This window comes from Salarias fasciatus, chromosome 9 (genome assembly GCF_902148845.1).
Source record: "Salarias fasciatus chromosome 9, fSalaFa1.1, whole genome shotgun sequence".
NCBI lineage: Eukaryota > Metazoa > Chordata > Actinopteri > Blenniiformes > Blenniidae > Salarias > Salarias fasciatus.
In genome coordinates, this window is record NC_043753.1 from 17,204,219 (window position 1) to 17,275,950 (window position 71,732).

At 43.5% G+C, this 71,732-nt stretch overlaps 2 protein-coding genes and 1 long non-coding RNA gene across 5 annotated transcripts; 1 reads left to right on the forward strand and 2 right to left on the reverse strand.

The window, feature by feature from the left end:
- Positions 1 to 822: 822 nt before the first annotated feature.
- On the reverse strand, positions 823 to 4,676 carry LOC115394080 (uncharacterized). Its single transcript, XR_003932006.1, has 3 exons — positions 4,134 to 4,676; positions 3,403 to 3,479; positions 823 to 862 (listed from the first exon to the last, which is right to left on the reverse strand). It is a non-coding gene; the product is annotated as an uncharacterized LOC115394080 (long non-coding RNA).
- A 6,314-nt stretch (positions 4,677 to 10,990) lies between these two features.
- On the forward strand, positions 10,991 to 37,182 carry rbm33a (RNA binding motif protein 33a). Of its 3 annotated transcripts, none has more exons than XM_030099232.1 (19): positions 10,991 to 11,183; positions 15,414 to 15,489; positions 16,278 to 16,326; positions 16,721 to 16,794; positions 16,916 to 17,213; positions 19,048 to 19,188; positions 19,333 to 19,498; positions 19,608 to 19,849; positions 21,045 to 21,369; positions 22,482 to 22,543; positions 25,850 to 25,979; positions 26,460 to 26,830; positions 27,203 to 27,469; positions 27,665 to 27,964; positions 28,299 to 29,018; positions 30,731 to 30,907; positions 31,650 to 31,862; positions 32,190 to 32,278; positions 32,435 to 37,182. In XM_030099232.1, exons 1-19 carry the CDS (start codon positions 11,165 to 11,167, stop codon positions 32,481 to 32,483), a joined length of 3,768 nt encoding a protein of 1,255 aa, XP_029955092.1. In that variant the 5' UTR covers positions 10,991 to 11,164; the 3' UTR covers positions 32,484 to 37,182. The 3 variants fall into 3 exon arrangements, with proteins under 3 accessions (XP_029955092.1, XP_029955094.1, XP_029955095.1); XM_030099234.1 differs by having other exon boundaries at positions 26,460 to 26,818; XM_030099235.1 differs by having other exon boundaries at positions 10,993 to 11,183; positions 31,677 to 31,862.
- Positions 37,183 to 39,125: 1,943 nt separating this feature from the next.
- On the reverse strand, positions 39,126 to 47,612 carry shha (sonic hedgehog signaling molecule a). The gene is made up of 3 exons (XM_030099236.1): positions 46,986 to 47,612; positions 42,976 to 43,237; positions 39,126 to 40,963 (listed from the first exon to the last, which is right to left on the reverse strand). Exons 1-3 carry the CDS (start codon positions 47,283 to 47,285, stop codon positions 40,275 to 40,277), a joined length of 1,251 nt encoding a protein of 416 aa, XP_029955096.1. The 5' UTR covers positions 47,286 to 47,612; the 3' UTR covers positions 39,126 to 40,274.
- Between the last annotated feature and the right edge of the window lie 24,120 nt (positions 47,613 to 71,732).

Here is a 71,732-nt window from a genome sequence, read left to right on the forward strand (position 1 = left end):
ATAGCTGGGACCGGCTAAGGGCCACAGCTGTGCAGTTGTGTGCTCTTAGCCGAGAACAGGCAAATGGAATCCATGTTTTTTTGGCAGCCAGCCAGGAGACTTCTTAAAATACAGCGAAGGCCTTGATTTAAAATATGCCACACCAATGTCAAAGGAAGCTGCGTCATTACGCAGCAACGGCTGGAGAGATAAACGGCCTGCCACTTTCGGCAGACAGAGGCAGGTGCTGCTGTTGTGCAGAGCAATGCTTTTGAAATACGCTCAGGTTTTGCTCTGTTCGTGCAAAAAAAAAAAAATACTCTGAGAAATCTTTTCATTATCGCTCAGGAAGCATTAGAGCCCAGATGAAAGCCTGTTTTCTCCAGACATCATCATGATGTTAGACCTCGTGACTCCGCTGTGGGTGGAGACAATGAGCCAATAGAAAGGCAGGATGAAGATTCACAGCTCTACTTGCATCAGCATTTTTCCGGCTAAGCCTCAAGTGAAAGTTACTAGATCCATACCCATGATTATCTTATGAAGAGATCAAAAATCGGTGTTAATAAAAAATGATTGCTGCCTCAAAAGTGAATGACAGCAGAGATTTTGATTAGCCAACTCAAAGCAACAGAGCTGGCATTGCAGACCAGAGCTCAGCCTCAGTAAACACTGCTGTGTGCAGTGGACTGATGTCTCCCTCGGGCAATCGCGTTCACTCACTGGAGCACCTTAAAGCATTCCTCGAATTGCTTTTCTCAACTTTAAACGTGCCCAAATGTGCTTTAATGAACAGGTCAACACAGATCTTACCATTGGGGCGGGTTAAACTTGGAGCTGGTAGTCGTGAGGGGACGACAGGCTGCGAGAACATACGGATCTCCTGTGAAAATCAACGAGAGGAGCATCAGCAAACAACTGAGTGTCCCAACTGTTCATGTTCTCTCACTGAAGACACAAAATAACCAAACAACCCGAATTCAGTTCAGAATTTTAATTATCTTTTGTTTTCCAGCACACTGGGACTGGTTTTTTTAATTGCCCAAACTAATTTGGTGACCAGTGAGTAAAAAATTAGACATTAATTCAGTGCTGTGCAGTCTGAAAGGAATGGTTCGACGATGTGAAAGTGAATTAAAAAAGTATAGATTTCTGAAGAACTACCTTTAGTAATAATTTAAAGAAGCTGATTTTTAATTTGAGAAGCGTAACTGTTTTATTTATTGTATTTGTACGACTGCAGCAGCCGGTACGTTAATTCACATTTTGATCACATGAAGCATTTTTAATTAATTATGCTCAACAGAACAATTAAAAGCAAAACGATCGATTTTATTAAAATGACTACCTGCATAACTTAAAATATCCTTGTAATAAAAAATCACCGTTTTATATTTTCTCGAGCAGAACAAAAAGAAGTAACAGTCTTTCTGTACCAGTTTATCAATACTATTCCCAAGTTAAATGAAAACTGCAATTCTACAAGCTTGTTTTTCACAAATTTCTCACCTTTCTAATTGCAATTCCCTTCATAGCTGTCAAGAAGGGGCTGAGGCATCGGATGGGCCTGCAAAAAACACTGCATGTTTTCAGTGTGGTTGTGCACTTTCAGTGAAAACATATCAGCACGCACTCAAACACCATTAGGCCAGAGGACGAGATGAGAGCAAAGGAGCTGTCTGACAGCAGGCAAGTATGCACTAAGTAGGTGATAATGAAGAGATCTGTCCAAACTGGTCACTGATATGGCAAACAGATAAACATCACAGACTCAGTGAGTGGAAGTAACTCCTCATGTCAGAGGAAAGCTCGGAGCACTTTGAGGAGGCAGAGCTAATATTACCTGTAGCTTCACTCACTGAGAAAAGGGGAAAACATCGATAGCCGATGTGATTTCTTTTTAATAAATTATCACTGCTTGGTGAAATGTGTTACTTTTTGAAGATGCTAAATGCTTATTTACGTGTTGAGTGAACTCGGGCTTCAATAAATATTCTGAAAAGATCAATTTTATGTTGCATCGCGGCAGCAAATACTCAGAAAAGTTACACTGACTCAAGCTACAGCACAGTTTTCAGTCGAAAGCAACACAACAAGAAAACACCATACGTATGGAATCCTGTTACTTTACTTTCCAGGAACTAGATTGGTGAGATTGAGTAAAGTCTTCAGTTTATTTTAAAAGAAACTCACTTGGAACATACGTAGATAAAAAATATAAACCGAATTTACACTATTTCGTATTTCTTCTTGCTATCCTCTCAGAGGTGCTTTACCACAAGCTGAAACAAGTCCGATCAGTTATCAAGTCGTTTAATTTCTCTTCAATAACCTCTATAAGTATGTTTAATACAATCAACGCAAACGGCTGCAAATGCCAGTTAACTTTTTATCAGAGATACCACGTGAAATTACATTTATCAAGATTTTTTAAGAGTTCAGCAACAATCGGTGTCAGTTTAAAGACGTCGCACTTTTTCCACAACAGATTCTGGGATGCACTGCGAGCATTCGGCACTGATGAATCAGACAAAATGGCTACCTAGCATCTCAGTACCAGATCAGATGAATATGCAGCGAGAGAAAGAAACGGAGGGGAAAAAACATGCCCCAAAAACTAAGAATGTAACTGAGAATGTAAAATGTTGTAACTTTCCAGTTAATACGTTATATTAACCCACAAATAGTGAGTCGGAATTAAGCATTTAACTTGAAAAAAGTGATCGAAACGCTTCCTCCGATGTGTGTGCTCCACAATCAGGCTTTTGATGATGGTGTTGTTTCATTTCGGTAACCCACTATTCTGCTAACATGTCTCTCTTTCCTCCACATATATATTTTCATATACGTCATGTACAACAACAATGCTTTAGCAGCCATCTTGCCCCAAAATAGCAGACAGTGGTAGGAGGGAGGAAGGCTCCCCAAGTCATATGACTGCACAGTCTGCAGACAACTGCAGTGAAGAGCAGAGGCGTCTAGACGAGTCTGTGGCAGCTGCATATCAGACAGCGTCACACATAACTCACTTTCATCCACACCCTGGCATGCAAATTTATACGTTTGATGATTAACCTCTTTAACCAGGAATAGGCCTTGTCCAAAATGAATTATTTTACACATGTGCTGAATATTCCAAGTAGAAATGTAAAGAGAATATGTGCAAAAAAAATAACTGTAAACATGCAATACATTTTGCAGTAAAACAAATTTTTATGTAATTTAAATGTAGTTTGTGAAAAAATATGGATGCAATGTATATATTTGATACTATGGAGTTCAGAATACATAAATGGACACACAGAATGTGACGAAATTAAAATTAACAGAATAATATTCAATTCATTGCTTCATCATCTGGTGAAAGTTGCAACAGCGAAATCACAACCCCTGTCTCAACCTGCAACGTGCTCAGCAACCAACCTTTGAGTGAGCTCCTGCAGGCTGCCTCCCCTAGGATGGTGCACTCCTCTTGAACTCCATGGCTTAGAGCTGATCCCCTGCAGAGCACAAACAGTGAGAGAAAGAGGGGAATAAAAACTTTCATATGGGGATCATATCACACCCACCACCGGGGCCACGTGTGGTAGATCTGGATTTGTTTACCAACGTGCACACAGTGGACATTGTTTGCTATTTTTGTGATTACAGGCTGGATTGGTAGTATTGCTGACGCTGTCAAAATGGAAACAATTAATCCATTGAACACAATTGTGTGTGTGCGTGTGTGTGTGCGCGCGTGTGTGTGTGTGTAACAGGTAGCCCGGCTCCTGAGCGCGTGGAGTTAAATCAACAACCTCACGTCAGCAAAGGTGCGTCACCTGCGCATCATCCGGTGTGAATGAGGTCAAGTTCCCACAACAAAACACATTCAAAACCCTTCATACTGTTACATACAAGCCATTCATCCGCATTTTTTCCCCATTTTTTTTAACAGCAAACATTGCATTTTATAGGCAGAACGACACAATTTAAAATAAGGGTGTTAGAGATATTTTTTTAAAAATTTCTTTACACGGCTAACATTCTTTAAATGAAGCCTCCCCCTTTTTTTTTTTTTTTTTTCATTTTTTTAAAGCCCCTGGTTTAGCTTGATGCTGCAGTCTGCCTTCCATACGTTGGATAACTTGCACTCTGGCGCTTTCCTCACCTACCTGAGCATAAAGAGCTGTCTGCTGACAGACTGCAGGAGGAAAAAAAAACTTTCACAGCGTTTATCTCCAAAATATTTTTTGGCTGAGCGTGGCGACCCGTGGGCGAAGGCGTCTGAGGAGGAGAGTCAAATATTCCATTTTCCAGCAGGCGGCCTCCTTGCAAAACGACCAAAGAGATGTAAAACTCCATTTCCAATTTTATCAATTTCAGACAGACTCCAGACAGTCTCCCAATGGTTACGTGCCCTGCTTCGCCTGCGCGTGCACGCCGAATGGCGCGGAAAGCGGCGATAACAGATCTGGAGTGACGGAGCCGGCAGCCAATCAGAAAGCGAGGATGAGCCCAGCGGCCAATCAGAATGGGCTGTGAGCGCGAGCGGCCGACGTCTTCCCCTCCTCCCCCTCACCGTCTGTTGACAGAGCACTGAATAAAACAACAGTCTGAGTTAAGCAGTTCATTGCACAGTGAGATGTGGGTCACTGACTGCAGCCTATTCACTCTGGGAAAATGGCAGAGATGCGGGGTGTCGTGTTTTACAGAATAGTCCTACCATACATAATTAACACAGATATTTAATTATAGGCATTTAATTAACTGTATATTAAAAATACTTGCATTTTTAGTAGAGTTATTTCTGTTTAAAACACATTTTCAAAACATGCATTGGGCTTTTATTGATAGATAGATAGATAGATAGATAGATAGATAGTTTGATTCAATGTTGATATTGATGGTCAATTTTGATTGTTTCGAGGGCCACAAATAAAAAAAAAAAATCTCCACTACCAAAAGGTCCAAATTGTGACAGAGTGCATCTAATCAGAGCAATTTTTGCAAAAAATAGCCATTCTTATAATGAAAAGAAATATTAGCATGTCTTTAATTACAATCATGCATGCATTTTATATTAATACATTGACATAAACTCAGTAGCACGAGAATTTAGAATCATTTGGATTTATACATTATTCTAATCTTAAAATCAGCCTGTCATTAATTGTGAAATCAATCTCTTTTTAATTTTTTTTATTATTAGGCTCACAACTATGGAGACAGAGACCACTTCTGAACAAAGACTGCTAGTTGCCCTTGTTTGAACTATAATATCGATTGAAAACAAATTAAGTTTTAGTTGCTTTCCTTTATAATGCTTGTTTCAGCTAAAAATATGTTTAGGTCAACTTGAAGTGTTATGTTCATCTGCATCCAACAAAAATCATATGAGATAAAGAGGTGACTGAGCTGTTTTAAGAGATAATACACTTCAACAAAATGTTTCATCAAAAAAAACTTTATTTTTGAGTTTTAAGAGCTTCTGGAGTCATTGCTGTTGTTGGTTGGAGTATTTTTTACGTGGAATAAGTCACCCAAAGTTATCACTTGACATTTTGTAATATCGGTTCTAAATTATATTAGTTTCTTTTTTAGGAAGCCATATTAGTATTTTCACTTTGGCCTGTTGGTTGGCTGGTACACTTTACAGCATTCTGAACCATGCCCATTCAGAATGGGTATTGTTTGATATTCCAGTAGTTTAATAGATGTCTGAATAGCAAATGCCTCAAACTGTGGACTGCAGAGCTGTGGAGAGTCTAAAGTCACAAACCTTCACGATGCACCAATCAATTTTAAAATGTGCAATGATTGTCCACTATACACTTCATATATGCATTTTACTGTTCACATGTCAGTGTACATATTCATATTGACTTGTTTTGTTTTTATTTAGATATTTCATATTCTGCTGTGACTTCCAATGTCTACTGAGACTGCAGTCACACTGCTACTTGAATAAGCACTGAAGGAGGAAATGTCTTTCAGTGAACCAGACAAACACAAATGTGTGAAATTCAAACAATGCTGATGGAGTACATCAAGCAATGCTTCTCATGCACGGGGACATTGGTAACAGATTCTTTTTGACTCCCCATAGTGAAGAAAAACTGTCAAAACTTCAGACTCAAAATCAGTGTCAGCAGGACTCAGACAGAGTCGGCTGTTAACAATACATAGTTATTTTTTTTTTTAACAAAAAGCCTTTTACAAAAGAATCTCTTAAAGACTATTAGACTCCATTCCACAGCTCCAGTATCACTTTCCCAACACAGCTGCTGATCCTCATGAACTGACATCAAAAACTTATTGTCCCGCACAAAACAACTTCCAAGTTGGCATTTAAATTCTGTCAAAGTCTACACAAGGCATACAGACAAGTTTGTTGTAAAGAACCGCTGTCCTTTGGATGGAAACTAACAAGTCTTGTCTCCTTCAGCTTTGCACCCTTTAATTTGCATTGTTATGGAAAACCGCTGGATCTGGACAGAGCACAGAATCATTGAGGTCACCATAATAGAGAGTGACAGCTCCCCTTTTGAAATCTATTTGGAAGTAAAATCAAAATTCCTGGGAAAGTGAATCCAGGCTGCAAAGAAATATCTGACACAGCTTTGGAAACAGATGTTTTGAGTGAACTGTTAACAAGGGGCGGAATATACTGTATCTGGATATGAGCTGCACCTGCAGAATTAGGAAGGCAGAAAAATTAGGCTTTTATAGAGATTAGAAAGTGTAATTTGCCGAAAAAAGTAGCCATACTGCATCCTATATTTCTATGCAACCTGATAGAAATGTCTTAGATTTTTACATTTATACTGATAATAGTGAAATTTTGACCTATAATTTTTCACCACTGTTGATAAATAAACTTAAATAAACATCACTTCAAAAAATAGAAAAGAAACAGTGAATACAATTGCAAACTCAACATTTTGTCTCTTTGGTCCCAACAGTCCATTAGAATTCACAGTCTGTCTTTCAAAGTCCCTTTACACTTTCTCAAATTAAAAATCTCACGGCTGATCCCCTCCATCGCCCTGGCTTTCAGATATTGACCTTGTGGTGCTACAAAATAGCTTCTTCCTCACTGCGGGACCCCATAATGAGCCAATACAATGAGGCTTCAGTTCACTGCTCACCTCTCTTTGGTGTCTCTCCGGGTCTTTGTTGACGTTTGTCAGCCCAGGAGGAATTTCGGGGGTTAGAATTTGGCTGTAGTCTAACGGTACTCGCAGACAACAACTTCTACTCCCAGACTCAAACACAAAAGAATATCCAAAAAAAAAAAAAGTGTTCAGAGATAAACAGGCTTAAACCTTACAAGGAGGAAAAATCAAAGAAGGGACTTGAATAAAGATTAGGCCACATTTTGAATTCCAGCCAAAGTAGCCAAAATGGTTATGCCCTCTGTCTTGTAGCATTGAAATTAATAATGTTTCCGAAACTATGAAGTTTTACTGTTTTTTTTCCTTTTGGTTTTCATACATGACCAAGTCCCGCTCCCTCCAGGCAGAACACCTCAACCTTTGCCTTGTGGAGCAGATCAGAAATTCTAACTCAAAGAATAACCTTTGAACTCCACATGAAGACAATCACAGGTTAAGACAAACCCGTGACTAATTTCTTTACAATGATTGTGTAAATATTTGCAATTTGACTCCAAATGTGTGGTCACTGCAAATAATATTTCATTTTAGAAAAGTATTTTCACAATATCTTGTATGATCTTGACAATTTGAGATAAATGCAAATAGGTGAAAACACAAATACAAGTATTTGTTGTCGACAATATTACAGCAAAAGGAGATTGTGGACTCAAGCCTGCATGAGCTGCGCATATTTGTGCGAGCTTGATATCCTGTGTTATCTGACAGCGTTTCAAAGAACTTCTTGTGATGTCGGGAATGTTTGTCTTTCTCAGGCTTCAAATAATCCCATAAATGTTCTGTGGAGTCCAGGTTATGAAACTGTGAGGAAGAATCTCCAGCCGTCTGCCCCCTCCTGTCGCCTGTGGTCTTGAAGAAGTTTCAAGTTTCCAGGTGTAATTGGTCTCAGTATCATGCAACAGTGTGAGTCCTGCTTTACAAAGGTGTAAACCAGACAGGACATGGCCAGTGTCTGAAAGGCAGAGAGCTGCTCTTCCTCGGTCATGCTCATGTAGCTTTGGTCCGGGTTTCCATCGCCAGAAAACACCCACAGACCCGACATTTTTTTATACAGTACACGCCATGCAGTCCTTTCACACTGTCATAATTCTTACCCTCAACAGTAAGACATTTTCCACAGTAATCAACTGTGAAATGTTGGTATTAGCTTAGCTTCCCCCGAGCACTTGTCCTTGTTTTCCCTCTTGAGAAACTGTAATCTGGTCTTTGATGCGACTATTAGACACCCCTCTTTTGACAGGTCTTCAGCTTAATGGAGACTGCAGTTATATATTTAGCAACTTCCGTTCTTTGCTTGTCAGTCAACAAAGCTTGACAAATTGAAATTCTGATGCTGCGATCGTTTCGGGCTGCGTGGCCTGGTTTGGTTTGGACTCAACCTCCGCAGACTCCTGAGAAGGCTTTGGTCAAATGATCATTTGTCTCTGAGAAACCGTGGTTTGGGATAAACATTTGACTTCTGACACTTTATTTCATAGCATTGATATTAATGAACCATTTATAAGAGAACAATGATTGCAGGTGGATTAATTTAAACAAACATTTGATGGGTAGATGTACCCATGAGCGTTATTTGACTCCAAGCATAGATAAAACAGACATCTGGCCATTTCTTCAATTGACTGTGTGTGAATGTGTGCACTCAGCTGTACATTCATCTGTCCATCCAACCCCTCATCTATCTTATCTTGCTTTATCCAACTCATAGCCAGGGGGCACTGAAGCTGATCCCAGCTGAAGGCACAGCACACCCTGTACAGGTCACCAGTCCATCACAGGGCAAACAAACAAACACGTGGTTATGTGGAACATGCATTGGGAGAAAATGACAATATTCCTATAGAAAAACCTTAAGAAAGCCAAACTATGGGGTTTAATCTATTTAAAAAGCAGAAATGACCGGTGGAATTGAGTTTTAGTCTTTGTTTCGGTGAAAATGTTGCTCTGAAAAACAATTTAATCACTCAATTAGCTTAATGTTTTGTTTGATAATCAAAATGCTGAGGTGCTAGAGGCAGTTTTCACAGTATTCATCAGCTTTTTCAGGGACTTTGCTCACAAATCTGCTCTTGAGTTTGCAGGAAGGAAAACAAACAAATTCTCCAGCAGTACAATAAATACAGTTTTGCTCCAAAAAGCTTGGGGTTGTTTGCTTTCAAGAAACAGTAAGTGATTTGTCTTTGTACTTAGCCTGGGGAGATACAGATGGCATCAAGACAAGGTCCTCAGAGCACTCACTGACATCTCGGCGCAGGAGAGAAATAAATCAGCCTCAACCATTCAGTTTATTTGGGGGAAGTGGAGAAGCTCCCATTACCAGGATCAAAAACAGGTCTCCTGCAGGAAAAAAAACGAATGTTGGCTGCGATGGAGGACCTTAGAATAAAATGATCCTGTGGGAAGATGAGGGGCAAACTGAGGGGTGGGTGATGGAACTGGAAGTTGGTTGTAAGAGTTTTTCATCCCTGTCCATCTGGTAGACGGTTAAAAGCTCTTAGCATTGCAGAAATGGAGAAAAGCATCTGCGCATACAGAAGCAGGTGAAGTAGCAGAAAAACGTTCCTGGTAGTTCTGGAGCAGGTCAGAGCTGAAAACCAGTTGAAAGTAAGCAGTGTTAAGCAGTGTGGCCCAAGAACCTCTATCTCCACCTTCATGGTGGAAATTCAGAAAAAATAAGTGTCTATATTGAAAGGATAAGATGTTCCCAGGCCAAGTGTAAATTTTTTTACAGGGCATGGTCTCGGAGAAGAACAGAAAAAATAAATTCTATGAACTATTGATATTTACATTTTTGCTGGATTTTTTTTTAATCTCGCCCACTGGAGTTCTCTTTCACAAATATGTAAAGCACGAAAGAAATACATGTTTTCTTATTATGGATTACTTTATTAATCTGTCTATGGACTGATATGCATTCCCTATCTATCTATCTATCTATCTATCCACACAAAGAGATCTATTAAAACACCAGAGAAAAATGGAAAATAGTTTAAGACAGTATTGAAAGGTATAATCGACAATGCCCCCCCCCCAAAAAAAAATACTCAAAATCTTATTATAACAAAGATTATGTATGATAAATAGAATCCTCCATCAATACACTTTTATGTAAAGAGGTAAAAATGGAAATAAAAGGAAGGATTTCCTCAACATAAAAGGTTTAAATCTTCTATTGAAAAACCTTGAAAAAATAGCAAAGAGGTTAGAGGGCAAGATTAACAGCTGAAGCATGTTCTTTCCAAAATGTTGATGAAAATTGAATTAAAATATTGAATATTTAAATCTGAGGGGAAAACTGATGCACAATACTTTGAAAACAGATAAAGTGAAGAGCACAAGGATATTTGTCTCGGGGTTTAGATAATATACATAGTATGAGCAAAGAATAACAATATAAGACTTTGGTGGCATTTCAAATTGCATATAGTGTCTAGTTAGCTTTTAAATCTGGTGGCTGTTATCCTTTTACTGTGATAAAACAAAGTCAAAGGATAGTTCCTGAACCTGTGGAAAGATGATCAAATGAAGTGACTTTATGCTGAGTTGGATTTAGGTTAACCTAAAACATCACAAAACAAATATACACTCATCATCCAGATTATTTTGCAGGTTTGTCTGATTTAATCTCTAATACTGCTGTTTCTGAAAGCAGCTGCATGCATTAACACGCATCAGCTGATGTTTTAATTTCTTTTTTCCATAAGAGTGTAGAAAATGCAATGGTTTGCATGCAGTAGCAGACTCACGCCGTATCTTTACAGTGATGTTTACCTGAGCTGAGACAGACAGTCCTTTTCTTTTGCAGCTCACAGATGGAGGGAGCAGTTTCTCCTCCCACAATGCATCATCGCAGCAGACGCCTCTCTGCCATGTTGGTGTCCTGGCCGTGAACATACACGTCTGCCGCCGTGAAGCTGTGCCCTAGCTCGGTTTCACATGTTTTTACACGGTTATTAAGTTGAAGTAGATGAGATTAAATGCGTGCAGCAGATCTGTAGTGCGGCCATAAGCGGGACGAGCCTTGCACCATGTCAGCCAGCGCTCAGGGTGAGTCCCGCCAGCGGGTTTTCATCGACGATGCTAAGTTAGCCACAGAGCTAAGTTGAGCTAACGTCGCTCACTCGTAATAATATCGGTTCAAAACACGATCTCAGTGACGAGAGGCCACACAAGAGGCATCGGTTTTGATCTTTTAAGAGGGCTTCACTGAAACATAAGTTGATAGAGTCGCCAGCCTTTTCACAGTTGATACAACGTTTTATAGATGTTAGTGAATGCTAGCTTAGCGGCTAACATAATAAACGATGACGCGTTGCACAATTAGCGTCAAATCGCTTTATGCGTTCCCAAATAAAGATTTAACAAATATCTGTAGTAATAGCGAGCTTTAAAAATACAAGCTTTGGCAATGGAGTTAAATATTAAACCTTAAAATCTAATTTGAGTTGTACTTGCAGTTTAGTGGAGTATTTGCATGTAAGCTAGCTGCTAACATGCTGTTGTCAAGTCCCTGCACTATATTTCACACCTGGAGCAATCGTAACGCACCAAATGGCATTATGTCTTTGTGTACAACTCCTATAATTTCATAACAAAGTTAGAAATTATTGATCAGTGCCAGTAAGGGAACGTAAGTGCTAAGTTGTGCCATTAAGAATTTAACGTTGATTTTTCCACCTTATAAGAACAAGTTGTGTGAGTCTTTTCCTTTCTAGTTTTGAAGTCTAGTTATGTCATCAGGCATGACGGCGTGCAGAGGAGCCTTCACACCTCTCATTCTCTCAATCCGAACAAATAATCAGGTGGTGCAGTTCGTGAAATATGCTTATGAACTCGCAGATCTCATGTGGTTGCTATAAGATAGACTTTGTAAAATTTAAATGTCCCATTTAACACCTGACTAACTCAAGGACCACCGACTGAGAATGCAATGAGCCACACAGCCTCATACATGATTGATTAAAAAAAAAAGAGTACAATTTAACTATAGCTAAGAGTATTGATAGGAAAAGCTGACAGCTGCTGCAACAGAGTAATTACATTGAATATTGAGTTAGCACTAGTTATCAGTAAATAGAGTCAGTGTCCCCTCCAGAATGCAGGACACTTTAGCTGTGTTTTATATGGTTTCTGCAAGTGAAATTAGAAATATGTCAAAATTTGAGCTCCTAATAATTCACTTATTAGTGCAATGTCAACGTCAGATAATTTATACTCAAATATTGCATACCACAAATGCAAGTTATCAAATGTTGGATGTTTTTTAGTAACGGTACCTGTCTTCTAATATCTGCACTATGCTGTGGATTCTTTGTGGTTGACTACAAATGTTAAATCTACCAAAATAGGCTGCATTGCATGAAAGAAAAAAAAACATTGTTGCTATACCAGGACGATAACCCAAACGTTTGGATCTACCGACTGAGTTGTTTTCAGTAAAGCATATGCAAGTGCAGAGATAAAATAGCTTATGGTCATGGTCATGCTGACTCAGACCCACTTATGTTCAGAGGAATTCTGATGATATGATTAGATTTGTAGCTCAAACTTTCTGTATTGCTTACCTTCCTACTAAATTACATTTTTAAATGCACAAGCACTCTCTTTTCTTTGACTTTTCTCTACTCTCAAACAGCTGAACTCTGACATTGACCTGTTTTGGCTGTAATCTTCAGTCAGAAAGAAACAAGCTTAAGTGTTTAGGTTCTTTTCTGTTTTTCAAGAGATATCAGGAGCAAACTAGTGTGTGTGGGAAGACTGTTTTGTCTTGAACCATTTATACAACAGAGCAAGTGGTGGTAGCAGTGAATGTAGGGTTTCAGACTGGTGGACAGATACTGCAGCATTCGTACTCACACACCTATCCCAGTGTTCATGATGTAAAATTAACTCTGGTGCTTCCATACAGGAATTCATTTGCCCCCTGATGTCAGGAATCAGTTCACAGGTCTCTGTGTATAATTTCAGAGCATTTTGCTATTGAACTACCACCTTAAAACAGACATTTAGGATTTATAGAAAAACAAAATGCTCCTATGTTTGGAACAGTGCGTTCAGGTATTCGGTGGTGATTAGGCTTAATGAAACCCAACAAGTCCTTATAATCAGGGTTGTTTGTGAAATCTCAGTATAAGCCCGGCAGAAAGTTTCAAGACCTCTTCTGAGTGTTAGTCTTTATTCTCCCGCGTTTCTTGGTTTTAATCACAATAATTGTTTATGAATACAACAATAGCTCTGTTTAAATTAAACGAACTCCAATATTAGGCTTGAATTATTTAAAATCAAAATTGTTATTATAATTATTATGTTCAGGCGAATGCATGGGCGCAGAAACAGTTTGCTATATGAGAGAAAACAGAAAATAAATAGTTTTACAGGTTTCTAGAGGAACACACTGACCCACTGTCTCTTTCTGCTGACCTTTTGCTCTGTCATCTTCGGATTTTTTTCATTTTGGTCATTATTTGCATTTGCCGAAATGAGTGAAAAAAGCTTTGAAAGAAATAGTGACAAAAGTTAAGAATCAATACTGATGATACAAACAGTGACAGAAATTAGAGACTTTGTAATTTGAGACTTAAAGTAGTTTATAATAGGGCTGGACGATGCAGAAAAATATACTGCTAAAAAAAATCATATTGATCAATATCGATGATTATTGATAATAAAAAAAAATGTAACAATACATATTTTAAGTGCAGCCCTGGTCATTGTATGCTATTGCCTAATGACCTACCTTTAATAAAGAATACACAAGCCATATACCATATAAACAAACTCCACTCAAGAACAAAGATCAGTGAGGAAGCCTTGCCACACACACGAGTTCTGAGAACTCCACACTGGCCGGCTGGGCACTAGCTAACGGAGATATATCAGCTCCTGTCGGAGCAGCCAGGTGTGGGACTCCGGGCGAGACTCCCTCTGTATAGCCGTTATACGGAGGGAGCAGGATTTCAGCCCCACCCGGAGCGTCTGGCCCATGACAGATGTCTTTTAAATCCTCCATGGCTTCTTTAGAGTATGGTAAACATTCTTCAGAGCGTAAACATGGTCATGCTGGTGAATTACTAGAACTTTTTTAAGGATAGTTTCCTCCATCTCTCCTTGCTGTGACGTCTTTTGCACGTGCTCTGTTGTGGTTTGAGAGGGACGGGGCTTGGTGGCGTGGCGTGCCTGGGTCTGCATTTATGATTGGTTGCGAGGAAGTAATGATTAGTATTGGGCTTCATGATCGGCTATCATGAAACAATTTTTTTTTCTGTTGAACTTTTTGTCAATCCTGTTTTTTCTTGTCACACCACCCGTCTTTCGATCAATATATATTATTCTCGAATTATTGTCCAGACCTGGTTTAGGATAGTGAGTTCTTACAAAAAATGAGCCAAAAGTTGAGAGATTGAATGTTGTAGTAACAGTGACACTGTGGTGTGATCTGTTACATGTTCACCTGAGATCTATATCTAATAATAATGTTCTAGTACTATATAAAGAATAAAATTAGGCTCAACTTGTTATCCATGCTATGAAGTGTCTTATTATCATGACAATTCAGCCTCAGTTATAGTTAAGATCATTATATTGATAAATCAATGAAACATTCACTAGTTCAAGAGCCATGACTGATTTTTTTTGTCAGTAGTTGGCTTGTAAAAAATTATGAATAAGGGTTTTGAAATGCCATGATCTTCATCTAATTACTTATTTTTATGTGATTGCAGAGGATTATTGTTTAATCCATCCATTTTTTTTTCTTTTTTTTAAGTGATAAACACTTTCAGGGAACTTGAGAGGCTCTTTGTTTTTCCCTCTCCCCCTTTTTTTTTTTATTTACCCCATAGATGTGGTGTGGTCCTTTGGGAGTCAAAGGTCGCCCTTTGCCTTATCTGCTATTTACTGAGCTCCCTTGAGCTGAGCCACTGTTACGAATGTTAAGTAGTCACAAAGCAGCATACACCTGAGTGTGTGTCAGCTCACAGGAGGCCAAAGGTTTGTTGTTGATCACTATCACTCGGTTATCCAACAGGAGGTTGTATTGTGACGGATGAATAAATGAGCGTTTTGTTTGTGCGTTACGTTCAATCTAAAAGATGATAATATGAGTTTCCGAATATGTAAAAAATGCAGTCAAATCGCCATCTCCACTTTTGCAGGTGTTTGTGTAACTGCCTCACAGGGGTTTGGCACAAGAAGCATGTTCAGTGTCTTTCTATTGGACAAATTGTACCTTTTTTTTTTTTTATATAGCCATTTTAAATAAAACTGTCTTTGTTGCAGATTTCGACTTTGATGAATATGACAAACCCGGTGCAGAACGGTCACGCAGGAGGAGAGGAGAAGGTGATCCCGAGAGGTAAAATCTGGTGTCACTTTCCCATATCATGACAGTGCTGTATTTACTTGATAACATGTGATTGTCAGTAGTATTAACCATCCTAATGGAATATTTAATTCTTATGAACACAAGGTAAATAACGAGTTACAAAAAAAATTTGCCCTTTCTTTTTCTTTGTGACTAAACCCTAAGCATGGCTTCACAGTTTGTAACATTAAACTTTCTACACACTGCCTTCTTTCACATCATAATAGCTCTGAAATCTGTTGACCAGACTGGAAGTACAGTGGATCTGTAGCCTTGGTCAGATAAGTGCAGCTTCTGACATGTATGATGAAGGAGAGTTAAAAAGTAGCATGGAGCGTACATTATTGGTTTGTATTAATAACCTTTTGCTATTTTTTGTCAAGCTAAAAATACATTTCTTGCTTTATATCACGTTTCTCTCCTGAGATATTTTGGAGTAGTGAAGTTATTGCTTTTGCTTACTGGCCAAGCTCTGAGACTGTTAAATGAAAGGAAAGCACATTATGTACCACAGTGGAAACAGGCAGTGATATCTGGCACAGGAACAAGATTACTCCTCAGCAATATGATTATCAACTATGAATATCACAATTATGGAAATGTTTTCTGGCTGGTTCATGCTTGCAATTTGCCCAAAAAAACATTTGACCTGACATTAGACTAGGGAGAATTTCTGCACCATTAGGAGCCGAGTAGAATCTGCTGTAAAGAATATAAATAGATGCATTTTTTTTTCTTACTTTGCTAACTTGTTATTGACTGTCTTTTCTCTCTGGCAGTGATTTGGAAGAGGATTTGTTAGATGAGGACTGGCTGTCTGGTAAAAAGGTAAGAAGAACCAAAACTACTTGAATTGTCATTCTTGTGTGGGTTTTATGCTTCGAAAGAAGAAAAAATGCTTGTTATCCCTGCATTCAAGAATAAATATAAACCCTCAAAATAACAGATGATAGTGTTGGTAGAACATTTTGCAAATAGCTGTGAGCAGTGGATTTGGAGCAGGTGGCTCCTCCACAGGGGGAAGTGTTGATGTGAAGCAGGAGGAAGTACAGTGGACAAAAAAGCACAGTGTCGACCTGCCCAGATTGCCTTCACCACATGGGAATAGAGCATCCTTTGGGGTTGGAGGTGGTCCCCTGCCTCAGATGCACACACCTTTTGAGTATACATACACACACCCTTTTATACTGGCACATTGTGAATTGTATTTTTTTGTTTTCAGAATCCATCAGAAGTGTCAGATGAAGAGCTGAATGATGACCTCCTTCAAAGTGACGATGAAGATTTGAACATGACGTAAGTGAATACTTGTAGAAGTTTTTTTTATTTTCCAAGTTCCAGCCAACTTTTTCTTCAATTTCTTCTTGGGTGCTTCGTGAGGATTTACTGGCATGCTTGCTTGTTGTTTGTTTTTCAGCGGTCAGGATGTCAGCCTCAATGCCACTTACAGCTTGGGTACATCCTATGAGCAGCAGGACAACTTGCAGGAAGCAGACTACACAGATGACGTTGTGAACCTGGGAGCAGAGGGCTATGAGGGGGAGGAGGGATACCAGCAAGAGAAGGAAGAGGCGTTTACAGAGGAGTACGGCCAGCAGGACACCGCGGAGATGCCCGAAGACCAAGTGGATTACACTGGGGAGCTGGCTGATGATGGCTACCAGGATGAAGTGCTAGACATTGAAATCAATGAGCCCATCGATGGTGAATTTCAAGTGAGTTCTCACATTTGCTTACTCATACGTAAAAGCTCACAAACACACACACACACACACACACACACACACATCTCACACATCTCACACATCCGTTCTCCCACTCCCCTTTCTGTCCCAACTCCATTGTGCAAAAGAGATAATGTCAGTTTTCTTGTCTGGGTAAAGGGACAGTCAGGATTGAAAATCTATTCAGGAGAAGGAGATGTCGGTTGCGTTTTTTTGGGGGCAGGCGAGGATTAGATTCATTATCACTTCCTGCCAGTTAATTTCTCCATCTTGCTGACAAAGTTTTGTTGACAGCTTGTTTGGCGCGAGGTAATGCTGTGCTGTCGCCTCCAAATCCCCGTGCCATTGTGACCTTGGGCCCTGTATCTTTAGGGGAGTAAGAAGCTGCTTTGTGTTGAGGAGATGTGCTGCCAATCGGCAGAGGTTAATGTGGGGGGCTTTTATCTCCCGCTTTAGACTGGATCTGATAAAGTCTCATGCAGGTGAAAAGATTATTGACCTTGCCGAGGACACCCTATACAGTTTTCTAATGATTGATGTGAGTTTCTCTTTTATTCGTTTCCCTTTCCTCTTTGCCCGAGCTAAGAGGATCAAAGATAAGGCTAGATCCATGTGCAAATGCCTGTTATGGTCCATTTACCATGGTGTGATTGTGTTTGGCACCTGACAGAGATATATTAGCTTACCTCCCTTCTCCAAACAAAGATAAGATGTTGACCTTCTTAGCACAAGTGGCTGCCCATTTTAGATTTTGGGTAATTTTTGCAGGTGTAGATGTGTATTTGAATCATCATCATACCTGTTTACAAGGTCGCTAAACTGGCTGGCCTTGACATTTTGCTCGCTGTGGTATTCATTGAACATTATGTGGAACAGTTTAACGGATTAAGCTGTTGTGTTCCCTTCTGGCAGCTTGTCCATGCATATGTTTGTTTGTTTTTTTTTTTCCCTTTTGTGCATTTATATGTGCTGATGTTGACAGGCCAATAGAGCACAACACCAAACACCATTGTTGGACTTTATTTAGCTAGTTGTGTTGGCTTTGCAGCTGATTTTGTAGAATAACTACCAACTCCTATCCCATCCTATGTCACTCTTTGCTTGGAAAATGTCTGACTGAGATGAGCATTTGGGATAGCACAAGCCGACTGCATCCCGGCTCGTGCTGAAACCTTGTTGTGGTGTCGGTAAACTGATTTGTCATCTCTGAAAATGTCTGCATCTCTGCCACATTTCGAACGCGGAGGCATGAGCTCGCAGTGCGGCCAGTAACAGAGCGATTTGTAGAGAAGTCAGTCAATGATATTTTCACCATCATTGAAGCGGGGAGGAGTGTTTTTATCTGCGCCTGCATTTCTGTATATCATGTCAAACATTTACATCTCATTGAATTTCAAATGCTGTCAGGAATAGTAATGAAGCCTTGCTCCCACTGTTATGGTAATTTGAGTCTGGAAGGGGTGGGGCTGGCCTGGTGCCTCCCCAAAATCCTCACCATAACATTTTATTGTGTACACTGTCAATGATTTCTCTCGTCTTTTTTTTTTTTTTTTATTCGAAACTTTGTATTTGCTTTTTTCTAACTGCATCGTATATTATATTTGAATCATGCTGTATTCCCGTTAGTCATTCCTCTGTTTTCTTTTCTGTATTTGTATTCATTGTAACAACATTGTTTAGCATAAGTAGATGTTTTCATTTTCAGCCGAAACACACAATGAAATAGTTTTTCCAGCTTTGACAGAGATGCAGTCAGCCATTGCTGATGCTTATCAAAGCGCTCTGACCGCTTTATCAATACGCATTATCTGTACCCTCAATGAAGGATGAAGAGTTTCAAGGCTCGTATGGTGATGGGATACTTGAGGGAAATACAGACCAACAGGAACAAGACCCTGAGGAGATGAGAGAGGAGCAGCAGGATGAAGAACAAACAGAGCGAGCCCACGTCTATGAAACAAAGGAGGTATGCTCAGACGCTCCATCAATATTTGTTTCTGTGTGACTTCAGTAGCAATAATAATGCGGAAAATGTATATTATGTCTTTGAATCGTAAGGCTTGATAAAGATAAATTCATTTTAACATTAAAAACAAAAATCTGTAACCAGGCTGAAAGTGAAGCCCTGCCTGAAGAACCAAAGGAAGAGTCTGACGAAGAGGATGAGGAGGACGAAGAGTCTGGCCGCCTCCGATTCAAATCTGAGAGGAAGGACGGCGCTGTTGTGCGACTGGCCGACGCAGGGAGTAAAAGAAGGAACATTCCAGAAACACTCGGTACAAATTATTCTACTCTGTTGTCGTCGGTGACGCTGCTTCAATGAATGTTTCTACTGTTTTCCAAAATCTTTAAAATATTGCTCACTTTTGTTGTTTTAATTCACAGAACTTTCAGAGAAAGCCAAGCAAGATTTGATGGAGTTTGAGGAGCAAGAACGGCAGAAGAGGCAGAACCGTTATGGAGGCCGAGGGAGAGGTGGAGGAGGAGGAGGAGGAGGAGGAGGAGGAGGGGGGCGAGGAGGCAGAGGAAGAGGAGGCTTTCCTGGTTTTGGAATGTCAGATTTCAGGGGAAACCGAGGACGAATGAATGATCAGAGGCTCTCTCTCATGGGAAGCATGGGCTTGCAGGTAACATATCGGCCAGTCATCCCATCAAATGCATTTTAAGAGAAAATTATTTGGCTGCATATTGTTTTATCACTCAGAGCTAAAAACATTGGTGAACTAAAATGGAATGAAAGCGTTTTAAAGGCTCAGCTTTTCATCAGTAACTGCTCTGTACAGTCAGTCCACCACAGTGATGTGACTGTTTGTGGCCCCATGTGAGTGCTGAGGCATCTTGTTCTTTGTGTTTGCTACATTATTTCATTGTTGTGACAATGATTCTTCACACGAAATCTTTTACAATGGGATATGATTTCTGTTTTACATTATCCCACATTAGTAAGGGCAGTGCATTTGTGGGATGGGCAGCAGATCTCAGTGTATCTGTTCTACCCATAACAATCTAATATAGTTGACTTTATTTTTTTTGAGACAAAACATGCTTTACTTGATGGTTCATGACATTACAAACAGTTAAGACATAAGCCAGACCTTGATTTCTTACGGTTTCATTCATTTTTTAGTAGATAAAAAAAAATATTATAAATGTCTTTGGTTTGTTTAAACTCGCAGCCCAAGGCCTCAGGTAACAAACACAAGTATCAATTTTTCAGTCATTCACAGCTGGAGGGACCCAAGAGGGTTCACAGAGATTCTTCTCAAGGCTGAATGACATTCAGCTCCAGCAGTGCATTATTTTAGGTTGTATTAATTAATGATAATAGGCTGTAAAATTCACAACAAAACAATATCGTTGGGAATGAAAATTTAATGGCACATGGATGACATGCCAACACCACAAGCATTGTGCCGACTGCAGTTAATGAGTCTTTGCTTTTTACAACATACTGTCGCTGTCAGGTTTAACCATTTGACTAATGTGGTCGCTGGCATGTTTGTTTGTTTTGTTTGGTAAACAGATTGACCAATTATCAAAGAAACATTCACAACATCACTTAACTCTATAATTATTGCGCCAACATTTATCTGTTGGCAGTATTTTGATGTGACCAAGGAACATGGACTCTTCATCCTCATAGGGGCCAAAGTGAAGGGATTTTAGGATACAGTCTCGACTCTTGCCGATGAATTAAATTGTTGGTTTGTCTTCACATGGCTGCAGCTAATAGTATCAGAATCTTCCAGAAAGTAATGTGTTTTGACAAGTTGTTTTGGTTTCCCCTCCTCTCCGGTTTCCCCATCTCTTTCCAATTAACAGCCTCCCTCCCGAATGCATCTTCCTCATCAGCCTCACCAGCAGCAACTGCAGTCGCAGCAGCACCACTCCTCACGGCCGCGCGGGCCCCTTCCCTTCCAGGACCACGGGCGCCCGCTGTCCCAGCAGCCCCTTCAGCCGCTCATCCCGCCCCACATGTCCCACCGATCCCCGCCACTGCGACCCCAGATGGAGCAGCCGCAACGGATGATCAGCTCCCCGCCGCCCAACTTCCCCCAGCACCACCAGCAGCAGCAGCAGCCTCCTCAGCCTAAAAACATCCACATCAACCCCCACTTCAGAGGGCCGGCATCAGCCCCCGTGCAAGGTACAAGAATCCAGTTTGACATGCATCCATACATTGAAACATTTTTCGTTTTACTGCTGTTGACTTGAACCATCACGTCTCCATATATAGCCAAATTTATCTATATCTTTCCTGTCACTGTGATTTGACATGCATATTCCACATAACCAGTACTTCTAGACCATTTAAGAGATATGGACAATTCAAAAACAACCAGAAAGCAGAGAAATAATGCTTTGTATTCATATAGTAGCCATCAGGTTCCCACATGCTGACATTAGCTTTCAGCTTTCTTTTCGAATGTCTGATGGATGTAAGTTTTCTCTTTACATGGAGTCACATAGATTCTGTTTGGAAGGTGATGTTTAAAGGCCAAAATGCAGCACTGCTCTGCTGAGGTACAGCAGCCTGTTTTGGCTGCTCGTTCTTCACATACCATGTTCAGAGGCGTCTGGATTAGAATGTCAATTTGTTGTTGGCGGCTTAGTGACAGGAGGAAAGTTCCCTTTGCAAGTAATGGATTTTCCTCCATTTTTTTTCCTTGATCTGGCAGCATCACCATTTCATTTCCTTGGATGGGCTTTCCGCGTCGAGATAGAAATTGTGTTAGTTAGAGTGTGTCAAGTTCAAGTTGTGCTCCTGAGAGAAATAGGGAGTCTTGAGGATTGAGAAACGCCTGTGGTTAGGATTTTGTGTGCATTTGTTTCCATGCGTTTGTATCAGTGTGATGTATTTCAGACATATTGCATACATTTTCATCTGTTCTCTCTGTGTAAAGCTGAGCGCCAACAACATCAACCTCCAGTCTACTGGATTGTCTTTTTTTTTAACAGTTTTTCTTGTGTTTCTTTGTTGAATTTACTGTATTCTTCTCCTTTTTTTTATATTTTCCCTGCTCTTTGCCCGACAGTGTAAAGATTTGATTCGCAACTCTGAGCTACATTTTAACTGAATAAGTGCCTTCAGCGTGGAGATGTCTAATGGTCTCCTTCCTTTCCACTATCACCACCCCCTTTCTGCCTATTGCCTCTCATTTTCATTTTTCTCCCCCTCCCCCGTCCAACCCCCGCTCCCTCGCTCTCTGTTTCTACCTATCTCTGTCTCTCTCTGTCTCTCTCTCTCTCTCATTGCAGTGCCCTTGATGCCTCCTGCTCAGAGCCAGCCCAGACCTGCTGTGGGTCCTCAGAGGTTCCCTGTGAGTAGCAGCTGCTCCTCTACCTCCCTTTCACCTCACTTTCTCTCCCTCCCTCACATGGTCGGCGTCGCTCTTTGTGAGGGCAATATCATCGCTTCAATTAGACTGTCTGCCCTGGCCAAATACTGTTAAAGTAAATCTGTAAACACTGATAGGACCCCGACTGCACAACTGGAAAGGCGTGATAGCGGCTTTAGGCAGTCGACTTTTTTTGAGGTCGGGGCTGCAGTAGCGGGACTTAGCGGCTCTTCATGGATGGGCCGGGGCTCAGACTGGCCATCTTGGCACATAATGGAATTGTGAAACCAGGATAAACTGCCAGTTAAAATTCAGTTTCCACGAAGTTTGTGTCCCAAAGGCACGGAGACCTTTTTTGAACGGTATCTGAATTAGTGAAACATGGTGTGGTGGTTTGATGGGGCCAGAGCGAGCCTCTTGCTGTTTTGAACCATGTATTTTTAAAGGCTGAATTTCACGTCAGAGAAAAGGGATCTTAAGTCAGTGCTTTTCTTGTAAGAAAAGGTTCTTTATTTCACTCACAAAGCGCCCATCCAAGGGATGACACAAATGCCTTTAAAGTAATTACTGTATTGAGGGAAATGGTTCACTGGAAAGTCAGCCAAAGCACTTTAAGTTACTCCATCCTTGGAGTTAATGATGCTCAGGCATCAGGTGGTGCTGGTGCTGACTGACATCTTTCTGGAAAGTGCATTTTATATGGATTTATGCAAATTAGCTGTTGGGAAATAGCTGCATCCAATTGCATTCGTATGGATTTGAAGCAGTGTTGCCAAATGAGCCAGGCTTTGGCAGAGCCGAGTAGATCTTTGTCAAAAAAAAAAAAACCCAAAAAAAACATGCCTTTTCATTTACTTTTCTTTTTTAACCTTCAGACTCTGTTTCATGGTATTCCTGTTTCCTTGGATCTGTGATTGTAGTGGAGATCAATAGCACAAATGCAAGGTGTTTCAGCTCTTACCAGACAGTGGGAGATGGGTGGGGAGCGCATGCAGACTACCGCGCTGATGAACAGCATAGTGTTGGATTCCCCAGCTGTCAATCGCATTTAAGCCGCTGTTGCCAAGGACGCAATTTGAAATGCAGGTGACATACCAGCCGGCAACAATCCATTTATCAGTGGGCACCTGATTACTCATGATTATCATACATTATCATCCCATCAAATTTAATTGTTAAAAGGCCAGGCGAGTGGGGGGTCATAGCCTCTAGTATTACTGCATTACATTTTTTCGCTGGTGGCGACTGGTTTTGAAATATTAATCCCAGTGCCAATTAAAGTCATTATTGCGAATCTTTATGCAGTCAATTTTTTTTAACCTCAAAGTTATTGAAGCTAATGACGGCCAGAATTGAATCTCAATCAAGCGATTCATCAATAAAATAAAACAAAAACCATGTTTTAATTATATTCCGAGTAAACCGACAGCGGGAGACGCTCTCAATCTGTCATCACAGAGGGTGAACGATGGCAGCTTGTTACTTTTCCAACAGAGATTCGAAGTTCAGCGATATGCTTTGATTTCATCACCTAATCGCAAAGGGTCCACCTGGAAACAATTTTAAATATTTTCTTAGTTCACCTTTTGAGAATTCACTGCCGTCTGTTTCTCAGAAGACTGATGTGAGCAATCTCGTGTTGCAGATTTTCACAGCCTTCAGTGTGCGTGTTTTTGTTTAGTAAAGCATAAATGCTAATGCAGTTTTCTACTGCTTCTGCGCTCCAGACGATGCTCCTGTGTTGCGTCCCTCTGGTGGAGATTAATGATGATGGTTCATTTTTATTGGAAGATTATAGTTGCAACCGAAGCATCACTTTTCCTTTTCACAAGGGTCGCCACAGCAAGTCTTTTCAGCCCCACCATAGACTTAATTAGTTTTGACACCAGATGTCTATACCGTGGCAAGTACAGTGCAAATTATGTAAAGCATGAATGGTTTCAAAACGCTGTTGTCAGTGTTTTGAAAATGCAGAAGAAAAATCAAATGACTGCTCTGTGCCTACTAAGTAGCTTTATTCCCTTTCTGCACATTTGTGCAGTTTTTGCAAGGAGTTTGCAGGGAGGTTGTGTGACAAATGGACACCAGCCCGGAACCCAATACAGACCGATCGTAGAAGGCTCTTATTGATGGCATTGATGGGATGATTTATGATGTTCTCGGTTTAATGATGGATAAGTGGTACAATTCAAGCAGTTCTGTTTCCGCAGAATAGTTTAATTTGATGACAACAATGAGATTTATGTGGTGACAGCAAATAATTTGAATAAACACCCTTAGTCTTTATTGATAATGCAAGAGTTGGAAACAACACATCCCTTTAAACTCAAATTTCCACATTTCGCTAAATACTTTGACATTTGGCCTTTTTCAATTATGCTCGTCTTGGTTATCCTCCCACAACGATCCCAACATCAGGTACATATTGAGCAGCACACAGACTGTTGCTCGGGGATTAGAAGTGAGAGGATGAGCAGTGTTCTTTGAGAGGTATTATATGGACACCAGAGTCCTCATTGTGCAAACCTTCCTGCCTGACCTTTTTAGAGCAGTATGATTGGTGCCTCCTTTGTGATTCCCTGTCTTCGTAAGCTCCTTTGATTAACTTTATGTTAAGCAAGTTTTTTGGGACTCTGGCCTTCTAGTTTTCTAACACCTCTCCTCTCTAAATACCTCCACACAGCGGTGGAATAAAGATGGATTAGGCCTTGATAGCATCTTAAGTAATTTACAATAGGCTCGGAGGAGGCAAGCCGCCCATTTGTGGAAGTGCCACGTGTTGAATAGCAGGTTAATTTTTCAACAGAGATGGATGCTTAAAAGAATAAAGGAGACAGTTATGAGGGGGATTCGAATTCCAAGGAGGGATTAAATGCTTGTTATCTAGTTTTCCTTGGAAGACAGATTGGGAGTAGCGTGCATGCAATGAGTAGAAAGCTGTCGAACATACGAAGTGGTTGAAACAAAGGTGAGGGCACTTATCCCCTCTTGAAACGCCCTTTCCTTGTTAGAGATAGGCTTTTAGAAGCTTTATCAACAAAGCTCCAAGTAGCATTAATGCAGGTTGGCTCACAAATTCATGCTGAAGGGTTTCTTTAATATTGGCATGCATATTGATGTTTACAACTTAAGATTTTGCATCTCTGTAATGACCCCGGTACATGAATTACAAGCATTCCCTGCCCGATGCAGTGCCTCACATATTCCCATTTTTCATTAGTTTAATTTGTTTGCGATTATTGAGTTCCCAGAATGGCCTATAATTCATGAGTTTTTGTGTCTTCACAGGGACCGGGAGACTTCGAGCAACACATGCCTGGTAATTTTGGTCAGCCCCAGCGGCCCCCTCATCACATGGAGCCCTTTAGAAACCAGCCACCTCAAGGTCCTCAGGACAGAGAGCCACTCTTTATGGGAGGTGAGTCTCACATCCAGCCTTGATGAGGGTTACAAAGCTCTCTTAGCATATTTAACCCAGTTCATCATTACCACTGGTGCTATACCTACAGGGTATGCTGCTGGCTTTATGGTGCTGCTCTATTAGTGCAGCTCATGTTAAATGCATGATGTGTTTGTGTGTGTGTGTGTGTGTGTACATAGATGTGTATACATATAGAGATTTTATATATATATATGTATATATCCACCTATACATGCATATCTCAATTACCAATTTCAACAGAATTTAATATTCAGTGTTGATGCTGATTTAATAACCTAACTAATTTAATAACTAAGTTGATTGTTTGCTGTTTTAGCTGGATGCAGTTTTCTTTGTTTTTATTGTTTAATGCGCCATAAAATTTTCCATCTATAAGAGAGAAATGGAGTCGCTTGTATTTTTTAAGGCTGATCTCTGTTGTGTTGTGGTTGTTTCCCCTTACCCGTACGGCTGCAGAGTGCCCAGATTCAGGGCGGTTTCCGGGGCAGCACATGTTTGATCACCAGAGCCCCAGCCCTCTGATGAGCGGCGGCAACAACCTGCACCACCAGCCGCAGCAGCTGCCCGGCCAGAGTCACATGGGCTTCGGCCCACAAGGCCCATCCTTCAACCAGCCGGGTCAGGGCCCTCTAGGACTGTTTCAGAGAGAACCCCCCAGACCCAGCCTCCCTCCCCACCAAAGCCACCAGGGACTCATGAACTTGAATCAACAAGGTGGCCCCCCCAACCAGCCCAGACCTTTTATGAGCCCTCGTCAGCCGTTTGGCCAGCAGGGGAACCTCTTCCCCCCTCCACAAGTTCAGTTTGGGATGCAGGTACGGCTAAGAGTAAGTAATTTTTTATTTTTTTTTTACAACCAATAGATGTTTGTGCCTTTGTTTACTTCCTAGCTGCCAGGATTTCTGGATGTGCTTCTTTAATATGGTCAACCAACATAATTAATTTTATTTACTGCCACTGAAGAGCTCAGGGCAGAGACTCATGGCAGGCAGCTCTGCTTTTGGTCAGGAGGCATAGACAAGAGCGCCCTCTAGTGATGGATTTGCTTTTGTAGTACCGCTATATTGATACTGAAGGTCGTCACTGAGAGCTGAATTATGTGGAAATTGCTTCATAAATTGTTGAAATAATATATGTTATACAAATATAAATCAATTCTGCTGAAATAAAACTAATTGCTTAAATTTGTCTGCTTTCAGGGCTTAATGCATGGACCTCCCGTCTCCCAGCTTCCACATCACAACCCGCTGGCATCCCATCAGCCCATGCACCAGCCGCAGCAGCACCACAGGCAGGAGCTACCCCACCATCAGCAGCAGCAGCAGTTAAACCTCAGCGAGCCTCGCCCCATGCTCCACCACGGCCAGAATCCTTTCCATCAACAGCAGGCGCATGGTAGCCCCAGGCAGATGACTCCCCGCCCTCAAAACCCCCAGCAGCGCAACATGTCCAGCAGGCAGAGGATGGTGAGAGATTAACATATGAGCGCATCTATCTTCTGCTCTAACTGTTGCATTTTTATCGCCATGTCAATCTAATGATGCATTTTTTTTTTTTCGTTCCCTCCTTCATTTAAAGCACCCAGCATGGGGGAAATGGAAATAATGAAATATTAAAATATGACTGATTTTAAAGACAAGATGATTGTTCTTTTATTTCAGAATACACCAATCTCCAAGCAAATGCAGCAGCGCAACAGCAACCTACGGGAGCTCCCCGTAGCACCTGGCAACACAAACATGAACAGTGCCCGCCCCGCCGCCACCTCCCATGCTGCCAACATCAAACCTGTTGCCAAGACAACACCGGGGCTGCGTCCCGGGCAGATCGCTCCGCGGATGTCTGGTGGCGGCAGAGGAAGGGGCCAGGTTACTGCAAGGACTGAAATGCAGCCCCCAGGAGCCGGCAGAACGGTGGTTCGCAAGGAGATCCCAAGCACGCCGTCTAACACCGATCCACAGGTCAGCCTTCAGATGAATTCAGTGTTTTCCCAACAACCTGAAAAGCCAAATGCAAAAACCTGGCAGCGTAAAGTTTGTTTGGATCACAGCCCGATTATTTCATACATTTGATCACTCAAATTGACTATAGCAGTAATTGTTAAAGCTGACTGATGTGGTTGCTGATTACAGCTTTCTCATTCGGTGACAATAAAAGCAGCAGTACCGTTTTCTCTCCTGGGTATTGACTGATAGCCAGCAGAAGCGTATTTCAGATAGGACTCAGAGACTCGCAGCTCCCCTTTCATTAAGTGCAAACTGGAAGTTGTGTTTCAGCTCATGTTTTATGCCGCAGGACCCCGATGAAGATGAGGAAACGCGGCAGTATCGCATGAAGATCGAGGAGCAGAAGCGTCTGAGAGAGGAGATCCTGAGGAGGAAGGAGCTGCGGCGACAGATGCAGGCTGGCGTCCGGAAGAAGGAGCTGCTTGAAAGACTGAGTCAGGGCCCGGGTCCTGCACAAGTAGAGGGTACAGAGCCGCAACAGCAAACACTACAACAGGTTCAGCCGGCGCCGCAGCGACAGCAGCAGCAGCAGCAGCAGCAGCAGCAGCAGCAACTGCAGCCACAGCAGCCCAGACCGTTCCCTCAGAGAGCACCACTACCATTAAATCACACACTGAAGAACCCTAATCAAGGCAGCGTCGATCCACCCGGCGGCCCCCCTCAGATCCCTCCACTGCGTCCCAACGTGAAGGCCCGTCTGCAGATGGTGAAAGGCGGTGGGCAGCAGGTTCCAGGGCCCGATCAAGATCCACAGTGGCAATGGACCCAACAAAATCAGCAGCAGTTCCACCAGCAGCACAGGACCCCAAACAGACCCGGTCCTCAGATTCAGTCCTTCCAAGGTCCTCAAAATAACATCCCAATTACCCCCTTAGCGATCCCCTCTCTGGCCCCGTCTCAAGGACTTAAACCCGGGGCGAAGCGAACGGTGATGCAGCGGGCCAAGAACCCTGGTATGGACGACCAGCAGGTGCCGCAGAAAGTCAGACTCGTCAAACTTTGTGGAGCGGTGAGCACACAATTTTTTTTTTTCTTCTTCTTCTTCTTCTTCTTCTTTAATAATCTGACACCTTCTTTTAGGTTTTGATCTGACATTTATTTGATTGTCTAAAGCAGGATTTATGCCACAAGGGAAGCTGCATCCTTTTTAAAGGAAATGCCACTGATTGTCCTCACTGTCTGTTTTGTAGTTGAGATGATATCTAACCTATGGGAATGACACGGTGATGTCTGTGTCATTTTAGCAAAATTGATCTGTTAGGAGTTTCATCTCTTAAGCTTTGGGAACTGGTATTTAAGGTACAATGCGTTTCACCTGAAGAGTTACCGGAAAGCTGTAGGCATTAAAGAGGGCAGTATGACATTTATCTGTTGAGTTGGGGACACCTCATCACTGCTTTTAAAGGTTGATATCCTTTTTTCATGACAGAAGAGTGTTCATTTTAAAGATGGAGGCCTTGACGAGGGTGAAATAAGAGTGATAGTAACACCAATAAAGTCTGAAATGAACACTGCTGGGTATTCTATACTAGTTTGAGAAGTTCCTGCCGTGGCCCTAATTGCACATTAATCTTTATTGAAAAACCACAAAGCCTTGCATGTTAAACACTTATACTTGTCACTGATGCGACGTGTTGGTGGGATGTGATAGTATTTGAAATAAGCTGCTTTCCGACTTCATCCCAGAGGATCAAGCTCCCGAGCCAAAAATCACAGGCTGGCTGCAGATGAAGATAACTGGGTGTCATTGCTTTAATGGAAACCTGCGCAGAGCTATCTGATGTACCGCATCTTGGAGGGGGGAAAAAAAAAAAGGGAATGGGATGTGAAGTGGAGAAAGAGATGGGAGCATGAGGGAAAAAAAAAACCCCAGCTAAGGCCTGCAGTGAAAGGAAGATGCTTGAGATGCTTTCACATTGTTCTGCTGTCATCAACGGGAGCTTGACAATGTTATCTCCTCTTTACTTATTTCTCTCTCTCATCCTCTCTGTCAGCCCTCAGTTGCGTTGTCTACCCATCTCTCAGGTGCGAGGCGACAAAAGATGCCAATCCGAACCCCCTTGTAATTAATCTTTCTTGGTAGGGGAGGAGAGTAACATAATACCTGTGTAAGAAAGTTGCCACTTTTGAGGATTTGGATTTGTATGGCTTAGGCATACAGATAAGAGGCAAATTATATTTTCATCAGGGATAATACAAAGCAGCGCAAGACACAAAAGCCGAGGAGGACGGGGGTGCGGGAGGGGGATGGGGTGCACATCGAGCTGCTGTCGTTCCAGTGTAATGCAGCTTAGCATTTGATGGGTGCAATCAGGAGCTGTGATTTCTATAGGAGGGATTAATCCATTTACTCTCAGCTGGGGACAGGTCAGAGATATCGCCTCTTTTCTTCCCTCGTATTGATCTGTCACATCCTTCTGCCGAGTCGGGGAAGAGACGACCTTCAATTCCTCGCTGCATGTCAACAGAGTTGAGCTGTGACTTTATTTGATAATGAGACCATCACCTTGTTGGGTTGATCTTTATTCTCCGCAGCCTGTCTGATAGGAATCCAGCCCCGATGCCGACAGGCTTTTAGTTTGCTTTGTAGATGCGGCCTTGCATCTCTCTCTCTCTCTGCCGTCCATAAAAATGCTTGAATGTGTGTATTTTTTTTCGTATTTCTTTTCTGTGCTACTTGAGATTAAGTTGGGAATACTGTCCTTCATCATCCCCATGCAGGGTGGAAAGGAGCCTGAGGCCACCGCGGGGATGGAACAGCCACAAGGCAACTGGCCGGCACCGCCGCTCAATCAGGGCGTCCAGAGGACGGTTACCATGACAGGACAGCAGCAACAGGGACCGGGCGGCGCTCCGCAGGCGAGCCGAGGGGGCATGAGCAACCCGCAGCAGAACAGGGTATGCCATAAATGAGCCCTTGGTTTTCTTTGGCGTTTGCGGTCACCGGCAACCGTTTCGCCAAAACATATTTATTAATAGGGCAGACTCCATGTGCCAGAGCGTCTCCTGTAAAGTCGCCCTGCGCTGGTGGCATTACTCTGGCATTCAGGAGACATACCAATCGAGCAGCCGCTGTAATAAGACAGGACAATGTGCCAGGTGCGGTGATATTGACAAGCTGAAAACAGTGTAACACGGGGGGCTACACAAGGTCCCCTGGCCTCTCGGCACGCCTGTCACCACCCGGCTCCTGTCACAGTTACCGTACTCACTGACACTGACAGGGTAAGGCAGCCACCATAACGCCTGCTCGGCTCCCTTTCCCTTTATGCTCCCCCACCTCCGATACACACACACACACACACACACACAAACATATTCCCGCTACCTCCTCTGCTCGGTCTTCGGGGGTCTCTCCCTCCCCCTCCTCTTCCTCTGCAGCGGAGGAAAGGTATCTCTCACTCACCAGCTCGTATGAAGATATGGCACGCCACCTGCATCATACTCTGACATTGATGTTCTATGTAGAAATATGATGAGTCAATTGCGCGGGAGCCTGACGAGTGTGAGGGGAAAGCAGCCGCGTTTTTAAAATTTACCTTAAAGCTAAGAATCTTCTCCACTCGGCTGAACACGTCAGCATGACTGTCTGAGCAGAAAAAAAGGTTTTGTTTGTGTGTGTGTGTTTTTTTTTTTAAAGATTGTTCCCTCGCGGTGCCGTTTGCAGGTGGTCATGTCGGGCCGGGGTCGAGGCAGAGGGGGCGGTCCGATGGGTCGCGGTCGCCCCATGCCCACCAGGCAGAACCAAAGATCCGCGGAGAGCGAGCGGTCCATTGTGTCGATCGAGGGCCTCTCCTCGTCCACGACAGACATGCAGCTGAAGAACCTCCTCCGGTCCATCGGGCCCATCGAGGTAATCAGCTCCGCTCTGTGTCCTCGCTGCTCGGCTGCCACCCAGAAAAATCCATACAAAAATCACATGTTCATACATTATTTTTATTATTCAAGATGAATATCTGAAAACTATAAGGGAGTATTTACATGGTACCCACTAGATTAGGAACAATACATTGTTTTTGAGTGGTGCTTTAGCGCCCTCTGTTGACTTTATTAGGCAGGTTCAGCTAAAAAAAAAAAAAAAAAGAATGAATAATTGTGTTTCTCCTCACCACCCTCACTCCCTCTAGTGGAGTGGAAGTGTGTGTGTGTAGGTGTTGAGTTTGTGTTTTTCTCTCTGCAGATGTTTAAAATGATGCCCCAGCAGAGGAAAGCGGTGGCCAAGTTTTCCTGTCCCCAGCATGCAGCGAGTTTCCAAATGAGCTTCCATCGGTAATTAACCTTTTCTCCTCTCTCTCACCTCCGTAAAGCACGATTTTTTTTTTTTTTAATAGTTTACGTCCGTCCAGTGTGACGGAGAAAGATTTCAGCTGCTGCGCAGCGCTGTGAGCGCAGCGGTTCAAACGTTGTTATCACAATCGCACGCAGGCACATGATTGATTTGTCCCACATCGACGTGTCGCTGATTGACGGATGAGGAGCCACGGTAGAGCCGGGGAGGGCCGTCGCGAGGAGCCGCTCCGTCCCGGCGCCAGGGGCCTCCCGCTCGCGGCTCCGCCCCCGCTCCAGGAAAACGTCTCCATCTCCGTGGGCTCACTGAAACCTGTCGGCTGCAGGACAGCGTCGTCGTCGCCGCCCATCTGCTCTCGTCTGGGACCAGCGAACACAGAGACATTCGCTCCGAGCATGCCCTTTTGTTTGACCACATGACTGTAGTAGAAAAACAGCACTGGAAAGGCACTGGACCCTTCGAGAACTGCTTTTTAATTTTTTTGCATCTTTTACGGACACTATGTAGAAGCTATCATGAGATAATGGTTGCTCCCCTCAGATAGAAAAAAAAATCCAACTTTTCTCGCAGAGGCTTTATGATCTGTTCACATCACTAGTGTTGAGTGTTGAGCATTCATGCAGAGGACGGTTGTGGCAGCGTCTTTCTCCCTCCCCAGCAGAGTGTGTCCTCCCTCTGTAGATGGCAGCATTTTATCAGGATCGTCTTCATTCATTTCAGTCCAGGCAGCCTGCAGTCAGTTTTTTTTTTGGGTCAATGGCGCTACCTGGTGGATGTCGTGCACAGCAGCGGTCTACCTTTGATACATTTCTGTTGTTTCTTCCATCAGTTTCCTCGTTGTTTGGACTCAGAGTCGGCGCTGTGGCGGGTGTAGATTTCCTGGCGCTGCTCAGTCTCACTGTTGCTGTCCAGAGCGAGCCTTTCAGTCATCTCTCTTTCGACTGGTTGTGTTGATCGGTTGGTATCATCGGTTCTCTTGACTGTCAGTTGGTTTTTTTTAAACTTGTTGAACGTGCTATTTTGTTTGAGTAAATAATTGATTAATGCGTTTTGGTCGCTGGTGTTTATCTGCTGCGTGTGCTGTGACAGAGTGCAGATATTTGTGGCGTTTTATTAGTACAACTTGGACGTTGTAGCAAGTTTGTAGCGTTTGGTAGTCTTAAGATTCTTTTGTTGGATGAACACTTTTCTGTGTAGGTCAGTGAGGATCCTCTTGATTTGGAGTAATTGTCATAATTTTGTGAGATTGTCGGGTTTTAGCTTCAACATCGGAACCCAGAGGAATTAATTTAAATGTCAAGCATGTGGCGCGAGGCAAAGTAAGTTGGAATCAGATTTAATACACACACACACACACACACACACACACACATTAACTGTAATGACATCACTCTAGGAACTGCACATGTTGGTGACGAACTCTAAGAGTTTTTCCTCTTTAAATTGGCTTTTCATCTTCAAAATACAAAATCCTAACTTCTGCTTGCACTACAGGTTCCATGTTCTCTTACATCTCATAAAACACAATCACTCAATCGTCATCTACATGCAGTTTGAAGCTTTAGGCTCCTTTTGCCATTCTGTGAATTTACTACACAAAATTTTCATTTTGTTAAACAGTTGAGCCGCTCTTTACAGAAGCTGAGAATCTATTTCTATATTTTTCTACATTTAAAGGACGAGGACAGATGAAATTGAGGGGCCAACCATTATCTATGTAGTGATCATATAATACCTGAACTTTCTCTCAGTATTTATCTGATTTTTTTTTTTCTTAAGTTCGTATTTTTTCAAGTTGTATTAAGCTAAACCCTTTTTTTTAATCTGTAAAACTTTACTGATGTGTCCAGGCAAAAATCATTTTATATGTGGTTTGTTTCTACTTCAGAGCCAAAAAAAAAAGACGTTACTGGACCACATTCCTGTTAGTAACACAAAGTTTTTAAGGGAAAAAACAAGACACACAAAAAAAATAAAAAGGTGGCCAATATACCGTCACTGTGCAGGTATGTGAAGCCGGTTGAACTTTTGCCCAAAGATGTGTGGTTTTCTGTGATGTCCATGTGTCTGGTGCCTCCACGATGAAGTATTTTTTGATGGTTTTTGACACTTAAATCTTTTGTACCTAACATGTTGTTCAAGTTCAAACTTGCATCATATCGTAGATTCTCAAAAATAATAATAATAAGGTTAAAACCTTTTTGTTTAAATTATATCACTTCAGTCTCCAGGTTGGTTGATTTATTTATTTTTTTTTTTCAGTTTTCAGACACAAAATCGGAAAACAAATGGTTATTTCTTAAGAACAATTTAAGGGAAATATCACTTAATTTAAGTGCCGAATTCATTTGCTTTGGAATTCACGGCACAGGACTTTTGGCTTCAAACGCAACCAGGATGTCATACTAATGCGCAGCTCCGCCAGTAGAGAGAGATTAAACTTAAAAGAAGTGCGATAAATACATTTCGGTGTGATTCGGAAGTCTATACAGTCATTTATATATCTATTTATTGAGACTAATCGATGCTCCCAGTTGTGCATCTGGATGACATCGGGTTGAAGTCCCCGACTTCACATCTTGAGAAGTGATGAGTTCCAACTTCACAAGTCCGTATTGGCTTGCGTCCCTTTCTGCATGTGTGGATCACGTTCACAAATTTAGTGGTATTTCCCTTAAATGTCAGTCAAGATAAGTCTTAATGCACCAAAATTAAAAGGGAAAAAAAAAAAAAGATGCAAGTGGTGGGGATTCCTTTTCCCACCTGAGGAGGTCACTATCGGTAGAGCAGGGGTTCAAACCGGGTGTCTGAATGCCCCCTAAAGCTCCCCTCGTTTTGTCAATCTTGAGTGCTTTTGAGTCTTTTTGTATGTTTGGCCGTTCACTGACTCTTTGTGTTTTTATTCCTTTTTTTTTTTTTTTTTTGGTTTTGTTTTCTGTTCTGGAGGTTTATGTCCTCTTCTCTCGATGTATATACTTCCTGTCCCTTATCTTGCGGGGTTACACTTGTAAAGTGTGCTGCTGGTTAAATCCTGTGGATTTTGAAAGCGTATCGGCAATGCCGATCATAGAAATCCTGAAATAAGACGCTGTGTCTTGTAACGCAAGAACAGATTCATATTGGATCCACATGTACCTCTATTCTCAGAGATACTCGCTTTTAAGTCTTGTTAATATTTAGACTGAACTCGGCGTGTTTTCCTCACAACACTCCGTAGAGTTGATCCGACAGATTTAACAGATGACTTGTATTGTCAGATGTTAAATACTGTGGTTTAAATGTGTGCTAATGGTTAAAAATCATCCAGTAGTGTTGAGATAGATACATAAAACTAGCTGGGACAAATTCTGCACAACACTAACTTCTTATTCCCCCGACAGGTCCACTTGACGGTTCCTGAGGCGGAAATGTTGCGTTTCTCCTGGAGTTAACCTTTCTTTCTGCTTTTTCCAGGTCAGATTCTGCCTCAGAAATGAAATCTCTCCACATCTAATGAAATCAGTTGGTGACCAAACCAGAGGTCTGACATGTTTTAGTGGCTTTTATATGGAGCAGCATAGCCGGTAATGTTTCCCAGCATGCTACAGTAGATAGGTGTGGGAGAGAGCAGTGTGAGGACGAATGCAGGGGTCAAGAGGTCGGAGGAGTTTTCCTGTTAATTTTTTTAAGAAGTAATCATGAGAAAACCAAGAAGTTGTACATTTTTTTTGTTTGGAGAAGTCGAGGATTTCAGTGAAACTGTCTTTTAGTGACAGAGGATGTTTGAGGTGAGAATCAGGGCCAGAGTTCTGTGTGAGAATCATCACTTCGCCTCATGTTGGATGGTCTCATTGTTTCCAGAAGGTCAGCAGGTCATTTCACGTCGTGCGTCGCTGTTTTGAACTTCTTGAACGACACCTAAAACATCAACCAGACGTCAGTAGCACTGATATCGAATGACCTCTGACCTTTGTCGGTGTAGCAGTGGAAGGCAGCATGTCAAACCTCTGGTATGGTCCCACACGTCACGATGCCGATGTGTTTTGTTTTTCTGTGCGTGCGCGTGTGTGTGAACACACACACCTCACGTGACCTGAAGCCACCCCGGGCGTGGCCGCGCCGCCTCAGCAGAACGGCCTCTGGGATTAACGCTTCAGGTGCATTTTTCAACAGCTTAGCCGGCGGGCGGAGCCGGGGGTCCGCGGCGACGCCGCCTCATCACCTCTGCCTCAACCTGTTCCCGTGACACTCCGGGGTTTTTTTTTGTTGTTTTCACAGCCTTCAGCCCCTGAACGAAGATCTCACTCAAACTCTCTCCCCTCACTTAACAGCTTGCCGCAAAATCGTCATCCCACATTTCTCCCCATTTCTGCTTTTTCTTCCGACTTACCTTTCACCGAGTTGACCGTTGCTCGCCGTTTCCTGCTGCCGTTGCCGCCGCCACCGCTGCTGCTGCTGCTGCTGTTGTTGATTGAACCTGAAACTTCTGTATCAAGCAGCGCGGCCTGCCTGGATTGCCGTTGTTTGTTAGCGCGGTGGACGGAGGTTTCCGCCTCCTCGGTGACGAGAGCCGGGCTCGCAGAGCAGACACTAACTCGAAAGAGAGCCGCCGCACGGCGGCCGTCCCTGCTTCATGACACTCAGTGTTCCGTTGGAACACTGAGTCAACTTGTGACTCTTTGAGAACAATGAGCGAACATCCAGCCTCTTGAAGTTGTTCCTCTTCACCCCCTGATGTTTCGGGTCAAGTCGTCGTGTTTTCTGTTGGATTACTCTGAAATCTTTGTGCACTTTTGTTGTGATCCTGAAAAATCACCGAGTTTGAAATGTTGGAAAGTTTTAAAAACACACTGAAATACGAAATCTGTTAAAGTGATGGAAAATAAACCTTTTTTTATGCACAATGTCCAAGTTTCTTGTTTTGATTGTGTGATTGAGAGTGAGGTTTTTTCAGACATGTTAACTTTATCTAGAAAACCACTGAATTAGAGGGATTTAACCCTCGAGCTTCTGCCCATAATGAAGCTTTTGATTCTCACTCATCGTTTGATTTCAAGCCTGAAATGACCAAACTTTGAAATGTTCAAGAAAATTTTCCCGAATCGTAACTTTTACTCATTCAAATCATCTTAGTTGTAATTTGCAGTTTAACTATTTGTGCTGCAAATCTGCTTGTCTTCTGTGGCATCAGCATGAAAAACTAATGAACTAATTTTAATAAAGAAGGTGCAGAAAGAAGATAAATGTGGTGCATTGAACAGTTGAACAGCTGTAAATGACTCAAAATATACATATGCATTAGTATATAGTTGCATTAATTTAAGATTTAATCAAATTTAATGCCTGTATACCACTTGTGAATCAGCTTTGGTTTCGTGGAAAGTTGCATTAAAGGCGCATCCATGTGTCAAGATGCTCCCAGAATTCCCTGCGGCCTGGAAGAGCGTGCGCGCCGCCGTCTGCAGGCCTCTCTTGGAAACGGGGAGTCTTGTTTTCCAGAATGCCAGACTGTTCGTGTTTGCAAATGTCAACATTTGTAAAAGCCGTTGTTGAGCTCCAGCAGACTGAGGGCCCCAGAGGGATTAGAGGAGGCTCTGTTTACCTGCTCTGAGGAATGCTGCCCTGCGCGGACGCCTTTGTATCTGACAGGGACCCAAGGTCACAGCGCCGGCAGAGATGGGCCGCTTTGTCCCTCCCTGAAGTTTCCACCTCACAATATCAACAACAAAACACAATGTGGGAGAGCAAAATGGAATTCCTGCTCATGTTGCAACAGTGTTCAGAAAACTCGGGTTCAATGGGCCCTTTTACCTGTGATAAGTCGGAGTGAGGGATGGCTTTTATAGGAGACGTTTCACAACTCCTCTACTGAGCCTGCTCCTCCTCTGGCCTGCACGATGAGCCACAAATATCAGGGAATAACTCTCAGTAAGGTCTCAACTTTGAAATTGTCGTGCAGTGGTCGGATCTCATGGTATAGTGATTGATTTGAGGTTAATTTCAGAAAATTATTAAGAAGTTGCCTCTCTAGATTTGTTATCAAAACACTTTTTTTTTTTTTTATCTTTGATTATCTTATTACTCATTACATCACTTTTAATGCGTAGTAATAGTGCGTAATGCACCTGCAGTTGCGCACCATGCTGCAGTTCCGGGGTCTGACCACACGATGGCGCGCGCGCACCGCGCAGCAGCCGGCGGCGGGACTGTCTGAAGCTCCCGCAGCACTCCTCCACTGCCGGAGGAGGAGGAGGAGGAGGAGGAGGAAGCTCCACGCGGGGAGTAAGTCCCTCTGAAAATACGGGAGGATTATGGTGATTTGTCGGGCCTAAGGAAGCTGCGATCCGGCCTGCTGGGACCGCGGCGTCTCCCTCCATCCCTCCATCCCTCCATCCCTCCATCCCAGCCACACTGATGGAGCGATCTGACCTCCGGGGCCAACAAACACACTGCTGTTTAATCTGTCTGCAGGTTCGGAGTTATTTGCGGAGGGCAGACCTCGTTAAATTTGACATGGGCTCTCAACATTTCGCAAGCACGCAAAAGGCGCTTCAAAGCGCAAAATTTCCCCCCCAAATAGGAGGGTTATTGTTTGCTCGCTCTCCCAGCAGGATCACTTGATTCGATTACCGTGTAAAACGGTTGTTAGATGTTAATTAAAAAATCAACTCAGAAGCTTTCTGCAGTGCAGATCCCATCTCATCCAGCTTTAACTGCACTGCTCATCCCACAAATGCGTTTTCGAAAGGCTTTCCTACATCTCCCCGTTTCTTGTGCCATGTTTAATCTGAATTTTCCTTTTTTTTTCTGGTTTCCCGTGCAGCTCAGTTAACAAAGACATGTAACAACTGCAAGTTTGAAGAGTTTTCTTTATCTCATTTTGTAATAAACATATAAATAATAAACTCTAGACATTTTTGACACATCGCCCTGTTATGAAAGTTAAACTGGTATGGTCTGGCTATAGAGACTATCCAAACTGTGCATGTGCCGCAGGTCATTTCTATAAAACTATTTCCCTATTACAAAATATGAAAAGAAAAATAACATTTTAGTACATTTACGGGAGTTACTTATTAATTTATTTAACGAAACAGTTTCAGTACTACTTTACTGTTACTGAATTGTCAGGATCTGCATTTAATATCTTTTTTTCTCAGAAGAAAACAGGAAAAAATAGAAACACAAAGACACAAAAAATAAAAATAAGCAGAGAATGCAGACACGAGGCAGAATATCTGTCCCTCTCCGACAACTTAAAACAACAGTTTACAAAATAATAAAATTCTTAATAAACCAAAGCAGTACAAGATTTTCCAATACTTTCCCAACTACTGTATTTAAATTAAAATATATTCTCATATCTTACACTATTTCAAATAACGAAATGTGATTCGGTAGCGATCTGTCAAAATCTAATTTACAATTCTGTGTATAAAAATATAATTTATGGAACCCCACGAAGTTTGTTCTCCCCAAAATATAACAGTCAGTTGCACATTTATGCACATATGAACATTACAACCTGTCAAAGTTAGCTCCGTTCTACATGATCTTCTTTCACTTTGCGACATTTTTTAATCTTTTTTTTTTCATTTTTTACACTTTTTTCTCGTTGTTTCTTTTTCTTTTTTCTTTTTTTGCATTTGAGATATACAAAAATAGATTATGCACAATTTGCTGCTCACACCGTTTCATAATCCATTAATGTGACAGCAACAGAGTTCACATGAGAATAAATTATTCAAAAAGAAACTTTTTTTTTTTTTAAGGCTCCATTCATTCTTTGAAAGGGGGACACATCATGGAAAAGTCACTCAAATAAATATCCCAACTCCGCTGCGGGCCTTTGTCTCGTTTGTCTTTCTGTTCGTTTTTTTTTTTCTTTTCTTTTTTTTTTTATTATTATTATTATTATTTTATCTTTTTTTTTTTTAATCTACTGAATAGTTCGTGTGTCCTACATTTCAGTCTGGTTCTGTTCCTGGAGCAGAACCTTCAACTCGGGGATACCGACATCCCGAGCGGATGCATGGAGTGGCTGTCCAAGAGCCATGTCCCCAGTCGATAGAGGATTTTGGAGTACCAGTGCACGCCGTCGTTTTGCGCGCCGGCGTGACGCGCGGGCGTGAACAACGACGAGGACACCCAGTGGGCGAGCCTGACGGGCGCCAGGGCCCAGTGCGCCAGGTCGTGGTCCTCGATCACTGCGTAACAGGACACGAGGACCCGGTCCACCACGACGGTCCCCTGAACGGTCACCGGCGCGAAGGAGCCCTCGTGCGTTTCCGTGTAAATCCGTTTTACGACGACGGGAAAGAGTCGACTTCTCTCCGGATCGAACACGAACACGGTCTGTCCGGCTCGGACCTGGCTGGCGAACACGGCGGACATCCTCCCGCGCGCCTCCGCCGTGGAGTTCCCGGGGCCGACGAAGAGCAGATGCGCCGCGGTGAGGCGGATCTTCTCCCCCGTGGCGGTTTCGATCACGTGGAAGAGCCTCTGGGTGGTCGAGTCCCGGTCCAGGAACATGATGAACTCGGTGTAGGTCGGGTTTCCGTGCTCGTCCGCCGCCAGCACCGCGTCCCCCGGCTGGAGGTCCCTCACCGCCTTGCTGGTGCCGTCCTGCAGGGTGACGGTGGAGGAGCCCGGGAAGCAGCCGCCGGACTTTGCTGCCACTGAATTTTCTGTTAAAATAAAACATTTGCACGTCAAAACTCAATCATACATCCAGAAATGCTTAGTGGGTCATTTGCATCTTATGAAATATCCCAAATCGCCTCCTTTTTGAAGTTTTTCATCACTTCTTTTTGGACTTTTCGAATAATATCACAGGTGTTTTGAGTCATTAAAGTCCAGGACAACCGTTTCCCTCGACTTTTTTTTAAACTTGTATTTGTATTTTTGGTGCCTCCACACATCTTGGTGGGCCATATGCATTTTTGCATAATGATGCCTGTCGGCTCCTTCATGCCAGATGCGTATTGGCTCAGCCCACGTTGTCTGAGACGAGAAAAACTGAAAGCCTTGGCTCATCTATTCTTAATTAAAAAAAAAAAAAAAAGCCAATAAAGAGCAGGCATTGTTATTCTAAATCAGCTTGTGGATCGAGCTACTCTCGGTAAAGAACACTTACGCCTTTCCCAGCTACTCTTCCCATATTTACTCAGGTGCAGAAACCTCTATGTGACAATTCACACAAATAGGCGACTCACAACTACTATTTACCCAGTGGAGCCACTTTTCCAAGCCTCTCGAGTTGTAGATTTGAATTTAAATGAGGGCCCGGACTCTTAAATGCTTTCTGTTGTGCAACATCAATGTGCCCCCCTGTCTACCACCTCTCCCTGCTTTGTTGTCAGTCTTGATGACAATAATTTTGGCCTTGGTGGAGCTCTTCACATACCAGTCTCTAGGATCACACTGTCCTGCGCGCACACACACACACACACAGAGGGGGGTTTCCTACTCAGAATTTGGGGGCTTTTAATCTTCTTTTAAGATTCCCGAGCATGAAATAAGGTGACAACTGAAAACCAGATTTACCCCGACCAATTCAACATTGTTCCGCCAAATCCTTTTGGTAAAGTCGCATGACCCCCAATGACACGTCGGCCGAGCCCACACTGTGATCTCCAAACGTGTGTGTTGAATGATAAATAAGGGATTTATCAATAAAGTCTGAGCTGAGAAAAGCGCCACGGTTCATCAATCAGTGCGAAAAAAATTTTTTTTCTAAGCGCAAAAAGGTGTCCTGCAGTGAAGGCCTGGCCGGGTTATTTCAGCCCAAACTGATCCCCACTGAGGCTCTTAGAATTCCTAATTCAATCTTAATGCTGGGACAAATTAAGTGAAGCCACAGAGAGGTGAAACAGATGCTTTTTTTTTTCGTTTCCTCACATAAAGATGGTATAAAAACGCCCTCTAATTCCAAACGATTATCTCACCTAAGTGCAATTATTTTCATTTCCGCGACGAAAAAGCCGGAGAAACTAAAACGATTTGCTTTTTTCTAGGTCACCCTGGAGCAGGCAGCCTTGAGATTGTGGTCGTGGTTCCCACCAGGAGACAGTGTGGGGCGATGTAAGATCAAGAAACACGCTGCATGGGAAATGCTCAGAGCGCCACAGGCTGAGAGGCGCCCATACATCATTCATTCAAATATCTATTCCCAACTTCCCAACACAGTTTAGTCCAAATAAATCATCTGGAACACGTGGTTTGGTTTAGTATTTAAGATGACAATCAATGGGAACTATTTTTGTGATTAATCAGAATTATTTTTGATTAACTTAACGATGCAATTAAACAGTAAGATATATTATTCTGCACATAAAATCACATTTTATTGCTGTTTTAATATCACACGTGCCTTCTTGAAGCACATGTGGGGTCTGATTGGCCACTGCGCAGGTTGCCTTGGACGCACGTGTCCACGGATGGAAAGCAGACCCATGTATGCGTCTTGGGATCAATAATAACTTGAGTTGACTTCATTAAATATTAATTTATTCCTTTCACAAGCAGCTGATGGTTCTGTTGTGTTGGCTTAAACTTTTTTTTTTTTCTGGAGATAAACTCGCTCCTCTGAGCTGCCACTGCGGTTAGACACTAATCTCCCTGATGGGAAAACGCGCCTTTCTTCCAGTGCGCATGGCAGATCCTAAAGTGGGTGACAGTAAGCGCGCGGCAGCCGTACCTGCTTTCACAGAGCAGTGGATGTGGGCTTTGGATTCGTAGTAAACCCAGTCGAAGCCGGCCTCCACCGCCAGCCTGGACAGGGTGCCGTACTTGCTCTTGTCTCGGTCCGAGGTGGTGATGTCCACGGCCCTGCCCTCGTAATGGAGCGACTCCTCGAAGTGGTGTCCGTCCTCGTCCCAGCCCTCGGTGACCCGCAGCTTAACCCCGGGCCACTGGTTCATCACCGAGATGGCCAGCGAGTTCAGCTTGTCTTTACATCTCTGCGGGGAGAAGAAGCAGATCAATGAAACACCTGAGTTGTGTCAGATTGGATCGCATTAGGGGGGGGAAGTGTGGAAAACTCTCCACACTGCATGGCATGGCTACACCAACATGCACACCAACTTGCGCGCAGTTATCTAATAACGATAGGTGATCGATGCATTGGCTGAGGCCTCGCCCACACCTGCACTTCCCTCCCAGCTGAGGTGAAACCCTGGGAGTGAACTGCGGCTCTGATTCTCAATGTGAGCTTGCATTTCTCAGTGTGAGCAGCAGCGTCAGAGGGCACATCTCGGATAAGAAAGCTGCCGATGAAATATTGATAAGGCACTGCATTCGCTTCACTGGCCTATAACATATGGGTCTTCGGTCTTGGAAAGGTGCGAGCAGCGTCCCTTTCCATCCAAAAGTGTCGCGTTAAAGCAACATTAACGCATTATAAATTCATGAGCCTATATTAGGCGGCGAAATGAGCGCGTCGTTTGTTGGCTGGCAACTTGTCTGTTTTCTTTAAATAAATAATTGATATGCAGATGATATGAAGATGATCTTCAAGAGCAGCTGCCTGCCTTAAAATATCTGGAGTTTGTCCTGCAAATGAGTGCGTACGGCACCCCAGCCTCTGCGCTCTCAATGAAGATGCTTGGCCTTCTCCAAGACAACTATTCTCGACGCCGAACCAATATGTCAAATAAAACATCACAAAGAGCCTTTTCACCCCAACGGCGGAGGGAAACTTTCATTATTCTTCTCCTGCAAAGTCTCTGAAACGTGACATGCCTCCTTAAGTCGAGGTGTTTTGGCTGCTGACTGACAGACTTGTGAAATATTCCGCGGACCGTTCGGGGGCACAGAGGAGCGTCTATGTGTGATCCACTGTCCTTCTCCCCTCTGGACAGCCCGGGGGTCTTAAAGTAAGAATGTTCACACAGACCCACAGAAAGTTTCACATATATCAGCCTCTGTTTTATGAGGATATCACACTTGTAGCATGTGTTGAATGAAAAACCCAGGCTGGAAAAAAAAAAAGCCTTCACCATACTGAGTGGGATTGTCAGAGTCAAGAGCCGTAAAGCTTAACCTATTTATTAATTCATTAGGTCGTGTGCCGCAAATCAAGCCAAATTCTGCTCAGCCACCATGAAGCCCAGCAGGGCGCCTTGGACCGGGCGCTTTGTGCTCGGGGTAAAGTTGTTCAACAGCCTGCCTCTTAATCTTTTCACAAATGATTTGGTTAGAGGAAACACTTATCAGCTACCTGTCAGTGCAAACAAGCCGCCAGCGCGTCTCTTTTCCGACTCGTTTGCAGTGTGGGAAGAGACTGCAAGCTCTTAACAGACTGCACTGCAAAAAAAAAGCCACTTTAAAATCACTTTAATCTGACACAACATCTTAGGTTCAGTTTCTTTCAACCAAAAAGGAGCGTCTGACAGCGTGCCTGGCACCGTTTCGAGTGTTTATAAAAAAGGCAACTTAAGTATTTTTGTAATGATCTGATCATTATCTTGTCTTAAAAATAACCACTAAACTCACTGACACCTTATTCTGCTTCATTACTCTGTTGAAATTTCCTGAAACAAGTCAAAGTTCACTCAATCCAAATAGGATTTGTGAGATTTACTAATCCTATTGCTTCACAGGAACCTATATTTTGTGGCTAATCACATTTTATGACTCAACATCAAGCTAGAATTTGTGGATTAGTTGGTGAAAGTGATGCTCCTGTTGAACCCAGGCCCCATTACTCCAGGACACTAACCGTAAATGTCTGGGAAACGCATCTGCTGGCAACTTTCCTGGGAGTGAGCTGTGACTTAATAGTAGGGAAATAGGTGCTTGCTCAAGCGCTCTTTCTAATATACAGGCTTGGCTAGACTTCAGGGAATTGATTGATGGACTGATTTATTGCAAATATCTGACAGAGTCACTTCAGACGCGTGCCTTGATTCATGTATGACTACAGCATCAGTTTTCTAAAAACAAAAGATAACGGGAGAAGTCCAATTATCTCGTGCGTAAAAGTCCGTGCGTAAAAACCACCTGGGCTCCGACAGAAAGTTCTGAACCACTGGAAGAGCGTAAAGCTCATGTGATGATGCTTAAATGTTCAGCAGCTCCACTCATTCTCCTTTTCCAGCTTTTCTGATTGATTTACAGTGTTATGCATGTGTGGCCTCCTGCTGACCAGAGGTCTGAAGTTCAAATTGCGTTTCAGGCGCCATAAAGGGTGTCTCAAAGCCAATTCATCTACGTTTCATACCCCAGTTTGGTGGAAGCTGTTCCCATAAACCCTGTGGAATGAGAACCAGATCATGTAGCATCAACCAAAAAATATTTAGTTAAATGTGGAAAAACTAGTGCAACATCCCCGACAGTCGCAAAAGCAGACCACCAAGTTATGGCAGGTGAGATATTTTAGTCAGAATAAAACCTTTCATGAAGTCCCCCCGCCTCTCTCTCCATGAAAACTATTAGAAGTTGAATTAAAGTATTTCTTTCTTAATGGGTGATTTGGAAGCTCCTTGGCGTCCGGGGGAGTTCCCTCAACCCACACTTTGGGAATCACATCCGCACACAGCTGTAATCTCATGATCCCTGCGTATGAGAACCTATAGGTGTATGACAGATGAGATGTGGGGAGGGCTGAGAGGGGACGCCGAGACCGCACGCACAGTGAATATTTCATCGGAGCTCGTGCTCTTGCATGGTGCGAGGCACGGGTTCAGGGACTCCGGCGCGCGCCTGGCTTCATCGCCGCCGCCGCCGCCGCCGCCACCACCACCACCACCGGCATTTTATTATTACTGAGCCAATATCACCCAAGCGTTTTCAATAATTCACAAGCATCTGAGTGCTAAAAGTCATGCTGAAAAGACGCGGCATGCTGCAGCCTGGAGAGAAATCAAGGCATCTCACCGACGTATTGCGAGCCCAGTCTTATCTGCACAGACTGAGCTGCAAGATTTGATAACTGGCGGGCTCCAGGAGGATGGAGTATTTTAAGAAAGATGTCATCCTTTTTGAAAGCGCACGTAAAAGGCACAATAAGCCCCGTGCGTCTCCTTCCCGTGACTGATCGTGTCCCACCCATTTGTGAAGTCCTGATAGTGTTGGAAACACTCCGAAAGAAATGTTGCTGTGTTCACGCACAGATGCACACCACGCGAAAGGGCTGAATTACAGCAGCCTGTGCAAGAAAATGTCTGAATGAGCCACGCCATGCTTGACTAAGCCCGGCTGTTTGAAGCGTTGCGCATCTCCAGCTTCCAGTGAGGGCTGGAATAAAGAAATGCGCTTTAAAACAAGCTGCGATGTAAAGCTCAAATAGGCAACAAATACTGGAAGTCTTTGCAAAATGCAGTATTATGAGAATGCGGGGCCATAAGACAACAAATACGGCTGCATACAGATACAAATATAGATATGAGGAGAGGGGCACATTAATATTTTAAATATACTGTCACAATCATGAAGGCCGAGTGTCCTGACTGTCCGCCTGCACATCACTTCTCCAGCTGGATTTCTATATTCGCCTCGAGACTGCAGCCTTTGAAAACTCCCATGCCGGTGCATAAAACGCATCTGCTTTTACAGCGAAGTTAAAAGGCTCAGTGTGAAGAGTTCAGCAGCGGGTAAAAGAGACTTCACTTAAGGTGCGCAATCAGTCTGACAAGGAGGTTGTTGCAGTGCGCAGTGATGGTGCGTTAGGAGGAGGAAAAAGAAGAAGAGGTTATTCTGTCTCCTTACCTGAGTCATTAACCTGTCGGCACCGGTGTTCTCCTCATCCTTGAATATGATGTCTGTGTTATAATTGGGAGTCAGTTCTTTAAATCGCTCAGAGTTTCTTGTGATCTTGCCTTCGTATCTGCCGCTTGCCCCGAGGGTCTTCTCCGCCACGTTGGGGATGAACTGCTTGTACGCAAGAGGTGTCAGCTTCTTCGGGTGTCTTCTCCTGCCGTAGCCCCTGCCCGGTCCGCATCCCATCCCAGAGGACACCAAGGACAAGCAGATGAGACCGACAAAAGCGATCTTGGTCCAGAGCAGCATTTTTTTTTTTTTTTTTTTTTTTTTTTTTTTTTGTCCTTTAAGATCTCAAACGAGTCACCGCTGCTGTCTCAGCCGTCTGCCTCTCCCGGCTCTCTCGCAATGTCCTTGTCTCCTCTTTCACTTCGCCTTCGCTTGGTCTCTTACCGCGGCAGGTGCGGAAACGAACGCCTCAGACGAACGGTAATAACGGGGCACACAGAAGGAGGCTTTCTTTAAAAAAAAAAAAAAGTAGTGAGGGAATTAAAAGCCACGGGATCTCTAGTCGAGCTGCAGCCGCTTGTGTGAGGCGACCGCTTTTACTGCTTTGTATTATAGCACCGATCTATAGCAGGGGAGGGACTTGATTGGCTCGCCTAGACAAACCCTCCTGATGTTATCCCACAAAAAAATCTTAAAAGATTTCTTCCACCTGAGGGTCAGCCTGTGTTGCGAGGAGGAGGGGCTGTTCCATGGGAAAACATCAATTATAAACCGTCTCTCCCCCCACCCCCACCACCACCACCACCACCTCCCGTTTGCCAGCTTTCACGGGAAAGGAAGCGCAGACAGCACAACTTACACAGTGCTCAGCTCAAATCTGAGGCAGTGTAGTCAGGTGAAGTGATTTCACCGTGCGTGCGCGCGCGTGTGCGCGCGCGTGGTAATTGAAGTAAGTCTGGAAGAACAACTTTGCGCACATGAAGCGTTTCTCAGGAAAATCAAGCTGCGTCTGAACGCAAACTGCGCACATCTGGATTGGATGATTTTGCCTGGATACCAGATCACCTAAAACAAATGAATTTACAAAATAAAGAGTTGGTTATTATGGGACAAATGCATGAATAAAAAAAAAACAAAAGCATGACCATGTCTGCGTTGCGCGCAGCCTATTTTTACGCGTAAAAATGCGCACCCAGTTCAGGAAACGATTTGGTAGTTTAATTTGTCACAGTTTTGATAAAATATGACTCAGGGTTGATTCATTAAGCAGGAGTGTGGGAAAAGACTTGTAGTACAATGGGACAGGTTTCAGATGCCTGAACGACTCATTCCAAAGATTCATTTGATTCGAAATGGCATAATTAGTGCGTAAAAGGTATACTGGTCAAGACTGTGGTGTTCCAGGAATAAACTGACCTCCTATAGCTTACCAAAGACTATTTTATTGACAGATCAATGATAAATAGTGAAGAAAGAGGCCAACCTCATTGGTTTGTGTATATTTTCAGCTTAGATGCAGGTGATGAGAGTCTTTTGAATCTGGCATGGAAATGGACCAAACTGCCTCAGTTCACCACTGGTGTTACAGCTGTGATCATTATTGATCTTTTGTTAATGCTACAATTAGACCTGCTTAAGTGGTGTGTTTGTGTTGGAGCTGCATATCACAATTAAATACATTCACGATGTTTACGCTTGGATATTTGCAGTGCTTCAGAGAGATTTTTTCATGCCTTGACAAAGAGTAATTACAGGAAGAGGGGCTGTTTTGGGGCAACTTAAGCTCTCATCACAGCAACAGCATGGCACAGGTGCTCTGAAGTGAGGACAGATATGCCAGCCTTTGGTGTGGCTTCAGTCTCATTGAACCCCACTCTGGCTGACCTCCAGTGTGGTGTTGTTCACTTCGTGCCAAGCATCCAGAGCAGGTGAGACGACCTGCCGCTCACCGAGACAGCGAGCATCAAGCCTCAGCCAAAAGATGACTTCTTGCACTTGGCACGCTGCAGTATAACCCAAAGCAAGACCGTCATCTCCCGCGTGATGGCTTCAGGTCTACAAATCAATGGTATCTCTGGTTTTTTTTTTTTTTTTTTTTAAGCCTTCGACGTTTTTGAGACGTCTTCTTCGGGCAAATTTCAGCAGCTGCCTCCACAAAGTTGCCGTTCAAACACTGAGCTGACAGCAGTTGTGGCACCCTGAGGGACACCGGAGGCAGCGTTTGGCCCCAAGTCAGGTTTCACTGAGTTAAAGACTGGCCTGTCACACCAACGCCTCAAACACAGAAGAGGAGACGAGGCAGGAAGTGTCCTTGGAGCTTCTCAGTCTTCATGATGAAAACAGGAAGTAGCAGGACTAATAATGATAATAATAATAATAATGATAAAATATGTATTGATGGGCATGAACTTATTCCTTCTTCCAGTTAATCAACCATTTCTCTGCCAAACCTGGTTCAAATATTATTAGCAAGCACTACACATTGTTTGGTTTGGGCCTATTAGAGTCATTTGGGTGGAGATTAAAACTACAAGCGAAGTAAATCACACAACACTCTGTATACAAGTCAAGATCTCAGATCAGTTTGTTGTGAGCTTTGAACTGATTGGTTATCTTAATGTGCGTAAAGAAAAACAATATGACAGATTCAAGCAAAGAAAAATCGGTTTTGCCAATGAAGGTGCCACAGCAAAGCGGAGCCTCCATTTATGAAATAATTCTGGAGGGATTGGGGGCATTACACAATTCATATTAAGAAGCCTGTTGCATGTGATGCTAATCCAGCACAAGGCGTGAAAACGGCCAGTGATTCATCATTTTCTGGCTCCTCGACGAGGTCCCGACAAACCCCGTGCCCCCCTCAACCTCCGGTAAATTGCACAGACCTCACGTGCGCTTGCGTAACCTTTCCGCCGCTCTTTTATGCCTTCACCTGCTCTCCTGAAAATGCCCGCTCTTCCTCTTGACATTCAAGGGAATTAGGAGTTATGCTCGGAATCAGACTCAATCCACACCCATGTTTGATTTCTTGTGCCACAGTCTCGATCGAGCGCGAGCGAGATGCAACTAGAAGTGGGTGAGTGGAGTTTAACCAGCGTAAGTCCCCCCAATTACTGCTTTAAAGCCTCCTCCTGTCTGAATGTTTTGTAACATTGTTAGACGGATTAGGACTACAGAATAATCACGCACAAACATATAAGTAGTGTCAGGCTTTCCGTGTTGTTTTCCTTCGCTGCAAATAGGGTTTCCTTTCAAGCAGCCTTGACAGAAAGCCGGCCCTACCACAACTCTTTGTGGTTTCTCCTTGCAGGTGGGGTCCGCATTCAAGCCTTTATCCTGTTTTGAACTTTTGACAAACAGTTTACAGCACGGACATGTTGCCGACGATCCCGCGGACATGTGCGCTCTTTTGTCAGGGCGACAGGGCTTGAATGATCGTCTCCTCAATGGTTTATCTAAGCTGCACGCATCGGGCATTATGTGGAAGGAAACGGTCCGATGTTCAGCTGCCTGAAGCTAATCTGTCAACTACAATGGAAATTTCACAATACAGTATCTGGAGTCACAGCCCTCAGCGTGCCCCGGAGTCTGTAAAGGCATTTTATTTGCACTCTCAGGCCGCTCCCAATACTTAAACATTAAACGCCGAGGCTAGACAGGCAAAACCACTTTGAACTGCAGGGCAGGGTGAACTCGGCGGGAGGGGAAGGAGGCGAGCGAGCGGAGAGCGGGGGGCTAGCGTTCATGCGATATCCACCAGGTGAGTCAGCCGGCGGCCGCGAAGCGCAACACCGCAGCGGTCTTAGGCAACGCTGACGGAAAAAGGTGGGGTGTGAAGGTTCATGTGTCGGTGTACTTTAGTGCTTCTGATGAGACACCATCAGCAATTTGCTCTATTTTTAAGTTCCCCATATTCCAGTAATTTATAAAACTTTAGTGTTACTAGTCTAATCTCATTGGACTCAACCTTAAGTTACTATAACTATTATAGCTCATTGGAAACAACTAATCAAAAGCATTTGAATCAAATCTTCATGTTGTAGTTCAGGGGCATCTTGCAGATTAACTGCATCACATCATTTCCAACCTGTTCTCAGAAGAACGCACTGTTCTGTCCAGGGCACAGTGTGGGTCTTATTCCAGGCTTCGTATCTGAAGATGCACAGTTAATTCCACAAAAATTAAGTCAACAGGGTTTGCATATTCTCCCTGAGTGCTCAAGCTTCCTCCCAAACACATGCTGGTCTTACCTGGTAGGATTCAAATCCTACCAGTTCAATACTTGTCTAGGCACCTTCTTGGTTCTTCTCAAATGTCACCATCATGGGGAACCGTTCCATTTAAAAAAAGCACAATGCCTGTGACTCTGTGATTAAAACCTGAGTTTATAAAGAGAAACAAAAGGAATGTGTGGGTCAACCAGTTGCCTCTTATCTGAGCCTGAAAATGTTTGTTTGCGGAAAGGATATTTAGTTGGAGACATCACAAGAGACTGATTAAAATGGTACTGTTAACATATTTTGCTTTAGAGGCTGAAATATTCAGACAAATCTGCTTGTTTTGCAACTCTGTAGCATCTGCTGGTCTTCCCATCGCTGCACTGAGATCACTCTGTCTCGGCTTTAGAAAACCAGAAAACATAAAAATATTGCAAAGCATAGTGATTTTCACAAATTCAGCTACAAGCTGCAGGAGAAGACTGGAGCATCGCAGTTAAAAACACTGACGTGTGAGTAACAGAAACACAACTCCACCTCTTGGAGATGAGATTCGACCTGAAGTCTTTATCACTGGCTTTCATTAAAGTCGCGACGGCGATTCTATCTCTCTAATGAGCCCTGAGTGCTGGGATTGTCTGCCATTTCACCCCGGGCCACAAAAAACAAAGGTAATAACTCCCTCCTGACTGATATGAGGAACACGACAAACAGTAACAAAGCTGTTCACGCTCCTATTGTCCAGTATTTTTTTTCTTCCAGAAAGCTGAATTCTATTTTCACCCATAGTACAGATAGATAAAAGACTTCCCTTTTAATTTAAACAAATTCCATATCAATTTGATATCACAGCTGATCTAAAACGGAAAGTGTCAGCGTGCGCCGCGCAGTTTGTGTTAAATCGAGGCTGATAGCGATCGCTTCCACGGAAAGCCATATCCTCTGTACTTTGTATGCTCACTCGGATTTTTACTGATCCAGGAAATTGCTGCCGCTGATCACAGTTACTGCCTGGAAGCTGGACCGGAGTGACAGCGGCTCAGACCTGACCGCGAGTGGGAACCGCAGAATGGACACAGAAAGTCTTACACACTTTGTCTTCTTTAGACTCAGATGCCTACAGGAGCAAGCAGGTTGTTCTTCAATCCCACGATCAGCAGTAAGATTCCCATGTCTGTGTGCCGTAGTGTCCTTGGGCCAACAGGTTAAGCACCTTGCACGGCAGTCGTCATCATGAATGTGTGAGACTGCTGAAGTGGTGAAAACACACTGCATAAGGAAAAACCAACAACATTACACACTACCCAGGCTTGTGTGAGGGGGCTAATGGCCCACCCTTCATTTTTTTTTTTTTTTTTTTACCAATCTCCCCTCCAGCAAAAAGCAAATATACATATCCATCAAGCTCAGTACTTGGTTTTAACTGCTGTGGGATTTCCTCTGAAGATGGTGCATCTATTGAGCTGTAATCCAAGCAGACAAGGATTAAAAAAAAAAAAAAAGCACATGTATCCTGTCTACACGCTGCAGAATCAGTTCATGTGATCAGACAGTTAAAGCGAATCCCGCAGACAAAGCAGCCAGACGTCAAAACATGTCAGGGTGTGCAAACCGACGAACACATGGCTGCCTCCGAAATGGGCAACTCTTGACTGGGAGCATGTACGCCAACACGCGTGTTGCGAGGGATCGTGTGCAGCGCCGGGATCGACATCCCCGCAAGGAGTTAATGAGGCGAGTGACTGACGGAGCAGCCTGCCTGTGTCAACAGAGCGCCCAGGCAGTCTGGCTGGGAGCTGAGTGTCTGAGGGAGCCCAGGTGAGGAGAGAGAGAGAGAGAGCGAGCCGGCGTTGATGGGAAATGTCAAACGCCGCGCCGAAGGACGAGTCTGATGAGCTCCCAGACTGCACTGCTCCTCCCTCTCCCGCCGTGGTGATGACCCCTGACACCCCGAATAACCAGATGCCCCTTGAAGCTGTTTGTTTCTTCTTCTGTTTTTTTTTTTTTTTTTAACAGGGGAAAAACTCTCTGAGAAACATGAAATGAATCATGGGAGGACCACAGAAACTAAAATCTATCTATCTATCTATCTATCTATCTATCTATCTATCTATCTATCTATCTATCTATCTATCATGATTTGTGCAGTTTTATGTCGTGATGGTTTGAGTTTTCATGGTCATTCATCCATCTTCTGTGTAGTTTTGTCTCATTCGGGGTCGCAGGTCGCTGCAGCGGCTCTCAGCTGACGGCGGGTGAAGGCGGGGTATGCCTCCACCGGGTCGCCAGGGTAATGCACCGTCACTCTCACATCTTCTGGCAATTTATAGTCCCGAGTTAACTTCAAATGCACGTTTCTGAACTGTGGGAGGAAACAGGGAAAAAAGCCCCTGTTCACGCACGGAACAGAAAACCCCCCAAGCCGCGACTCACACTTGGATACAGTCTCGTAATGAGACGAGGGTGCTAGCTGCTAACCACCGCGCTGCCTCCGTGGTATCGTGACACGTGAAATTACGTAATTCTCGTCCTAATCCGCATTTGTTGATTCCCAAGCTGCTCCACCTGGATTCATAAAGTCTGAAGGCTGCTCCTGCCTCTCGCGGAGTCTGCGTACAGCTCGCCAAACCCAGACTAATCCCCCCTGCCACTGCAAATAAAACCCGAAGGACTAAATACATTTCAAAAGGACAAATGAGAAGCACAAACATTACTTCAGATGGGATATATAGAGGAGAAGGGGGTGCAGGGGCCTGTCTGAACACATCCCACACACCATATTTCTCTGTTATCACAGGGAGCAGGGCCTGTTTGGTTGTTCTGGATGTTGGTTTACTCTCTAAATGATACAGTATAAGGGCTCAGGAGTATTTGTGTTTGGCTGCTGTGTGTCTGAATGTATCCCCAACTTCCTGTCTGCAGGTGGGAAACTCCTCATCCTTTATCTTTACTGCCTCGGAGAGTGGCTGCCCTGTCAGGGGGAAGGAGGAGTTTACGGGGTGAGCGCTCTTTCGACTGCGCCACTGCAGGGTGGAGGGTTTATAAAGGGCTTAGATCACAGGTGAGGGGATCACAGAGCAGACAGCGCAGGTGTTTGAGGAGTGTACCGACGGCAGTTTTAGTGCCGTGTACGTATGAGCATGAAATCACATCGTACATTATCTTTCAGCTCTGTGAGGACGTGTTCAACCTGCGGATCAAAAGCACAGGAAATAAAACCGGCTCGCACTGGAGGGGATGGCTGATCTTTGCCGCAGAGCCAATCTCACAGAGATTATCTCGCTCAAGGCTCTCACTATTTAATAGTAGCACAAATTGATTATTGTTTAGTACTGCTCAAATTGATGTTTATGCTTTGTTCTTGCAGGAAAGGTATTTTCCCACCTTAGATCCTCCTTTGATTCTTAAATAACTCCACCTCACATCATTTCCCATATGAAGCCTCTGAGTCACAACCATATAGCAGGACATGCTTCGCTGTGTCGGTGAATTAATACGGATGTTCAGATCCTCGTCTCTCCCTCCATAATCTCACCAAACTATCAGAGGCCGGACTGAACCGCGGGAGGCTTGGGGAAGGTCGTGGCCGCTGTGAGACTCCACCACATCCTCCACTTGCGTAGTTTTCTGAAAACTGACAGGAAAGTGTGCAAAAACTCACCCACTCGCTACATTGTCAAGAAAGCTGCCAACCAGACTGGAGCTCAGAGCTCAAAAATGTGTTAAGTACGCTGTACCGAAAGCTTCTTCTTTTTTTTTTTTTTTTTAAATACAAAATAGTCTGAGACAAATCAGAGGCGATAACAGATTTCAAAGCATTACAAACTCAACATTGATTTTGAGGGTTAGGGTTAGACAAACGTCCACACAGTGTCAGGGTTTGAAACAATGTGCAGTTTGACGCTGAGCAGGCTGTTGTAGATTGATCAGACGCATCCTGAACCTGCTCAGCCTCATTTCACCCATCATGAATGGATGAAGATCTCCGTTCTTTCATCAGACTATTCTGTAAGACAACGGTGGAGCAGGTGTTTTAAATGAGATGCACTCCTTGATCAGTAACATTTCTGAAATAAGAGAAACGGTTTCAAGTTTGAATAGTTTAAAGCATCTTTGTGTGAAAATGAGTCAAAAATGTAAAATACACAGGGTCATAAAAGTGAGAAAAGCTGGAACATGACAAAATTAAAACAAGGAAAATTAACATATTATGTGGTAAAAAGCTTTCACTTGACAGCGCTGAATACTAATAATGTGACGATCGTCTCTGTCTCATTTCCAAAGCGCTGTTAAGAGCCTTATTTTGCATCGAAAAGACATTTAAAGCGCTGATATAAAGGGAGCGAGTGAATAACAGCGAAGGTAATGGAGGCAGATCAATCTCAGAAGAAGTTTGCATAAAATCATCTTCTGATTGTCCTGCCATTGTTGAAAAGGTGGTTGTTAACAGACTTTTACTGAGTCCACCGCCGCAGCGCTTAAAGCACTTAAAGAGCCTGTGAGTGCATCAGAGGAAAAAATACAGGAGTGAAAAAAGAGAATGTGAACAGCTTTAATGAGGGTATGATCAGTGTGCAGCCGCTGTTCTCGTTGCACTGAGAGTGAGGAAGCTGGCAGGCTTATAATATGGACTTCTCCCTCCGCCGCACGCCATAATTTCCTCCCATCAGAGCACCTTACGCCACTTCTGCTCTAATAAGTCACCACGCTGGATAGAAAGGAGACAGAAATGCCAAAAGAGCTCAAAAAACGCTGAAAAGAGAGTAGAATGAAGGCAAAGACGAGTGGAACAACAAGCATATAGAACACAATGACTTTTTTTTTAATTGCTATATAGAAATCCTGTTTATGTGTTACTGAACCTTCAATATGAATTTTCCACAGTTTAATTCACAGTTTCTCACAGTGAACTCTTGTTTTTCCCCATGAATGTAGAGGATCAGCGTGTGAGAGGATCAACAGATGATTTGGGGGCCAATAGGGGGCACTGGGGGCCTAATCCACAAGTCTGGGAGCGAGCAGAATGCCTTTCTTTTCACATCGCCTCTGTCATGCTGCACCTACTTTAAACAGGTGCTCTGTAACAGATGAAGAACCTCGCCGCTCTTATCTCATTCGCACAGATTAATGCAGGTTAAATCGGCCTCGTGCAATCAATCTGGCGCGCTGGGTGAGACCGCGGACACGACTGCCGCCGTCTCAACCATCATCAGCGAGTCAGTCGGGGCTAATCAGGGCCTGATTGGCACCCCGGGTAGAAACGGCCTGTAAATCAGTCAGAAGTGAAGTGCCTGCCTCAAGGGCTCAGTCAGCCCTCTCTGGAGGTATAGATGTTCATCAGTCGGGTTCCACATGCGTTCGTTTATTTTTCTCATGCAAACTGGGTTTAAACATTTTCGCCTTGTCTTCGCCTCCTTCAACAACTTTAAAGCTCTTCCCTTCCAATTACAATCCTTTTTGCACTTCTGCAATACATTGGGCTGCTGTGAATTATGATAAAGCACATTGTTTTCGCCAATTACCCTGCAGAGAGAGACTGACCTGCTCTCCTCTCCTACCTCCCAAGCCGTGGTTACCAATGGAAACAGTGCAAGGCTAACATTTACCCTCAGCCTTTTGTGTGATGTATTGCAGTAAGGAAAAAAAAAAAAAAGATGAACAAAGCACAGTAGCGTACTGATTGTGTGTGTGTGAGAGACACATACACACACACAGTGAGGCAGACGAAGCTCTGCAGAGTCTGAACTTTCCCAACTAATGTACCTTGTGAGTCTGCCGGTGACAAAGATAAATTAGTCCGAGAAAGAGCGGGGGACGCTTCAACAGCAACCGACCCTCCGACACCAATTAGCAGATTGATTATGCGCCTGAGAGAAGCGGACGCTTGTCAATCAGCGCCGCACAAGGGGAGCAACAGGAAGGAGCTGGTGTGGATGTACCTGGAATGTTAAAGGAACAAGAGGCTGCTCCAGGGGATCCATACAGAGGCACTGATCCATAGGACTGTGTAGCGCTCAACACTGACAGACTGAACCAGCAAAGGTGCAAATACCACTATGCTACATGGAAGGCCGAATACCTTCACAGGCTGCAAAACTCAAATACCTGTATGACTGGAGGCGCACCGGTCTGTTGTGATGGCTGGTTGTGCACGCAGCTTCCTGTTCTGTGGAGATCTGAGTGGTTTACCGGGTGCATGTGCGTCGGCGTGAAAAGGGTTATTTGCTTCGACACAGATGTGTAAGCGTTCCGGTTTCTGTTAATGTGCACACACACACACACACACACACACACACACACACACAGGCGCGCACGTCCCCACCGTATCCATCAACTTCCCGGGAGGCTGGGCAGTGCTGTCCTCTGGACGGTGACACTCCTGTTTCCCTTCATTTAGCAAGGACACACCGGCAAGGACGTAAGGTAAATAAAACGCCGGCCGCTAAATTTAGTGCCGCAAAAGAAGAAGAGAGAGTTCATCTTGAACTACGAGACAAGTTACTGACATCTGTCACTCGCAGAAACAAGCTCTGTCTGATATAACTTCACATTATGCAAAACACACACACACACACACGCAGGCGAGTCAACAGTTAAAGCCCAGACAGCTCAATAGGGCAGTTAAACTTGGAGAAGATAAGGGCACAATTAGATTTGGCTGAAGGAGGAGAGACCATTAGGTCCTGATTCTCTGCCTCCCCCTCAGAATATATGGTCCACAGTCACTCTTAAGAGGATGAGATGATGACATCACCTCCATATTCAGAATTCCTCCTGCATGAAAGACGGAGAAGAAAAAAAAAAAAAAAAGAGAGGAAACAGAAACCAATTTGTTAGATTAAACATTTCCCATGCAGCCGCATGATTTAGAAGGTCTGCTGACCGCAGTCACACAAGGTTTTACCTCCCCTAAGACACAGCATTCTGTCAATCTGGCCCAGCCAGAATTTCTAATTATAGGCTACAGACGCAAGAAGGTCAAAAGCTTATTAAAAGTCAAGATTAAAATTCCCAATGCATATTATAAGCCACCTCCTCCCCTGACTAGCAATTATTTGCTAACTCATGCCAGTACAGTGAGCAATGTTTCTTTCTCATGAGGAGCACGCTGTGTGTGGGGTGAACGAGTGTGTGTGTGTGTGTGTGTGTGTGTGTGTGTGTGTGTGTGTGTGTGTGTGTGTGTGTCTGTGGACGGATAATTGTATTATAAATGATGTGCCGCAAGTTATTTTGACGTCGGCTTGCTGCTGTCTACTCCTGGTCATAAATAATAATTGGCATCACGTTAAAAGCCTCAAATTACAGCATAGGTAAAATCAATCTGCGTTGTCTTGTTTTTGCAGTTTATCTGTTGGTAGTTTGTCTTAATCTGCGCACGGGCCGACTTTCCTCATGGAAGGAAAATCAATCACCCTGATATTTATGTGATGTTTTCAGTGCTTGTTTGCTGAATGGCTGAATGAAGGCAATGAGTAGCTACTGACAGTGGCTGTGTGTTAGCATGTCGCATATTTTGCAATGCTCCAAACTGACCTTTGGAAGATTAATGCTTGCATATAAATGAAGACTGTGAAAAGTGGTTTTCATTGTTTTTGGTGTGACCGATTCTAGTCGTGAGTCAGGCAAATGTGTAATATTTGACTAGATTATCAATAGCACCAGGAAAAGTTCTGCCGAGCCTTAAGCAGGCGTCGAGCCAAGTGTGCCAAGTTTCTATTGTTTTATTTTCCCACTCGTCTGCTGGAGGCCTGAAACCAGACTGATACCTGCTCCTTATCACTGAGGTCACCGAACGCTCTCCTCTCCTCACACCAGGCGCAGACACAACAAAATACAAGTACGTGCCAAGGCTAATTCCTGCAGACACAATTACACAATGCACCAACTACAGATGAACTGGTGTGACGGTGTGGACTGTGCAATTTATATTTCTTCTCCAAGCTCGTATTTCCTTCAGATTAACGTCTACACTCGTGCTGACTCAGTCAAAGAAAACTTTTAATATGGACGTCAACGTCATACTGATCAGATCTGCATCGATCGCTTCTTGTTTTCTTCATAATTCACGTCCCTGTCTTTTTGTTTTTCACAACAAACAAAAAAAAAATGTGAGGAAGTAGCGGTTTGAAAGTAATCCACAATCCGATGTGCGCCATGTTTATTTAGGTGTTTGCTTGCAGAGTTGAAAGTGTAGCCCCGGAGTTGCATGTTTTTGTGCTGCGCAAGGAGCTTGACAGTGTCAAGGTGGGTCATCATAATAAACATCTTTTTCTCCGTCTGACTCGGGGAGACGTCTTTGCTCAGCCTCTTTTAAAGATCCTCCCAAAAGATGTGCCGACAGACGCCTCAGCGGACCAGCTAAGCTGTTGCTAGCAGACATGGTCTGTTATGAACCGCGGCCTTCTCAGTCAACAGGATCGATCTAACTCTGGGGGGGAAAAAGCTCTTCTTTTTTTTTTTTTTTGTACTTCTTTTTCTCTTATTCCTCTTCTCGTCTGGATAGCTTCCAGCAGTGTCTAATCACCCCGCCGCACCGCCATAGATCTGAGGTCACCTTCCATTACTGCATCACGGTGGCTGGATCTCGATCGAAGAATTGATCACGGAATAATGACGCGACACTTGTTTAATCAACTCACTCCTGAGCCGAGCAAACAAACTTACACGTGCACATTCTTTCTGGTCGCGCGGATAATGAAAGCTGCGAGGTGAAAAGCACTTTATCAAATGAATGGCTGAAGCGGCGTCGACCATAGTTATTATCAGACCAGGCTGGAGGCTGAGGCTCCTGTGAAGACGGGGATGCAGCCGAGTGTAATCTCTAACTGGATTTAATTGCTAGGTAGAGAATGGCTATATGGAGGGTGGTGTTGTTGGTGGTGGAGGTTGGAGGAGGGGGGAATCTTGGGGGGGGGGGGGGATTGCCATATTTATGAAAGTAAACACGACACCTCGCTTCCATTCTGCCTCCTCTCATGTGGTTTTCCAAATCTCAGGTCATCTTCTCTACATCTGCGCCTCATGAAGGCAACTGCCGGGGAATAAAGTATTAATTATGGCTGAATCGGCGTGGCACTACATTTTAAGCTTTTCTTTTTTTTTTTCTACCCTTCATAATTCCTGTACGTTTGAGCTCTGGCGCAGGACCGGGCATGTTCACGGCCGGCGCGCAGGATCGAGAGCAAACCCCCAAAAGAGAGTCCAACATCTGTATTCATGTATTCACAATAAAACAATGACCCTCTCTGTGGCTCCAGGAGGGAATAACACCCGCTACGTGACATCCACACACTGATCAATTTACTATCTGCCACACAAACATGCTTGTTGACGACCCCCCCCCCCCACAACCCCACAACACACACACAGCAGAGACACACACTACCTTTGAATATAGGTTCTGTAAGGTTCACGGTGATAATAGGGTCACTTGATATTTCGTGGTCGTCCACACTGCATCATTCATGGCACCTGCAGAACTCTGGGAAAAACCACCACGGCTTTCTCCTGCATTTCCATCACGGTGATTTTCAAGTCTCATTCTGTTTCAAATTTCCGACCAGACCTTTATCATCTGCAGACTTAACCATACACTAGATCACCTTGTGTGTGTGTGTGTGTGTGTGTGTGTGTTTTGTTTTTTTTTTCACTTCTAAATTGAATTTGCTTTTGATGTGCTCCTCCATGCAGGAGAGGGTTCTTAATGCACAGGTATCAGGAAGAATTACAGGCGCGCTCCTGCAAACTGTCAGCCACACTTTCTTGTGGCGTGCTAAGTAGAGCTGGCTGTGGTTGAAGATGAAGGGCCACTGTGAAGTTTTACATAAATGATCACGGATGATTTTTTTTTTTTTTTTTTTTTTTTTTTTTTTATGTTCACTGCACCAACCTTTGAACACAGGATGTGTTTCCAATGCAAGTAATTAAACTCAGGGCATGGCCATTTTCATCCACAGTCTGTCAAACGCTTCGGCGGAAAGTTACCAAACCATGAAAATGAAAAAAATCAATACTTCACAATATTACATTCCTGACTGCACTACTCTGGATGTGTGTGTTCTCGTATGCGTGTGTGAGTCTCTGTTGCAGTGATTACTTAAATTGCGTAATGAGATCATCGAAGCAAACTTAATTTGAGCCAAGTTCAAAAACTGCTTCTGCCCGACTCATAATTTAGAAAGGCCTCGGTCTGCATTTCCAAACAGGGCCGAATATTTAGGATTATGAATTACAAAAATGATAAATGACAGGGCAGCTTTTTGCCAGGTAGTGAGTCAAAGAGCAAGACTGTGTGTCATTGTTGATGTGGGTAATTTTGTCTTCCGCTTATTCTTGTTCTCGTCTGCCCCGTGGCTATTATTTGAGATTGGAGTATGTTTTCCCTTTGTGGTGGGACGCTGACGGAGAAGGGTTATGGATTTCATGTCCCTCCAGAGTCAAACCTCCTGATAAATGGTTATTTGCCATAAACAGACGTGTCAAAGAATCTGCTGAAGCATGGTAGTCTCAAGACGTCTTTGTTGGAAACAGCTGAGTCTTTGTAATATGCATAATGTGCATTTTCACAGCTCAGTCACAGCTTTTCCTCATGTGCTGCTCGATGACTGAGCTTTGATGAAAAGTAAGAACACCGTCAGGAGATAATACAGGCAACTTACTGCCGAATGAGCGGTAAAACACGACACTGGCAGCATCAACAAAATGACAAAGCAGTGAGGTGTTTTGTTGTTGCAGGTATTGTCGCAGCCTGCTTACAATAAACCTGCTCCATATTAATGCTAAAGCCTCAAAAACACCCATTAAGTGAGGCGTATTTTTATATTTGGCCTGAAAACAGCACATCTTTGTTGTTATAATTCACCCACTAAACTGCAGATTTCCACAGGGGAGGATGCATTTGCGGCAGATCCCCGCCGAGGGATCCTGAGCATCACTTTGGGGAGCGCCGATACGCCGTGGAGCTGCAGGCTGAGTGGCTGACGGAGCCTTCCACTGCCGCTTCAGCTGCACCGATGCCTCCAGTTTTCCTGAAATATCAGTGATGTAATGCTTATCCACAGGCAAATACAGACATATGATATTACATCATTGGTAAACCTGTGGTAGAAAGCGCACACACACGTATACAACCGCACACCCACACACACACACACACACACACATTTAGGATAATTAAGCTTTTGCTGCTCAGCCTCCATTGTTGACATTCAGCAGCCTTTCACAACTTTTGAATGTGGTGCTAATTTGGCAACGACGGTGCCTTTTATCATTTCGCAGATGCTTTTCAATCGTGCGTGATGCCGCGTGGGGGAAATGAGGATCTCAGGAGAGTCTGGAGGAGTTTGGTAAGTTGGTGGATTTTGGAGGGAAATGAGGAAGCTTTCAATGTGTCTACACTCGGGGTGGGAATGACAAGACCAGGGTGCAGGAAGAGGCAATTACATCCCCTGAAGAGTTGTTTGACAGTTTTATAGTGCAACATCTATTTTCTCTATCCTCCATATCGACATCTGTCTGGGGAAAAGACCGCCATTAGTTTCTCTAAAACACATTTCAATAATTAATGCACTGCTTTGGAAAATCACAGAATATGGTGGATAGAGATGTGGGGGCTATTGTTTTCATTCTGGTCTGAAGAAATCCGACCTCTGGTTTCAAAACATGCTGAAATGTTGACGTCCTGGATATTGTTTCAAACTTCAAGTTAAATTAAAATGTATGAATAGTTTTAGCTAAACTAACATCACTGCAAGATCACCTTTTTTCAAATGTTTTGTCCTATTTTTGCATGTCAGTGTTCACATTGCAAACTTACCTTGGTAGTTTTATCTTATTTTTAATCTTTTCACCTGATTGTCTTTTCTGAGAAGATGTGTTGCGTCAGCTTGACCATACGCCGTGTTGGTACATGAATGATAAGGATGTATTTACAGATATATAGGTGTCCAGAACAGCAAATATTTACCTCATCTTAAAAAAAACATGTCTGCCAAAGTACAATTACACACTGTAGTTTGAGAGGAATCGCTCCCAAGACGATGGAATAAAATCATTAATAATTGTCTTAATTCATAAATCTCATCAGGTTTATGTTTGTCTTTGACCATGCGGCCCTAAATCTAGCAGGACAATGCCTTTATCAGCTTTTAAAATCATTAAAACAATATTTTTATTTAAAATTAAACGTATAATAAGACACAATATACAGTTATTTTGCGTCGTCTGAAAACATTTCCTTTCCTACATACTTTGAAACCCCTCAGGTCACGCTGCCTCGGCCAGGTGGTTTCATCTCCACCTAAAGTGTTAAAATACAGCACGCTTACATAAATCACATTACAGTCCATGAGGTGTCTTCATCGTAAGATGAGATGTTATTAATTAGCACATCAGGACTTGGGGATCGGGGAAACATTCCTGTCAGATTTGTTGGAGCCTGCAACATAAAGGCACAAACCTGGGAGGCGAGATGCGCCGCTGCCGCTGTGTTTTTATGATCAGGGTCCATCGTTACGGTATGTAAAACCCGCAAAGCTTTCATCACAAATAACCCGAATAAAGACGGCGGTTCTGATTCCCCTGAAACAACAACGGAGACGTGATTAGATTTGTTTTCTTATCAGTGGCTTCACTGAGGTTATTTAACATGAGCCCCTCCTTCACGAAGCTTATATGACACCTGCGGGCAAACTCTGCGTGAACTCTGCACAGAAAGATCCTCATTTGGCCCCAAATCGAGAATATTCTCACATTACATTCGGTTTTCAGAACGTCTTCTAGAACTAAATAAAATCATTATGTGTTGGATTCCTTGCAGAGTCTGCTGTATCCACTATCTGCCACAAAATGGAAAAAAAAAAATCCTTATTTAAACATGCTCACTACAACAACCTAACTCTACTGTTTACATAAACTACGTTCAGCAGCTTTAAAGGCTTTGTCTTACTCATCTCGGTTGTATCATTCGATTTAATGCTGGTAAAATCTTATATACACCGACTGGTGAAAGCTTCTCATCACAGCATGAAGCGATGAAATCTGTCACTTCCCAGCTCAGAAAAACTGCGTTTTTATAATCCACACTAACTAATATGCCAATTTCCTGCACTTAAATGTGAATTCAGTCCGTTTCTGAGCCTGAAGTACTTCATGGAAAGTGATTTTACTTTGGTTGCGGTTGCAGTTTTTAAAGTCTTGAATGGTGAAAGACGCAAAATCACTGAGTCTATCTGCAGCTCGACGTCTTCCCGTCACAGAGGAGGGCGATCGGATCGGCTCTTCCTCACCAGCGTCTCACCCCGATGCTTCTACATGCCTGTGAGAAGCAGAGTTGCTTTTTGTTTGTTGCGGCAACAGCGAATTCGACCGAGGTGTTTAGGAGACTTTCCGTTGAGCCGCTGGCAGCGACCGCAATCCTCCAACTCAAACAACATGCAAACCCAACCGAGAGAGGCCCTCGTCAAGCAGCGTGGCGGCAAAACCTACAGCATCGATGCATATAACGCTTACAAGAAGAGACAGGATGGTTAAATTTACAGAGAATCAAATAGTGTCGATTCAGCAGATCCTGAGTCTGAGCAGGAATTGTTTTAATGTCTCCGTTCATAACACACAGTCTGTGTTTTGCAGGCGTGTTTTGTTCTTTCTGCCTCCGTCCGCCTTTCACAACGTGCTAGTTTGATCGTTGTGTTAAACACCGGTGTTTTCGGTTTGCATCAGCAGCGTGTCGCTCGCATCAAACTTTATCAGGCGTGTCTTTTCTGAGCCGCCATTGTCTCCGGCGGGTCTAATCCGGGGATTCGCCGCAAACCTGACTCTGATTGGATCAAAATTGGCCGAGTCGAGCCGAGCGCAGTCCCAAATCTCACGGCTCCCGGAGCTGACTTTGCCAGGTATCGGCAATCATATCATGTTCGAAGCTGCCTAAATTAAAGTTTTGCCCGTCACTGACATTTAGTGGAGTGGAAGCCTGCTGCTGACTCACTGTCTGCAGGATCAGGATGTGTGTGTAAACAGCAGGATGTTCCTAATGAAGTGGCCTCATTGTACATGTGCAGAGAGTATTTTTCAACCCACCCAGGAGTTTTGCGCGCAGAATATTTTGTAACTGTACAGCTATGACGCATCCACTTCCTTATATACCGTTGGCTTTAGCGTATTACGGCTTTTTGTAAGCAGTGAGAGTTCTTGTTGTCTCTCACAATTACGCGTGAGTGTCATCACTACTTAGCTCAATACCCTGTAATATTATTTCTTCTCACCGTGAATTAGGGACTATGAAAATTACAGGCTGGAGAGCTGCCGCACGGTTTTATGAACTTTAAGTGCTGATATTGATGGAAGGGTAATGGTAGTCCTCGGCCCTGACTGTAAATAGTATCTAAGGTGATTACTCTTTTAACACGTGCAGAGTAAAGGTGGAGGGGGGTGAGACATGACACAGAGGGCGGCAGTCACGCAAAACAAACACAGCTTTTAGCTGCACGGTAATGTTGACATCTTCTGTGTCCTCGAAGCAGGTTAATTTAAACATTTTTTGGAATGCTTTTAAAACTTTTAATGGTTCAAGTCCAAAATAATCTATCAGAAAGATTTCCGGAGTGCATTTTTTGTGGTTACATATTCAAACCGCAAGTGGTGGATTTTCCTGTAAAAATCTGTTTTATTATTTTATATTCATGCTATTTCTGAGACTACCTTGAAGTTTATGCTGACTCAGCATGCAGCTCCACCTGAAATGGAAATGATTTCCCAACGTCATGCTCCCAGGTTGGACCCATTATCTCAGGAACATCCTTTAATGTGATCCAGTCCAACTCATCCCCGCTGAAAAGAACAACCAACAACTTACCATAGAGGTAAAACTAAAGCTGCGGAGCTCAAGAAAAATTACAACTTATTTCCTTTGTAAAGTCTAAAAATCTGGCAGAGCTGGATCGGATTACTCAAGTGTGTTCATGATACGGCTTGTGCGTCTACATCTCTACTTTAAGCAGTTTAAAGTCTTCCATAGTCTCTAAACGTACTCTAACATCATGCTGTTTTATGACAATGTTTTGTTTTGTTTCTTGGTTTGTCACTTTTCTCAATCTGAGGTGTTTGCTTGGTGTTTTATCATATCATTCATTTAAAATTTGAGCATGCATAATATATAATACAACCTGCAGTGTTTAAATAGATGCTCTAAGGACAGAAACACGTAAATTGGACATATTGTGGATTCCAATTTTGAATTTACCTACACAAATACAAACAAAGGTATGGTTTTCTTAATAAAAAAACGATGATAAAAAATGTTTGTGCAGCACACACATGCAGTCGCCCTGGAATGGTGTCATATGGTGATGGAGCCTTTATTGAAAAGTGGAAAAGTCGCCATTTTATTACAAAATAAAATTAATAAACAGGTGTAAACTACCTTCACTAGATTGTAAACCAGAATAAATACAAAATTTAATATAATATAATATAATATAATATAATGTAACAGTAAATACTGGTGAGATCGGCACAGCATCGCTCCTGGATTGTGCTCAGCTGGATGTGAGACGAGATCTGGCAGGGGTCCACGATCTGTTCAGCATCGCTCCACAGCTGAGGACTCAGCGTCACACACAAGCAGGATGCAGTCTGGAGGTTGCTCTCCTTCTTCTTCTTTTTTTTTTTTTTGCTACATTTCCAATCAATCTGCCTGGCAGCTCCTCTGTTCACAGTTAAGCAGCTGTTAAATTGTTTTGGTTAATTTATATCTGGAGGCTCCCGTGACGCGGATCCCCCCCACCTTAAAAAGCTCTCTTGACACCCATGTCGAAAGGTTAAGATTTTTGATTTTCATCAGCGAGTCGCGCTCGCTCGCTCGCTGCCTCCCTCCTCCCTCGCCCACGCTCCTGCCTTTGGCCTCCTCTCTCTCTCTCTCTCTCTCTCTCTCTGCTCAACATATAGCCGATATCTTTCAATCAAGAGCTCTCCTGTCCCTGCAATCACAGTGTCATTGTTCATCTCATGTTGTGGAAAGCTCTTTTGACAGAGTGCTGTGATGAATCACCTGGCTAAGGCTTTTGGAAAAGAGGCCTTCAGATCCCATCGCCCCCTTTTTTTTTCATAGAGTCGGAAAAAAACAACATTCAATTCATTTCTCCTGCTCTTTCATGTCTCCTGCTGCTTTTTTCGTTCTCTTACACAGTGTTTTAAAAAGTTATTCACTGCAAACCCTCCTCTTTTCTTCTCGCTGGGCTTCGCAAAGCAAATATCTGGCGGGTTTAGTTCATAAAGGAAGCGCTTTTACTTGCTTAAGGTGCTGACGGCAAGGCACACTCTGTTATGTTGGAGGCTTAGAAAAACAAAACTTTGCAGGGTAAGTCTCAGCCGCCAAATTAAGTGGCAGAGACTTCTAATTCTTCTCCGCTCACCCCGCGGAAAAATGAATCCCCTCACTCTTTTGTCCAGTAAGCCGCCGCAATGCGGAGAAACTTGTGCTCTTTCTCGAGTTTGTCATGAAAATTCTGAGGCTTTTCGCTCTCTTATATCAACTCTCCGAAAAGTGAAAAGAGGGACAAATATAAACTTGCAGGAGGAGCGTGTGAGCACACGATCAGGTCCGGGGTGAGTGTTTTTCAAAAGGCTGCACACATCATAGAAGACACCGACTGTGGGAGAAACTACACCCCCTCAAAGAAGGCAACGCAAAAAAAAAAAAAAAAAAAAGTGACTCAGAGCACCTGCAGATTCACTACAGGAGAAAGAAATACGTTTTGCTTTTAAACTCCACACATTAAACAAATGATATTAGGAATTTAACGGGATCCGTGATGATCCTGTCAGAGGCGGGGTTGGGTGAAGGTGAGGGACGTCACGCATGGCAGCCGAAGGGAATTTATAGATCCAGACGCACTGTGGCTGCCAGCTGTGCAGCCGTCACTCCACCCAGCCCTCTAAATGCAGACATCACTGAGTGATGGGATAAAGAACTTTTGGACCGGCCTCCAAAAGTTTTAACTAAACCAAACACTGCAAACTGCACTGACACACACATCAAACCGTATTAATACTCATATATTTATACATGAAGAAATTCCTGACCACACCAAACACTGCGGGGATCTGCCAAACACCTCCAGGCATGACTTTTTAAACTCCGCCGAGCAATTAAAACACCTTATCTGCAGCAGCACACAATGCTCTCTGATTATAAAGTAGTGTTCATTAATGTTGTATGTAGGAGGGCAAAGCACTGCAAATAAAATGTTGCACACAGAAACTCAATGCGACTAAAGGTCGGATGTTTTTATAAAAGCGCTTTTTCAAAACAAACACTGCTTTCAGGAGCGATTTGAAGAAGTCTCTTTCTATTTTCTGCAGAATGAAATGTTTTGAATGCGGGACGTGCTTCGACATTTCGGCTGCTATTCTGTCCCAATAATTTTTTTTTTTGTTTGGGACGTTCTTTCATGGCGGCACTGAATGAAGCGATCTGTACGATTAAGGCACAGAAGCCTCGCAGTGAAGCGGCGTTCGGAGACCTGGACAAACCCTTTGCTGTCTGCAGCGGAGAGAGGCCCGACACCTGGGCAAACACTGCAGCCCGATGATCTGTCATCAGCTATGGAAACCGGCACCAACCCGGTCGCCTTTTTGTCAGCGCACAAAAGAAAATGCCTCAAATTAATTTAGCACTCGGCATTCATCTTCTGTGGAGGCTTAAGACCTCATCTAAGCTTGCGAAACAGCGGGGAGCTCACGGGGCTTCATGTAAGAATTTTGGCTCATAGGTGAAGCCAAACGCTGTTAAGACGTGACATGTTGACTGTCTAGTGAAGTATGTGTATCCTGTTAATTCAGACAGTTGGTAATACCTGGGATCTGCAAAGCCCTCAGATGTACTTCTGTGTGTACCCGTCTCCTCTGATCTCCTTTACTCAGCCTTTCCTCCACAATGCCAGACCTCTTGAGGACATACAAGATAATTGTCCCTCGGCCTCCTCTCTCTCTCTATGCCGCGGGCAAACTTCAAACGGCGGCGTCGCCAGTTCCAGATCGTGTCGAGGAGCCGCCGGATGACACGTCGGGTCTTCTTTGCGGCGGCTGGGTCGCTGACGCGGATCTTCACACGGCGTGTAATTCGAGCAGTCGTCTTGTAGTTTGAAGAGGACGCGATAAAAATCACTTAATGGTCGGATTTGGAAAGTAAACAAACACACTTGTACAGTTTAATGTGATCCAGCAGGAGTCTGTCCCGAGGTGTGACTCCAAACACTCCAAGGCTGGAGTTCTTGTTAACGCGGTCAGATAGGCAAGGCGAGGCGAGTTTATTAACAGAGCAACATTCGGATAATTCACAGTGTTTAAACAAAGAAATCCATTAAAACAAAATGATTCTTAAATGATTAAACAGTTAATTATTGTCCACCAAGTTACAATATGCAACCGATAAAACCAAATATCATCATCAGGTTCCAGTATCTTGAACATTATTGTTCCAGTACCGGTGAAGAGAGCAGAGCAGCGGGTGGGAAGAGACAACAGACAACGGCTGTCATCCACATCACTGATGTCCTCCAACCACAGCCTGCAAACCCCAAGAGCAAAAAGAAATGCTTCCACAGGTCCTCTGTTTCTATATCGCATCAAGACGCTGCGCTTGTCGTTGTTTTTATACATGCTGACCGTCGCTGCATGAGCCTTGTGTGTCTTAGTTTGTGTTAATACTCTTAATATTCATTGTCACTTTATTATCTATCGCAGCATTAACTCAAGAGATAACATTATTGTAATTTTCACTACTGTCTTGCTCTGATTTGTTAAATAAAAGCTTTTTTTTTATAAGAAGGATTCATCAAACAGCCTCTAACATCTGAAGCCACTGTCATGCCTTTGCGAGCTGCGTTTTGCAGCTATGAATACATACATCTGGTGCAGGTATGACTGCTATAGACTACAGCACAAAGGAGGAACCTGGCCGCCATTTCCATGGTAACGCCGTGCGGCTTGGCTGCAATCAGCGCGGCGTAGCTCCGGCTGTCACACAAAGCCATTCAGACTGTCAAATGACGGGAGACCTTGAGAGCAAGACGGACAGAGAGCCAGTGTGACGGAGCCCTTTCTTCCCCACCGTGCATTATAAGGCGCGGCGCTCAGACTTGATCGCACACCAGAGGAACTCATCCTAAGCCCTTTAAACTAGCCAGTAATCCACCAATATGTGCAATGTGACATGAATCTGTTGGCTGGAAAGGAGGGCATGCTACTGCATCGCATTCAGGTCACCTAATTCCTTGTCAGCGTTATCCATCCCACATCCATGTTATTATTCTTAACAATACTTGCTTTCAGATCAAGCACTTAAAAAGGGAGTTAGTGCATCATCTGGATTTGCTTGAATGGCAGGAGAAATCTGGCAAACGCATCGACACGCCGCGCCAGATAGAACTCCGAAAATATTTTCGCCGTGACGTTATTTGTTTTAAAAGCATTCGTGAGGTGCAGCCACTGAACTTAAACATTATCCAGTCAATATTCGCAGAGGAGTCGGGATTGTAAACTTATTGATTGATTATATGCGTTATGTAAGATCAATGCCGTGCCTTTTTCACCTCTTCCTGTGAAATGTTTGCTGAACATTTTTGCCGCGGCACAAATCCACTTGTACTCGCAGTGACAGTGATTGAATTTTAAGGAAACCGAATCAAGTTTAATTTAGGATTAAATTTGGGATTTAGGTGCAGGCGACTAAAATAACTTGGTCACAGTTTAATGAAGGCTTAGCTCATGGTTAAATGGGGGAAAGAACCTTAAAATTTGTGCTTAAATCCTCTTGGAGGGAGTGATAAGGCGGTCACATTAAACTTGTGTGGTCCGTTCACTTCAACTTGCTGAGTGGGGTTTGGGGGGGGCGTTGACGGTCCTCCGCCGGCTTGCAGCACCAATCACAAGCATCAATATTTGACAAATCACTCTAAATATCCAATCAATTTAGTCTGCGAATATAAACCTTGGCTTTGGTTCCTCAACGCCTGCCGTTATTTTTACAACTGAAGTTCTAGCTGGTCAGTTCCTTTTCCCAGAAGCTCGATAGGAAGCATTCAAATGAAAGCTGAAAACCTGTTAGGCCCATTAATCAGACACAAATTGAATAATTTGTCATTCATCCCCCCCAGTTCACAAATCCTTCCCAGGTTTCCCTTCGATGTAGCCAGAAGATAAACAATACACTTTGTCGGCAAACCCAGTCTCATGGCCGGCTTCCCCGCAGGTTTCTATTCACTTACAGGTTAGCCACAAGGGCAGATTAAGCCTTCTCCCCTCCCCAATCATCCAGTAATACCAGCAGGCTGTATAGAGCCCATGTTGGGTTTTGCCTGTTGAATGGTGGCTTATGGCAGCTAAAGACCTCTAGAGGGGGAATCCTGAGGGGATTACTCTCACGTTCTCCATGAAGTGGTAAATCAAAACAGTCTTGAGCGTCTGGGGATGATCTCAAACATCCAGCGTTCCCCCTCCACACACACACACACACACACACACACACGCTGAG

Coding starts and splice junctions, on each gene's coding strand:
- rbm33a (XM_030099232.1), top strand. Junction 16,327..16,720: donor ACTGGCTGTCTGGTAAAAAG/GTAAGAAGAACC, acceptor TTTTGTTTTCAG/AATCCATCAGAAGTGTCAGA. Junction 32,279..32,434: donor TTCCAAATGAGCTTCCATCG/GTAATTAACCTT, acceptor AATCGCACGCAG/GCACATGATTGATTTGTCCC.
- shha (XM_030099236.1), bottom strand. CDS start 47,285: ATGCTGCTCTGGACCAAGATCGCTTTTGTCGGTCTCATCTGCTTGTCC. Junction 43,238..46,985: donor CCGACAGGTTAATGACTCAG/GTAAGGAGACAG, acceptor TTCTCCCCGCAG/AGATGTAAAGACAAGCTGAA. Junction 40,964..42,975: donor CCACTGCTCTGTGAAAGCAG/GTACGGCTGCCG, acceptor TTATTTTAACAG/AAAATTCAGTGGCAGCAAAG.